The 62,036-nt window shown below is 33.0% G+C and overlaps 3 protein-coding genes across 3 annotated transcripts; 1 reads left to right on the top strand and 2 right to left on the bottom strand.

Annotated features, from left to right (window-relative positions):
* Positions 1 to 4,462: 4,462 nt before the first annotated feature.
* LOC134230598 (uncharacterized) lies at positions 4,463 to 19,392 on the bottom strand. Its single transcript, XM_062712441.1, has 18 exons — positions 19,263 to 19,392; positions 18,974 to 19,026; positions 16,589 to 16,652; positions 16,205 to 16,294; positions 15,929 to 16,045; positions 15,207 to 15,296; positions 13,911 to 14,060; positions 13,643 to 13,741; positions 13,252 to 13,365; positions 12,995 to 13,081; positions 11,851 to 11,949; positions 10,593 to 10,679; positions 9,824 to 10,163; positions 9,438 to 9,626; positions 8,926 to 9,197; positions 5,812 to 6,323; positions 5,615 to 5,653; positions 4,463 to 4,839 (listed from the first exon to the last, which is right to left on the bottom strand). The coding sequence occupies exons 2-18, from the start codon at positions 18,975 to 18,977 to the stop codon at positions 4,541 to 4,543; spliced, it is 2,652 nt and encodes an 883-aa protein (XP_062568425.1). The 5' UTR covers positions 18,978 to 19,026; positions 19,263 to 19,392; the 3' UTR covers positions 4,463 to 4,540.
* A 3,658-nt stretch (positions 19,393 to 23,050) lies between these two features.
* LOC134230641 (uncharacterized) lies at positions 23,051 to 26,865 on the top strand. The gene is made up of 2 exons (XM_062712477.1): positions 23,051 to 23,571; positions 25,706 to 26,865. Exons 1-2 carry the CDS (start codon positions 23,313 to 23,315, stop codon positions 25,819 to 25,821), a joined length of 375 nt encoding a protein of 124 aa, XP_062568461.1. The 5' UTR covers positions 23,051 to 23,312; the 3' UTR covers positions 25,822 to 26,865.
* An 11,678-nt stretch (positions 26,866 to 38,543) lies between these two features.
* Positions 38,544 to 58,818, bottom strand: LOC134230589 (atrial natriuretic peptide receptor 1-like). Its single transcript, XM_062712431.1, has 7 exons — positions 58,442 to 58,818; positions 57,013 to 57,233; positions 55,651 to 55,749; positions 54,118 to 54,209; positions 38,927 to 39,133; positions 38,773 to 38,843; positions 38,544 to 38,652 (listed from the first exon to the last, which is right to left on the bottom strand). Exons 1-7 carry the CDS (start codon positions 58,816 to 58,818, stop codon positions 38,544 to 38,546), a joined length of 1,176 nt encoding a protein of 391 aa, XP_062568415.1.
* Positions 58,819 to 62,036: the final 3,218 nt, after the last annotated feature.

The raw sequence follows: 62,036 nt of genomic DNA, 5'->3' as shown, positions 1-62,036 counted from the left end.
AAATGTCATAAGTATTTAAGCTGTTAATTTCGGTAAAATATAGTGATTTCATATTTTCGAAAAGATCCTTGGAATTTGATATTTTAAGTATTCAAATTTGATTTACACTTATTCTCCAAAAGGTTGTGGCACGTTTGATCCTTTGTTACTATTAATATTTAATGAGAAGTAAGGAAAGAAGCTTGGTTGAACATTAGCTGGAATTCGACATGTATCATTATACCCGCACTTTCTAAAGAAAGTTCGGGTATACTGTTGTTACTCATGTCCGTCCGTCCGTCTGTCACACTTTTCTTCCCTGAACTCCTCCTTCATTTTACACAGTAGATGTAGATGTGCAGTAAGGTTTCGGAACTTTCATTTTGCCTTGCAGGGTCAATTGGGGGTCGAAAAATGATTTTTTTTTTTATGAAAAGCCCCGTCTTCCCTGAATTCCTCTTATATTTTGCTCAGTAGCTTAATCATCTTTTAAGAGATGGTTGTTGGTGTCATGTAGATGTGCAGTAAGGTTTCGGAATTTTCATTTGGCCGGGGGGGTCATATGAGGGTCGAAAAATGATGTTTTTTATGTAAAAAGCCACATCTTCCCTGAACTCCTCTTTCATTTTACACAATAGCCTAATCATCTCTAGGGAGATGATTGATGGTGTCATTTAGATGTGCAGTAAGGTTCGGAATTTTCATTTTGCCCCCGGGGGTCAAAAGGGGTTCGAAAAATGATGTTTTCTATGCAAAAAGCCCAGTCTTCCCTGAACTCCTCTTACATTTTACTCAGTAGCCTAATCATCTTTTAAGAGATGGTTGGTGGTGTCATGTAGATGTGCAGTAAGCTTTCGGAATTTTGATTTTGCCCCGGGGGGGTCAAATGGGGGTCGAAAAATGTTTTTTATGCAAAAAGCCCCGTCTTCCCTGAACTCCTCTTACATTTTACTCAGTAGCCTAATCATCTTTTAAGAGATGGTTGGTGGTGTCAGGTAGATGTGCAGTAAGGTTTCGGAATTTTGATTTTGCCCCGGGGGGGGGTCAAATGGGGGTCGAAAAATGATGTTTTTTTTATGTAAAAAGCCACATCTTCCCTGAACTCCTCAAATGGGGGTCGAAGTTTTTTTTTTTTTTAAATATTTGATATGTTTAATCACCCTGCTTCCAAGAACCTCCCGAATATTTTATGCTTTAGCCTTAAATCATTATCATTTGGAAAATGATTGGTTTGTTTTGTGCATGTGTAAAATGGTTTCAAAATTTGCATTTTCATGTGGATGGCAAAAAGGGGCCGGAAAAATGGCCCCTCCCTAACCCAGGGGGTCATGATTTGTACAAACTTGAATCTGCGTGCCTCTTGAGAATGTTTCCATATTAATCATGCTCTTGTTGTTCATGAAAAGGAATGTGCAAGGTGAAGTTTATGATGCAGTTGAATAGCTCTCACTAATACGTATCAGCATATTAGGTTTGATAAAAATATCTTGAATGATTTAAGGAAACTGACCTTAACACTTTTTTTAAGAAAAGAGAGGTGAAAGGAAAGGTTGAGGTCAAAATGTTGCTGCAGTTGAAAAGTTTACATCAGTATGAATTTAATAAATTACTATTAGCAAATGAAGTTTGATAAAAATATAATGGTTTATTTTAAACTTAGATAAACACATATTTTAAAAAGTGAGGTAAAGGTCAAAGGAAAAGTCAAGGTCAAAATAAGTTGATGCATTAATAGCTCTCAGCAGTACGTATCAGCATATGAAGTTAAGTTTGATAAATATATCTTGAATATTAATTTTGGAACAATAAGGTCAAGGTCACAGGAAAGGTCAAGGTAAAAAAAGAGTGAAGTATTGTAAAGCTTGCATCACTATATATCATCATGTGAAGTTTCATTACACAACTTGAATGGTGTCTTTAAAATTAAGCTTAACACTAATTTTTAAAGAAAAGTTAAGTGAAGGTCAAAGGAAAAGTCAAGGTCAAAAATTGTTGCTGCAGTTGGATAGCTTACATCAGTTTGCATCAACATATGAAGTTTGATTAGACTCTCTTTTAAACTGAGCTAAACACTAGTTTAAAAAAAGCAAGGTTAAGGTCAAAGGAAGGTCAAGGTCAAAAAATTTTGATGCAGTTGCAGAGTTCTCCTCAATATCTATCAGCATATGAAGTTTGATAAAAATTTCTAGAATAGTTTCTTTGAGCCGAAGGAAAGACAAATGAAGGGTGGAGGACGAACATGACAAAAACTCTACATTTATTCCCAATCATTGCATGGCATTAAAAACTTGAATCTACATATTATATGAGGATGTTTTCATATCAAGATTATACAAGCAAATTCAAAGAATTGTGGTCCTCTGCTTTCTGTGTTTTAGTGAATGGGATGACATAATGTATTGCAGATTGTGTGTCAAATATGCACCCCCTATCAATATTGTTTTTTATGTCATTTGTTTGTTTGTTGTGAAACATCCCTCTTAGGAATTTTTCACTCATATGGAGACAACACCACTTGAAAAATAATGAGGACAAGGCAGATTTGAGGTCAACATTCATTTTAGGAGTTTTCAACCATTAAGACGTAAAGAGATATCAACTCGATCCTTCCGAGCTTGCCCCTTCCCAGACCCCAGTTTGTTCATGTATGCAAAGTACTACTTCTTTTTACATTTACAAAAATGTTAATACATACAAATAGTTTAATGTGGTCCATCTCTTTGAATGATTTTCATTCCTAATTCTAGGAGGATAGATTGACACAAATTCATGAATAAAATGTCAAGCAATCTTATCATTGATGCACTTTTATTTAATTTAATGCAGTCATATTGTGAACATTTCCAGTTCATTAGGAGAGTGGGGATGACCTCCAGGGGTTCATAACCTTTATGCCATTAAATTTACATAACCTAATAACACAAGAAACAAAATTATGTATAGTCAAAAGGAAAAAGTTTCCTACTACGTTTGTCATTACAGGGACAGGGAGTGGATAGGGAGGTTCTTCCTCCTCCCCGAAATTTGCAGGACTATAATATATACTGAAGCAAATAAAAATGACCTTGGATGCACTCCACCCTAGAAAACAGACCCCATCATAACTTTTTTTTCCATCTCAGGAAATTATTGTCTGGAAACTTCCCTTCCCCCCCCCTTCATCCCAGAAAAAATTCTGGATCTTGTAACTGAATGTAACATCGACAACGGGGGATAACTCTTCTGAATGTGGAATTTGTCTATTGTAGCATCCAATGACCTTTGATCCTTTAAACTTTAACCTAACCATTTGCATTTCAGACTATTCTAACCAAATCTATACCAAAACTTGCACTTACCGACTGTAATGGTTCCTGTCAACTTCATGAAATATAATCCAATTAAAATACAAAATGAAATAATTCCTTCAGATATACATGCAATGATATGTACACCACACTGCACGTGCAGTGCAATCTAAAAATGATAATGGTAAAACTAGTACTTAAGTTGGGTACGTGTCGCAAGCCCACTGTGATGCAGGTGTTCAGATACATGTAAAGTACAAGAACAAATTCAAAATTATAATTTTACAAAAGATGTTTCATTTTAACTTTGCCATCTAGGCCTATTTCCAAAAACAGGCAAATAGGGTGTGTTTGTGTGTGTGTGTTGATGGAAGAGGGGTGGGGGTGCCTAAATTGATTGTGTACATGACAGCTTTCGAGGAGTTTTTGCCTAAAGTTTGCACATTTCGAAAAATTCATCAAAAACGCTTTACACAAATTTGAATAATATTATTTGTTGTTGATCTTTATGAGAAAATAGATATTAAAAGTTCCAATTATGGGCCAAAAATTTGTAATTCCCCTTTATCAAACCTAATTTAAATCATTAATTAAATTCTGTTGTTTAATTCCAGACTGGTACATGTAATGAATTAAGATTATGAAATACCTATAAGAGGCTCATGGGTCATATGGTCACCTGAACATATTATGTTGGGCTTGGTGAAAACATGTACATGTATTATGTAAATTATTGAATTATATTGACTTGGTGAAGCCCAATTTGAGGGAGTGTTTATTTAGAGGCAAGCACCTTAGTGCGGGTATTACTGTCTCATGACAGCATCAAGTTGATTTTTGTTTTTGTTTGTTTGTTTGTTTTTATTTTTTTTTTTTGGGGGGGGGGTTTAAGAAGTGTCGGAAAGTAATAAAGATAATATTCAAATTCATTTTTGGTTAACGTTGTTTGGAATATAACAACATATTGAAAACTGACATATGGTTTTGAAGAATTTCTTCCTAACATGCATCAAATTCAAGTTGCACACATGTAAACATAAAACGTCATCAAAATGAATATTTCTCACTTAAAAAAGAAATGAAGGAGTTTATGGTCATCTATACTTTTGCTCCAAAGCTACTTTCTGAATCTGGTACATAGTATTTTTTCCTGCTAGTTAGTAAAAACTATAACATGATAAACATTCAGTAAAACAGTTAACAATGATATATCCTGCACTTTTGCGGGATTTAACTTGTGTTAAAGAAAGGTAAACGACTTTTGATTACACTAGTCAAAGAACTGCGTTTTCCATAAGCGTTTCGTGAAGATCAAGTCTACCAAGTTTCATCAGAAGATTGTTTATATATTTGAATGGGTTACTTTGATCCTTGATACGGACTACCATCCTTTCTAAAAAACTTTCTTCTGTTTTCTGGGTATCCATATGCATCTCCTTTCTTAAGCGTTGTTTTTCGTCCTCAGTCAGTTGAAGGTATATGTCATTAACGACACGCTCTGTATGTCTAATGGCGTTTAATTCCATCTTTTCTCTCTCACGTTGTCTTTGCCTTTGTAAATTTTTTCTCTCGTCTTCAAAACATAGAGTGGATATTCAGTGTTAATGTTTCGTTAGTAAATATGCAATTTATTTATCGAATGCATATGGGGCAATATTTATTTTTATATTTTCACGAGTAAGAAATTCGAATGAAAATATCAAAAATTCTGTTTCACGAGTGAAATAAATTTCACATTCAATACCAAAGCATTGAATTGTTCTGTTTATTACATTTTCTTTAACACCCCCCTGCCTCTGTCCTTTTGTAATTCAGTTAAAGGCTACATGACGTCATAGTTTCAGAGAGGTTGAGAGGTCATAGCTAAGTTTTGTGAAATTGAAAACATTGAAAACATAGTTTTAACAACATATATTGGGCAGTCAGTTCGTCAGTTTTATTCTCCATGAGAATAGTTTATTTACTCTCATATTTTACAGCACTCTTCTTTATGGGAAGGAAAATCGACAGTTTTACTGCACTTCTGATCCATGTATTTGTTACAGTCTGATAGGAGATCATTTTGACATCACTTGCACACTGCGACAAAATATTACTTCTATTTATGAATATATACATGTACATGTATATTATAGTCGTTCACCATTGAAAATATAAAATTAATTAAGTTAATAAGCGTCCACTCAATCTCATTTCTGCTTTTATCAAACCACAATTTTTATCATGATAAACAAATATTAAATTACTTCAATGAAAAGTTAAACAGTTTTTTTTTTAAGTAAAAATTGTTTTGTTTTCATGAACATAGTGTATCAGCGATGAACATTAAAACATTGGAATATATTTACCATTTGTGTGCTTTTCCTTTTCTTCAATTTCACAAGCAGCTAAAAGAGAAATAAATAAAATCATAACTCTGGCAAGAAAAAGAAAAAAACAAAAAAACATCTGAAGTGATTACAATATATAGATAAAAAGTACAACACTTCAAAGATTTGGGATTTTAGTTCTGAAACTTAAAAAAAAACTTAACTTTGTATATTACCTTCATATCTCTGTCTTAAAAAACTCCACGTCAGTCTTTTCCAATCCACACATATATTGCCGACATAATACTCCAAATGACCTGTTGGTACCCCAGGATCGCTAACCTCAACATTTACAAAACTTGTACTCTTCTTAAGAAATTCTATCTGAGGGGTTGAATTCAACTTGACTGATGTTTTCATATTTTCTGAAAACAGAAGTTTCACTTTTCCACCTGACTTTATGGTAAAATCTGCAGACTCGTCGCCATCTTGAATCTGCAGCCAACCTTTGTCCAGCATTGCATTTGATTTCTTGTTCAGATAGAATCGCTGTGATTCAATGCATTCTGCTCTTAATTCAATTAAATCAGGGTCATCTTCTGGAATCCTGAACATCGTCAGGAGTTTACATTTTGCTTTCAATCCAAGAAGTGTTAAAAAGTCATCAAGAGCTTGTTCCAGAAAACCTTTTTGACGTTGGTCATCTCGAGATGAAATCTGGGATTCCGTGATTTTGACGACATGTGTTCTAAAAATAATTTTTACAATTTGTCATTACAGATAAATGATACTGAGGTTTGTCACTCGTCAGGTTTTTAAAGAAAGGTTCAGTCAAAACCTCTTACTTCAAAACCGTTATTAAATTGAATTTTTTTTTTAAAAATCGCAAATTAATATAAAAGACGAACCTTTTTTTTTTACATTCAAATAAAATTAATGCTCATAAATTTATAAAGAAGCAAGATTTTTGTGGGACGTGGAGACCGGTCCTTTCGATGAGACCATATAATCCGAGGTCCCATGACGCAGTAGGCGCTGGTACGAAAAAGATCCCACACTGCTCAATGGCCCTAGGTGCTGACCATAGGACAAAATTTGCAGCTTTCCACCAACAAATCTCGAGAGGGACGTTTAACAACATACAATCAATCAATCAACAAACTTTTGCAAAGAGATGAAGATATATTTAAAACTTAAATCTCTTACCCCAACGTCTTCTATCATTTTTTTTAAATTACTTGATACTTTCGACCGTACGTACAATCATTATAAAACATAGGTAATCAGAGATTACAGAGCTCACCTCAATGAATGTTGTCTTTAAGTAAGGCAAAGTCACACAATTAACCAACAAGAAGTGTACATTCCAAAAATGAAAATATTTAAGCAATTTTAATCTGATTTTGAAACAGACCTACATAAAAAATTTAAACTAGTTCTTCTTCATGAAAATGTAGTTAAAATCCAGCATCTGAAGCAAATTTGAGAGTTTCCATCTCTTGATGCAACATTTGTGCAAGTTTGGTTTATCCAATGTTATATAAGCCTTATAGTTTATTGGTAATAGACCTGCACCCATAACTTTTACCTGGTCTATTATCGAAAATGTATGTCGAATTCAGCATCCGAAGCAAGTCCATTAGTGTGCATCCTAAGATGTATCATCCATGCAAGTTTGCTCATTATAGGGCTCATAGTTAATTGGGTATGAAACATGCATCAAAAACTAACATTTTCACTCATCAACAAAAAGTAGGTCAGATTCAGCATCCGAAGCAAGCCCGGTAGTATGCAATGCCATCCTTATATGTATCATCCATGCAAGTTTGGTCATTAAAGAACTCATATTTACTTGGAAATGAATCATGCACCAAAAACTTTAACCTATTCACTCAACTGGAAAATGTAGGTCAGATACAGCATCCGAAGCAAGCCTGGTAGTATACATCCTTATATGTATAATCCATGCAAGTTTGGTCAACATAGGGCTTATAGTTACTTGGAAATGAAACCTGCACCAAAAACATTAACCTGTCCACTCAACCATAAAATGTAGGTCATATTCAGCATCCGAAGCAAGCCTGATAGTATACATCCTTATATGTATAATCCATGCAAGTTTGGTCAACATAGGGCTTATAGTTACTTGGAAATGAAACCTGCACCAAAAACATTAACCTGTTCACTCAACCATAAAATGTAAGTCAGATTCAGCATCCGAAGCAAGCCTGGTAGTATGCATCCTTAGATGTATCATCCATGCAAGTTTGGTCAACAAAGGGCTTATAGTTACTTGGAAATGAAACCTGCACCAAAAACTTTAACTTGTTCACTCAACCAGAAAATGTAGGTCAGATTCAGCATCCGAAGCAAGCCCTGTAGTATGCATCCTTAGATATATCATCCATGCAAGTTTGATCAACATAGGGCTTATAGTTACTTGGAAAAGTAACCTGCACCAAAAAACTTAACCTGTTCACTCAACCGGAAAATATAGGTCAGATTCAGCATCTGAAGCAAGCCTGGTAGTATGCATCCTTAGACGTATCATCCATGCAAGTTTGGTCAACATAGGGCTTATAGTTACTTGGAAATGAAACCTACACCAAAAATTGCACCAAAAATGTTAACCTGCTCCAAAAACATTAACCTGGTCATTCCTTTGCTGAAATTGCAGCATCTGAAACTTTGACTGGTACAATGAAACACTCTAGAACCATCTTCCATGCATGTCTAATCAATATAGGACATAGAAGTACTTAAAAAGAAAACTGCTCCAAAAAACTTAACCTGGGATTTAAACACCGACACCGACGCCGACGCCGACGGGGACGCATATTTTTTAAAGCTCCCCCAACTTCGTTGAGGTGAGCTAAAAATGATACAAGAAAATATTTTGTTGCCTATTTTGACTTTTTACTACACCAAATATGATACGTGTTAGTTCAAAAAGGTCACACAAAAATTTATGCACAATACCCCCACCCCCTCCAATTTTCTTTTCGATTTTGAGTCCTACTTTCCTGGTATGTCGTGAGTACTTCTCCAAAATATATTTCTCAAAATTCCTTCATATTACTAACTTTAAAAATAATATACTTAATCACTCGATCGGGGCTTTTTTTCGCCATCTTCAATTTTTTTTATTCAAAAGAACAGATTGGTCACTCTGAATGTTTCCTAACTCTTTTTAATCCAAACGTGTCATCAATTCAAATAAATTTCAAACATATATTTGAAAGAATGTTTAAAAGAAATCGGACATTTACATTTCGCATATGAAACATGCCTTTCTGATTTCATTTACAGACAGTTCTATTTTTAATTCTTTACATTTAATTTCAACTTACGTTGAATTTGGTTTTAGCTCAAAAGCAAGACTTTTCTTGTGAGCTCTTGGTTCTACAATCTCGGGTGTCCAGTTTGATGATCCCGAATCCGAGGTTATCCTGACATATTTTGCTTTCTCTTCATTCTGTTCTTCATTAGGAAGCTCTATCATGCCGTTGTTGATTGGAGATTGAGATGTTACTTGAATACCTTCCGAAATGGTTATATGACCATATTCCTCAGGTTTCTCCTCCTGATAACCTCTTATTCTCTCTTTGTCTGTAATATGTACCTATTCATAAAACAAACACGGGGAAAATGTTCACAAAATATACAAGATTGGAATTACATGTATAACATTGAAAAAGCCATAGACTAAAAAAAATGATAAGAAAATAAAGAAAAAATTTGATTAATAGATTAATATCATGCTTTAATCAAAATATACGCTGCAAAATTATAGTTTTATCCAAACATACCTATAGTTTATAGGAAGTTATTTTCAAAATTAAATATTTCGGGAAAAGATCACCTTGTACTTGACGGTAAGTGAGTCAGAATGTTCGGTTGGAGGGATTTTGAAACAGCAGCTTGCTTCTGGAATTTCCATTGAAACGCCTTTGGATAGTTCATTTTTTGAAAACTCTTTCTTTCCAGATGGAAATTCATAGTGCACCACAAAGATATCACCAGGTTCAATAGTCATAGTAACCTTGTTACGCTTAAAGTGGTAAAACAAATTGTGTTCAGTTGTCTTACTTGCATAATTTAATTAAATATCACAACTTTACAAATAATTGAATTATTTTAAAGACAGAGAAGGGTAAAGAAAGGGATCTATTAATCAAAACTAATACAAAATCAATAGGTTAAGATTTCTATTTGATGAAATTAATGCAATTTATTGTCAAATGATACCTCGTGATCAATCTTAATATCTTGAGCCTGAGTCCATTTGCCGGACTTGGAATCTTTTACTTTTCCTTTTACCGTCTGCCAGGAAAACTCCCCTTTGTTGTCTAAACATACTCTGGTTGTCGCTGAAAAATCTTCCATCTTGTAAACCTGAATAATCTCATTTTTCTCAAAATCACTGTCCTTAACATCTTCTTGGTATTTATCTGGGGATAGCTTTTTTAGAGTGCCGACAAAATCTGAGTCCTTTTCCTCTTCAAAATCCGAATCAGCGACTTCTTCAAAATCCGAAGAAGTAAGAATGGATATATCTTCTTCTACTAATTCCTCCCCGGGAGGAAGACTAAAAAAAATGTTTCTCTGAGTCAGTGGTATTACAGCACAACATGTTTAACATGTTTTTTTTATTTCAATAAAATGGATTTGCTTCTGATCTATTCTGTTAATTGTTTTGAGAGAGAGAGAGAATTCAGAAAATAGTAATTACTAAACTGTTGAAATTGATTTTTTTTTTCGAATATATATGGTATAATTTCATTTACCGATCCTCATTCACTTCCACTGAAGAGGACCCGGTATTTAAACCAGAAGCATAGCTTGCTTTTGACTCACTCGCAAACATTTATCTCCAAAATTTAAAATAGGAACAAGATCGTTTTTATAATTTTTGTTAAAAAAAATATTACATTACTGAGAGAATTTACTAATTTACTAATAAACACAAAACACGAAGTATAGAAACATTAAGAAATTTTTTTTCAGAAAGACTCACCATTTCTTTCCTAATTTTATACATTCTCCAATATTGTAACAAGCAGTTTCGATGCTTTTCAAAATTGTATCTAGACTACCTTCTCCACTAAAATAAAAATTAAATGATTTAGTATTCTCATATTTACGAGGGTTGTTCCAAAAGGTCGTGGAATTTCTTTCCAAAAAATTTCGTGATTTGATGAAAGCAAACAAAAGCTTTATTTTCAATAAAGAGTCATTTTGCAATGATACTTGAAAATTTCACCAAGTTCCAATTACCAATAAGTTCACACGAGCTTTTTGAAAATGGATTAGTTGTAAAACCCGGTGGAGACTTCGACGTAACGTCAAGTTAAGTATGTCATGTCAAGTTATAAGGGCCAAGTAAAGGTGCATGAAAAATTTCATGAAATTCTTTTGAAATTCTGAAGAAAGCTTATAATGATCAATCAAGTTGCTTGTCAACAGTGAACCTCTATTAACGCTTAATTTGTCTACGAGATAAAACAGGCCCTACAATAGGCGGCCACATCTATAATCAACCTCCATGGAAGTTGTATTTTTCTTAGATTTCTCATGCCACTGGAAAATCAGATGCTTACTGCATTTTTCTCCGGCCTGTATCAGTAGTATATATTTAAGTCAAAGCGTTTCCGAGATTTTCATAAAACATATAACTTGTCTGAAATTTGACGTTGTCTAGCAATTTAAGGACAAACAATAACAATTAACAACGTCAAACTAAATAATCATTTAAATCAGTACAACTCTCACACAGAGATTTGTAAGAGGTCAAGCAATTGTAATAATGACATAATTTTCGTTTTATAGGCTACATAGCCCGGTTTCTTTCTCATTTCAAGTATTAAGAATTAAAATGATAATGAAAAAATAAATGTGTCCCCCGCTTTTTCATACATCCGTTTCTACGGCAACTGCCATTGAGTTTGTATTATATATATTCAAATTTTTTATATAAAAAATTTATATAAAGTGTCTTTATTCTCATTTGTAATTTTCAACCATTTTCACTAATAAATAATTAAAATATGAAGAAATTCCACGAACTTTTGGATCAACCTTCCTAAATGCTCATGTTTGATAGTACATTAGCTTGTTAAACTAAGTAGGTCTGATTAAAAAAAATCCAATTAGTTATACTTTTAAGTACATGTACATGTAGACCTTCCTGAAAACTTAAGAAAAATTTTAGCTTTTAATAATTTTACAAAATGATACCATGATTCGGTTTTGAAAAGGAATGAGAAAATTTCTACCTTTTCCGATAACGTATCATTTGTGTCTTGCATTCTTTAATGTCTTGGCAAACTGGACTTATTTCCGCTTTGAAATTTAATGAAAAGGCATCAGATGCACTGCAAGTAAGAAATCCTGGTAAATTTTAACCAATTAAAGGTTGTTTTCTAGAACATTTTTACGCTTGACAGAAAAAGTCATTTTTTCTGCAATGATTTGCTAAACAAAAACTTAATAGTTTCTTTCATAGTGAATGAATTTTAATAAACAAGGTATATTTATCACCGTCAATCTCTGTAGAATTAAATTATATATGCAAAATATATAATAAAAATAATACTCTAAACCAGCATGAGGTAGAAGACATCTACAATATAACGATTCCTTGATACTTGGTTTATCAAAAGTCAAAAAGAGAAATAAATTGCAATGCGATATAATCGTATCGAAAGACTGACAAGAGCACATACATATACAAAAATTTACCCATGGTTACACTCATACAAATTTTTAGAAAGTTTTGTTGACCTCCTAATGAAAAGGTTTGAGACAGGTTTTGAAGGAAGTATAAATGGATAATAAACAGATGGTGCATACCAAAACATAGTGTCTATTTACTTTTTTTCGAGTGACAATATAAAATGAGTATTTTTTTAGCTACTGGTCTTAGGCTTACAAGACAAATATTATAAATAAATCTAAAACATTAAAATTTTTCTCCACAAATTCTAACTTTTCAGCTTCAATATTCAAATTATCTTAGAAAAAATTATCCCAATAGCCTAATGGCGTAGGTATTTTATATACATCTTATTTCATATTAATCTGGAAAAAATGTTGGTTGCAGTTTTTAATAGACTTGCAAAAAAATCAGAAGATTTCTTTCTAAAAACAAAATTTACGTCTGGAAGGGTTTTAGTACATAGGTCTGAATAATATCTTAAGGAAAAGATTAATATGAAACAAAAAAGACAAAAAAGGTAAAAAAAAAAACAAAACAAAAAAACATAAATTCTTTAAAAGGAAAAAAAAAACAATATAACAAGATAAACAACAATGTGATTTTTTTTTTTATAGGAAATCTAATGTTAGTTTAGTTTCATCATTATTGGATTTAGTTTCATCCTAGTTACATTACATGTGAAGGAGTTATTTGTTCGGTACCTTAAGCTGCGAATTATACTACGACCATGAATGAGAATTCTCCTTGTTTGTTTGAACATCTGCTTGTACCTTTCCATCTCCGTATTCCTTCAATTAATAATAAAGCAATAATTATAAAAATAAAAAAGGATAATAAGTAATGTTCCTTCCTTTAAACAACACGTGTAAATCGCTTGTGAAAATGTTGAAAATAATACATGTAGATACTGATATTTATATGATTGCTTGTAAAAATGTTGAATATATAGTCGAATCACCTTTCGTCTGCCGGTGTACATTTCAGTAGTTCTCGTGCTAGCCCGCAGACTCTCTGGATAAAGAGGCACTGCCGTACCTCGCAAATGAGGAAGGGTTTAAATTTCTCAGACGTTCTTAAAAAGTAAATAAATACATGACTGTGTTTCCCCAAAAGCCCAACAGATTTTTTGTAGCACTGAAATAAATGACTATTTGCTTACAGAGTTGATTTTTCCTTAATCCTCTATGAATATAAACATTATTCAAAATTATATTGTGAGGAAGAACTACTTAGTGATTACACGGTGAATATTTGATATTAAAAAAATATTTAAAATATGAATGATAAATATGAAATTTAAAAGTTTTGAAGTGGAAAATTAAATGAGATATTGATCTTAATATACTTACCTGATGTTGTTTATTTTCATTGATTTCAAGACAGGTTTCATTTCTTTGCAGATAAATGAACAAAATTCTATACATGACGCATGCAAGGAAACTCTACATCTGCAATTATTTGTGATGGTTTAGATTGCTTTAAATTATTCGGAATAAATATCTAATTCTGTGATAAACAGTAAATATAGTGTGTATATTTTATTTTCTTTAGTTAATTCTTATTTCAATGAATCGTTAACCTTTCTATAGGAATTATTTAATTCATCATAAATCTTACTCTTGAATATCGGAAGATGAAACATTATCAATTTTGGCTTCGTTTGAAAGGTCGGTTGGAATATCAGGTGTAAGAAAAGATAATATTTCATCTACAATTTCAGGAATTTGGACAATGCTGTCTATTTCTTTATGGTGTTCAGTAGAAAACCTAGAAAATTGAAAAATTTTATTGAAGTATTTTTGAAATGTCATCTTGACATATTTTAATAATTAGAGACGAAAAACTAGGATATCTGCATTTATTTTACATCGGTTGGTTACTGCAACGAATATTTTCTAGTCGTATGCGAATGCAATGATACATGTATTTATCACTTCTTATTAAAATTTTATCATAAAGTTTCTTATTCAAGCATTGAATTTTTAGTTTTGCATGTCGTTGGTCCTATAACACAACTGGTCAAGTCGTCAAATTGATTGCGCGGTATGATAATTTGTCGGCATGGCCAAAAAATTGAAAAATTAACTTTGAAGACCCAGTTGTTGTATTTTGAGGTCAATTTAACAGGGTATTTGTTTTTATTAAATTGAGTCAAAACATTGTATATTTCGGTGTTCCTATAGTATAAAAAATTTATATAGTTCCTACTGTGTATCCAACCGCGTGGTAACAAGGTTTCGCATGTGATAAAGACTCGAACGTCGGGGATTTTTAATAGATTCTATAAAGATTAATTACAGTGAATGTAAATATGCAACAATTAGAAAACTTTATACTGAGGGGCATATCCTTTCATGCAGATAATTAGGGATTGTTATGCCCTGATATTCTTAAAACTTTTAAGAAGGGGTCCATATTGTTCATAATAAATACGTGAAATCATTGCATATAAATAACTTGAACAAAATTTATGAGCATAAAGAGAAACATATACCACATAACAGAATAAATATCAGTTTAAACTAATTTGAATCCCTTTCAAGTATTAACACCGTTCACGGTAGCTCAATCGGTAGACCGATCGCTCCGTGATCGGGAGGTCGTGATTTAGAATCTCGGCTTCGACTGACGTGAGTCGATAAAAATGGGTAGCAACTCTTCCTTTTGGCATTTTCTCGGCACGTTGAAATGGAAGTTGCGGTTCCTTCGGATGAGACACGAAGGCTAGTGTCACGACAGTTGTTGACACGATAAAGACCCGTCACTGCTCAGTGCCCTGAGTGCCGAGTAAGGTTAAATTTTGAAGCCCTTCATCGGTATATGGCAACGTCTCTACATGAGTGAAAAAATATCGTGCGGGACGTAAAACAACATAGAATAAATCCATCAGTCGTGTATATATAAAGAGCTCACCTGTGGGTAATCTGCTGACAAATGTGGCAAACTATTACACTGGTATCTTTGATAATGGCAAAGATCAGAGGAAATACTTCTTTACATTGTCTAAAAATATGTAAAAAGTATTTTTAAAAAGTAAATTATTGTAATATGAAATAACCTGGCTAGTCAAATTAAATTATCTGATAAGTACATTAAGGGTTTTTTTTAATTTCTAAATGTTTAAGCACTCATTCTTCAGCTAAATGAAATACAAAAAATACATATATCTATTTATAGATAATAGATATTTAAGAAGATTATCAACCCTGTTACCGAAAAAAATAATTCTGTGGAAAGCCTGCATGGGAATTAAAAGTAGGAATCTAAATTTAAATTAACTGTAAATTCTTCGAAAAACGTCACAAACAATATACTACAAGGTCCTCTCAGTACATGTATATTCATTTCAGCTAAAACTTCGTAATAATCCTGTGTTTTATTTTAGTATGCTGACTTTTAAAGAAGTGTGAATAAGATTGATTTTACTCCGCTTTGCGAAGAATTGCGCAAGAAAGACCGCACTTGGTTTCTTTAAAAGCCTTCCAAATTCCAAGTGTTGTCTTACATGTATTTCTATGGTCTAAAAGAATACGTAAGCTTTATAATTAAAACGAAGTCAGTCCAAAAATTTCTTACGGAGTTATTTGAAAGAGGTAAATACTCAGTATATTTTATATTGTAATTTTGTATGTTACCTAAATCTAATAACAGGTGCATCTTGTGTACGTTTTAATATTTCCAGCAAAAGTTCCAAACAGACAGTAGTGTCTTGTACAATAACTTCTCCTTTCTCCCAATCTTTACCTTCCATTCTAGGTATGAATATAATTGAAAAAAAAAACATATTAAGAAGAATTTTAAGATGAAAAATATTATTCTTGACACATTTTGTTAATGAAGATTTAAGAAATGTTACAGCTAAAAGATACTATAAAAGAAATTTAATGCTTTTCTGTTTTACTCCAACATACATTGATAGCTGAATAGCACCAGTTCTAATTGTTTCCACACGTAATTTGATCTGATTAATTCCATTGTCCACCGTGTTTCTGTGTACGTCTCTGAAAGAAAAAAAGTCATATACATTTTGTAGATTAAGTATTATTTTAGAAACTGGATTGCGATTTTTTAATTGCTATTTAGTGAAAAGTGCAAACTAATATTTCTACTGATTACCCTTTTACCCTCAATGAGGTATGACAACAATTTCCTCAATACTTTTTAATTTGTATTTTTCGTAGTCTTCAAAATTTATCTATAATTTTCATTTTCTAATGCATTCGTGACTGTTTTCAAAAATTTTCAAAATAAAGTTAAAGATGATTTTAACATGCAGATAAGAAATGAGTACTTACATGTGCCTTTGATCTTTTCTTGTTAGGTTTTCTATCACGTTCGTTACTTTCTCTCTGAATTCCTCTTATGACATAAAAAAAAATTATCATATGAAGGTCAGAACTTTGACTGGAATTTTGTAATTGTCATATTTTTTTTCAAGTTTCATATACAATAGGCTCTGGAAGAAAGATATTTAGAGTTCTAAAATTGATAGATGATAATTTCATCAATTTTGAATAGGCTGCTACGAAAAATACAAACAAAAATATTCAGGGTCCGTCTCGATGGTTAGCATGTCTGTGGGAACGAGGGAAGAGGTGCCTCCACCCAAATAATATTGCCGGTTCGTGTTTCGGATGTTGGTTTGTTAATTTGGATATTCTAAATAAAATTTGATATATTTGGGGAGATCAACTTATGTTTTGTATTTACACATAACATTATCAGTGATGTATTGTGTAAGAGTGATCTCCCCTTTATCTGATTTACCTTTGAATTTTCTGTCGTCATTTATACATGTATAATAAATGAAAATTCATTTATCAAATCTGGTGTTTATGTTACTTTTATATGGATATAAATTGTTATAAGTATGAGCAAAAAAAACTGGCTTCAGTGAACTTGTAAACCTATTTGTCCCTATTATCAAATGCTAAATAGTTACAGCTTGATGAGTTTCATAAAAAGTTAAATATGTATGTAAAAGTGTTAAAATCAATTTGAATTTTATTCATGTAAACGAAAAATTTGATAATATGCCAAATCTCTCTCTCTCTCTCTCTCTCTCTCTCTCTCTCTCTCTCTCTCTCTCTCTCTCTCTCTCTCTCTCTCTCTCTCTCTTTCTCTCTCTCTCAGTTCAAAATCTGATTTTTTTAACTTTGATATAATGCTTCAGCAGATTGTGTTTAAAAAAAGGAAATTCAAAATAAAACACATTGTAACATCAAACTATTTTTTATAAGATTTCAATCAATTTAAAATTGAATGTACCTTTTTTTGCATAACACATCTATTGGAAAATACAGAACCCAATCAGGTATGTGATTTTCAACCAATATAACAGAATGCAGTGTAAGGGATGTTGACATATTTATATGACTTAGTTATTAAGATAAAGAAATTCAAGATTTGCAGTGGCCTGCTAAAGGAGACCAATGTCCGTTTCATCTGTTGATGTTAATTCAGAATTCATTGTTATACCTTTAAAAATTGGTTCCTATACAAATCTATTCCAAAAAGTCTATTATATCTTATGTTTTGCTGAGTAGGCATAAAAACATGGATGTTTGACCGCTGAATGAGATGCTTGACCGATTACGTCACAGAATGGGCGGAGCTTAATCTCATATTTTATTCGTTCAACAGTGACCGTCCCGAGGTTTCACGGAAAACAGTACAAGATTTATCATTACAAACGGCCTAAGGCAGACAGTTTGGTTCTTCGGTCCGACTAAACGCATGTTGCCATCGACCTCAGTCAATAAATGTATACTGTTTCAATTGATTGTTTGCCAAAACGACATGATTATAAGAAGCTACGTATATTAATTTCTTCACAGTCCCTGGATTTTAATTGAGAATATCTTATCTTTCACACATCACAGTATTTGTATTTATTTGCATACCTTTTTCAAAATTAAATAATTGGAATTACGCCATTTAAACTTTTAAAGCAAGCCTAAAAGTTTGTTACGTTTAAAAAAATGTTACAGCATTTCAATTGATAATCAAGTTGTGTCTACCTCTGTATAAAAGAAAGAATTAATTTTCTTGTTTCTCAATTGCATTTCAAAGATCAACAAAGAATAACACATTTGTAGCAAAGAAAAAAACAAATTTTAAAACAATGACAAAACTTAAAGAACGTTTATTCATATATCAGCTTGACACTTTTTTGAAGACGGCAGAAATTTTCAATTATTTGTGTTACCTTTACAATTTAGTGGGGAGATTTTGGATATGAATTTAAATACAAGACTTTGTCATTACAGATCTAAAACTTTAATGAAAAAATTATTTTAAAATGAAAACATATTTTTTTTTTTCGATTTTAGATGTGAAAAAAATGACACAAATATATACGAATATATACGTATATTGCTTGAAGTCCTTTGTACAAATAAGGCTTACGTATTATCATGTTTAGATCAATTATTTGATCAATATTACTATATTACTATTTATATGGGAATTTTGAATAGACAATAACATTGCAGGTGTTCGACTTTTTTTTTGCACTGGTTTTCATTGCAAGAGGAAAGCGTATAATATTAATTAATGAATGAAAAAGGGTATTTTAGCAAAGAGGTGAAGCTACTTTTATCGTATAGGGGCTGTTATTATAGTTATTCATTGAAAGTATAAAATAAAAAAATCATTACAGCAATTTTCTTTTTACTCACCCATAGTGCATTCAAAACTGAGAATCCGATGTCATGTATATGGTGAAATTATTCTTAAAGTAAAAAGGCAATTAAACTCTTGTTATTATTCTGATTAATGAACTAGAGGCAAATTTACAAATTGATATGTCTGAAAATTACAACAAACAAATCCTGGCAAAGTTTCTACAGATGAATCAAAAGATTGAATTATGTTGTCTTTATCAGATATTTTGAGCTTTTTAAAGTGTTTTATAGAATTAATTATACACTTTCTGAAATGGAAAGTACATTATCTTTCATATATTACCTGTAAGATGTGCTCATACGAATACCTGAAAATAGAACTCCTAGCAATTTCACGTTCCATAATCTCTTGTGTTACCATATTACAGTTCATGATATGTACCCAAAACAGAATTCTCAAACAGGAAGTCTTAACTTGTTCCATTAAATAAGATATACATCATTCAATATATTGATTTGTCAGTCATTTAAATACCCGTATTCAAAAGTCAGCATTTTTAAGCTTTATCTTATCAATGTACAGGAATACCTGTTCCTGAAGGTCGCCTTTAAACTCCCATTTCATTTAGACTGTGTAAATTTTAAAAGTTTTTGTCAGTCTGCAGCAAGAGCAAAACGTTTCAAATATCCTGATTCCTAGAGGTTTAAACAATATTTATTCATAAAACTTACTAAATTGGACAATAGACAAATTTGTCTAAAAATATCTCTCTATACAAGGTCATGGGTAACAAATATAATAAACTGAGTTAATATTCATAATAAAATATGGGAAAACACAAACACTCTCATACACACCCTCTCCTTCATACACAAAAACACACCCTAATTTGCACAGATCCAAATCAAGAATAATGCAACAAATAATTGTATAGAATTATATAAAGAGGTGATTCATATATGATCACTAGAATAAATAGAAATTGTTATTCCTCTCGTTTCGATCTGATAATCAAAAAAAAATTATCAGATCGAAAGAAGAAGAATAACACTTTTGTATAATTATTCATGTAATCATGATAATTTGTTACCCTCCGTTCACACATAGACGCCGCTTCTACTACGATCAAAGCGTGGCTGAAAACGTGGCCGATGGTGACAAATCGCAGGAGAAACGTCGTGGAGTCTTCATAAGTGCAGTATGATCTCAGTAGAGGCTTCATGATCGGAGAGCTCTACGCTCTCGTCACGCTTATTTTGAACATTTTGAACAAAAGCGTAGCGGGATCGTGGCCATCAAGAATCAGATAAAGCCGTAAAAGAGGGTAGTAGAAGAGCCGTAATCGTACAAGCAGCGCGGAAGTATCGTGGAGAGATCTACCTGATCGTAGTAAAACCGCAATAAAAGCGTAGGAACTTACAAAGTACGCTCCTACAACGCTCCCTCTACGTTCGTACTACGTTCTTGCTAAGATCTCTCTACGTTCCTGAAGATCCTACGAAGACCTACAATGACCTTACGCCGATCATATATCACGACCTATAAGGCAAGAGTTTGTTTTTATAGCGCTGATATTTGACCAATCATCATCTGTAAACTACGTAAATGTGTAAAAGGGTGACACTATACTTGACGATCATTTGCAATTGAGACTTTTCACATCTTGTTACAATTACAATTGAAAATGCCCCGTAAACCACCATGTGGTAAAGCGTCAACGCAGTAAACACGGCCGCTTGTCGGCAACGGTCTGCGTAACATCGTAGTAGAAGCGTGTTAGCAGCGCGATTGACATAAGGACATCGTCGTACGGTCGTAAGGAAGACCATAATTTGCCAAAGTGCTCTGTTTAGACGCCGCGGCCAATCGGCTGCGATCTGCCCCGATCCAAAACTTTTTCACATCATGGCTTGATCGGGACCACTCACTCACTCACTCAGTCGTCCTTAGACGACCAAAATCGATCGGAATGATCGTCTTAAAGTCGCAGCTCTGTGTGAACTGATTGAATGTTGCTCTTTTCAAGTTAAAGACAGCTTATAGCAAGCATTTGTTGGGTTTTGAATAAATTACCAAAAAAATTGCAATACGGAATAATTATCACATTTTTATTGAGGTCACATGCAGGTAAAAAAAGAGAGAAAAAAATACGATGTCGACAAATCATAAATTTATAGTTTTCTTTCTTAAAAGGAATTACTTCATATTTATGTTTCAGTCGTTCAAACTTTCACTATTCCAGTCATCAAGGTTAATTGCTTTATCATAAATTTATTCCTTTCAGATTGCAAAAGTCCAAAATAACGTGAACAATTCTATGAAAAAGAGCATTACCTAATATGACGCATGTTTTTTTTCTATCTCACCTTTCTAATTGATACTTAAGAAGAACATGTTATGAAATGAAATTAATTTAACTTCGTTTATTAAGAATTGAGGATCGGGTAGGAATGGGTCCAACTTTGGTGGAAAAAAAGCTTCAGGGCTTAACTGTTTTTTCGTTTTAATAAAACCATTCTTTTTAGTAAACTCAAATCTCATCAGTGCATTCCTTAGAACGCGACCTTGATTTAGCGTGTAAGGACTTTTAAAACTATATTCCTTCTTTTGTTTGCTTTTATTTCCTTCGAAACTTTTTTCACTAATGCTGAAACATGAACAGTTGCCGGTATAAAAAAAAACTGCAAAGGAAGTCCATAAAGTTACGGCTTTGGCTTGAGGGGTAGTAATGAAATTTGTATCTTACCAGCACTTACTGCAAAACAAGTACGGGACCTCGGTTTGTACGAACTCTTCCGAAAGACCTGTCTGCACATCCTGCATTAGGACTCGAGTCCGCAAGTAAAGGTTCAACTCCTTAATCAGCAACTCTACAATAAACACTCTAACAACTCTGCCATTAGCAGGACAATGACTTTTCGTGATTGTGGAATCCAACTTATCCGAAAGAAATAATCAATGATTGGATTTTATAATTGAATGTAATGCCATGCCTTCGGTATTATTTTTATCATGTGCAAAATATTACATGAACACGTAATTCTGATCTTTGTGATGCGATTTCGGTAGATGAAATACTCGTCATGTGACATTAGTCCGGTATATATATCTGGCAAACCCTTTTGGCTTCAAAATAAGCGTCAGTTGAACTTTGCAGAACATACTTTCGAGGTAGTCAGAGAAAAAAAATCTGTACGACTATTTTCCTCCACAAAGAATGATTTCTAGTAAGTTATTTTGCTAAGTGTACTACCTTTAAAGAATGTGTAAAGCGTGTTCCCTATTTATGTTTATATTTTTGTGATAGAAACAAAATAGATAAATCTTTTTTGTCGACAGCAATGTAAATTCTTAATTATTATTTCTTATTTTAACATTTCGGCATATTAACCAATATAAAATAAACAAAACATAAACTATAAGAATAAAAATAACCAAGTTCATGTATCTATCCTTATAATCTTACTCTCATAATGACGTAATGATATTATGACATACATGTATGTCATAATATATTACACAAACTCTTTTAGAGAGGTAAGTTTTAAAAAAAACTCTGCTTAGCATGTTTTTATTCTAGTTGCCGAATGTGAGACGACTTAAATTTTTCACTAAGATATTTTAATAGGATGCTTAATCAAAACCAGGCACCTGATCGCCGATGGTGATTTAAAATGTTCAGTGTTGTTTGACTGTTCACAATGCGGTTTGTTTTCTAAATTTATGGAATTCCTTATAAAGAACTTTTACCTTTAACGTACAAATTACGCCAAAACATTTATTAATTTCTAAAAGTGTCAGGAATTATAGACTCTAGATATATAGTCCTTATTCTGATTGTTGTCAATGCTATCTATGGTTTTTCAATTTATGAGACTGCTATAAGTAGAACAAATATCATAGTTATACTAGCTCCATTCCTTCCCCGATTTCTTTTTGTATCCATATCATTGAAAATCCTGAACAATAGAAGTACGCTAATATTGTCCAGATATTCATATTGGAAGTCAATATTTGGGAAATGAAAAATATTTCACAAAATATTGAATGTATATGTTCTTTTGATTCATATACGCCTAGGTTTAAACACCTTATGATCATATTACAGTTAAATTATATCAAAATTAACATAATCAAGATTATTTGATTTTATATCAAATAGTAAATTATTAATTTAGGACAGGGTTTTTAATGTTTGGAAGTTGGGCCGAAGTGTACACAAGGTATTACTTCAGGAATATACAAAGATGTATTACGAGTCAAACTGCGTACGAGTTAATCATAAATGTGCACCGGAAGTTATCCCCCTTTTCGAACCAGCAAATTGTTGAAACCAGACGCTTTTTTCTACACTAAGTAATCAAAGGCCATCACGTCCACAGAACCGAAATTATGCCACCAGTTAGAACGTCAGTGACCAAAAGAGCGTCCAGGAAGCGGAGGGAGACTATAGGAACCCCATCGAGAGGCAGAGGGCACCGGTGCAGGCAAAGCACTAGGCCCAGGACAAATCTCTCGCCAACACGCCGGGCCACCGCCGAGGCAACAGGCGCAGATGGAATTCCTGCACTTCCTCTGCCATCCGATACTATACAACCAACGTTGACACCACAAATAGAACAAAGCATCCCTGGAATCCCCAGTGGAAGCGGTGAGTCAAATTCAAATTTTTCAAGTCAACCACTACAAGATATCAGTTGTTATGATTCCGTTGGTTCACACGTCCCTCAGAAAATTAAAAAACAAATATGGGAGTGCAAATTTATAGATCTCTCACTGCTTACTAAAACAGCTTGTGAATTACAAGATTATGAATCACAAGGGGACATACAAATTAAAGAAGGGCGGCTATGCATTGTGAAACCAAAAACAAATACCATTCTCACAATCGATAAGTGGACATTGGCTTTTATTATATTTACAAGCATAATGTTGGAGAAATTTCCAACACGGGCTCAAGAACTACTCAAGTATCTCAGAGATATCAGAATCGCTGCTACTAGGTCAAATAATTGGTTTAAATATGACGAGCAATTTCGTTTAAAAATGGCCAATCAGCCCCAGTTGTCATGGGGTCAAATTAATCAGGAATTTTGGCTTTTGTACATATCTACATTTGTAACAAGGACGAAACTATTCAAACGTATAATCAAACCTCTTCTCAAAGTCAAAGTTCTTACCCAAGCAATCCAAACCGTACTTTGGCATTTTATTGTAATAATTTTAACAAGGGAGTAAGTTGCCCTTTCTTCCCTAAGTGCAAGTACAGACATGCATGCAGCAAGTGCGAAGCTAACCACCCAAGTATCAGGTGTTCAAAGTAATGGTTCAATATATTCTTTGGGTACAACACTAATCAAGTTACATTTGTACAAAATTTATGTAAACATTTAGTTGGATACTCTGATTGTGAATTCATATTCCAGGGTTTAAGTATGGTTTTAATCTTTAATATTTGGGCCTCAGGACAACCCACATTTTTTCTAACCTCCCTAGCCTCAAGGCTAATACAGTAATAGCTGAAAGTAAAATTCAAAAAGAACTAGCATTAAAACGAGTCGCAGCCCCCCCTTTTTTTCTTCACCAACCATTTCACAGAAGAAGGGTAACAAAGAACATAAAAGCTGACCTCACAGTATGGAAAACTTTTTTGCAATCTTACAATGGTATATCGGTTATATTTACCCAGCCCTGGATTCATAATTCAACTTTTCACAGATAGCTCAGGGGGAACTATTGGAGGGTTTGGTATCTACTTTAGCAATGTTTAGGGGGAAATGGGCTTATGGGGTCTGGCAAAGCCTTTGGGTTGAACTAAGTATTACTAGGGACATGACTTTCCTGGAACTTTTCCCCATCGTAGTCGCTATTATATTATGGCAGAGCCACCTTGCCAATTCTAGACTTGTCTTCCATATTGACAACATGTCAGTTGTCCACATCATCAACAACACATCTAAATCTGATAGGGTCATGAATTTTGTTCGCAAGCTTGTGTTTATATGCCTAAAGTCAAATATTGGCCTTATATTTTCCCACAAAACAAAACCATTGTAGACTCCTTATCTCAACTTTAGTGGGGCAGATTCAGGAAACTAGCACCGCAGACAGACTTAGGGCCCATCCCACTACCAAGTCATATCTGGGAAATATAATGCTTGAAGCAGATCGATTATTACAATGCTCAATAGCACCATTAACACATCGAGCATATTCAACAGCGCTGAACAAATTTCAAAACTTCCTTTCAGAATTTAATTTCCAAATTATTTGGCCAGCACCAGTGCAACAGCTCGTGAATTTTATTGGTTCCCTCTCACTTAATAATATGTCATACAGAACAGTATCACTGTACCTAAATGCAATCTCATACATACACAAAATACATGGCTTTCAGGACACACACACACACACACCCTCACACTCACACACACACACACACACACACACACACACACACACACAAAAAAAAAGCCCAATCACAATCTTAAATTTACAAAGAAATGACAAGCTTCTTACACATCTAAATTCTAAGCCACTTACAAAGTATCAGTTTCAAGTCATTTTACAAAAAGCATTACAATTCATTGGGGTCACCGGGCACTTTAGGTCACATAGTTTCAGAATCGGCATGGCAACCGAGCTTGCCAAACAAGGCCTCTCAGATACTGAAATAAAAGCAAAAGGAAGGTGGGGATCAACTTCATATTTAACTTACATTAGGAGACAGTAAAGCTGTCCCCTTGTTATTGTAGTACCTACTAACTCTACCAAAGATTTTTCAGGTACCCCACCCATTTGGATAATGGGATCATCAATTCCATTCTGGGCAGGCCATCATGCTGCAACCTACCGATCAGGGGGAAATAACCTTAATTTACCTGCCACAATTACTTGTTAGGGCAGAGGGGTATGCATTGGTATCAGTTAGACAAGGCAGTTTCTGATTATTTACTTCAGTATTCTACACCCAAATTTCTATTGATACACCTTGGATCTAATGATTTAACAACACCAGATTTAACAAGCATCAAACTGATTCATCAAATACAGTGCAGCCTGTATCACTATAACATACTTCTTCCAAGTTCCACTTTAATCTTTTCCTCAATGTTACCTAGGCTGTACTGGCATGGTGCCCCTCCAACAGCAGGTGCAAAAATAACAAGAAACGACTCAAAGTTAACAAGTCTATCAAAAAGTTTATAACTACTGAAGTAAATGGCTGTTACATAAACAATGAATCAACCATTAAAATCTCGGAAATACAATTGTTCAGGCATGATGGTACCCATTTGTCAAAAACTGGTCTTGAGGTTTACCTTAATAACCTGCAGTCTGCTCTACACATGTTTTTAAACAAGAGAACCAATGTAATTGTATATCCTCCAAATTAACTCAATGTTTTATTTCAAGTACTTAATTTTTGTGGGGGGACATAGTGTCTATGTCCTGTGGCGGGGACTGGGGGATACTTTTGTGTATGTTGGGATCAAGTGGCCCCATAACCTGGTTGTCTCCCCACCCTGCCTCAAAGCAGGGGGGCGTTTTGGTATGTGATACATAAGTACATGTAGCACATAAGTTGTCTAAAGTAACATTATATGGTAACATCCGTGGTTCATGGCCTGTCATGGCTGGTTCCACCTCCACCTCGCACAAGTGGGGGGAGGCCACAGTCTGGTAAAGTAAATGGGTACACCAGGTGGCGCTGGAGACAGGGAGAAGGGCAGTCCCGCATTCACTGGTCCAGAACGTGGTGACCGTTCGGATCGGGCACTTGTGCTTACACTCGGCCCCCTATGTGCCCATTGTTATTTTGGTACATTTGTAGGTATCCCCCGTCCCCCACAAAAAATTGCGGCCTTTTTATCTCCAATTACGTTGATTGTAACAAATGTGTGTTTTTGTGCTAAAAGTATCAATAATAAAGTGATAAACTGAATACATGTGTTATCATTACAGGTGTTTACATGATTGGATGGGTCTGATCTGAGTTGTCTGTATGTCTGTTATCTTAGTAGGGGATGGACTCCGAAGCAAAGCGCTTGTGCTGCAAACACATTGTAGGAGGGTAGTACACTAAGCGGAAAGTTGTGTAAAGGGATCATACTCCCTGTATCTATAATTAATCAAGATTATTTGATTTTATATCAAATAGTAAATTATTAATTTAGGACAGGGTTTTTAATGTTTGGAAGTTGGGCCGAAGTGTACACAAGGTATTACTTCAGGAATATACAAAGATGTATTACGAGTCAAACTGCGTACGAGTTAATCATAAATGTGCACCGGAAGTTATCCCCCTTTTCGAACCAGCAAATTGTTGAAACCAGACGCTTTTTTCCCAGCCCACCCACCCCTGTAATTAATAGTTGAAAGGTCATTGCTTATCAAAATTTAAGAGTTTTCCTTTCTGTTGTGTTTTGTTTTATCTTGCAGGACACTAGAATGTGGACCCATGGGGATACCATGCACCCATCAGTGTGGGAAAGTGTGAGAAGTGCAGAGCCTTTTACCATCAAGGACTAATTACACGCTTACACCAGTTTATTAGACTTTTTAGCGCATGTAGTGTAAATTAACTACCGTGAACACTTTCATAACAGGGGAAGCCTGGTTAATTATAAATGGGGAAAATCATATTTGGGAACTTATCCTTTAACCCTTTATTGTCGCAATTCCGGGATGGGGGTACGGGGACTGGGGGATACTTTTGTGTATGTTGGGATCAAGTGGCCCCATAACCTGGTTGTCTCCCCCCCTGCCTCAAAGCAGGGGGGCGTTTTGGTATGTGATACATAAGTACATGTAGCACATAAGTTGTCTAAAGTAACATTATATGGTAACATCCGTGGTTCATGGCCTGTCATGGCTGGTTCCACCTCCACCTCGCACAAGTGGGGGGAGGCCACAGTCTGGTAAAGTAAATGGGTACACCAGGTGGCGCTGGAGACAGGGAGAAGGGCAGTCCCGCATTCACTGGTCCAGAACGTGGTGACCGTTCGGATCGGGCACTTGTGCTTACACTCGGCCCCCTATGTGCCCATTGTTATTTTGGTACATTTGTAGGTATCCCCCGTCCCCCACAAAAAATTGCGGCCTTTTTATCTCCAATTACGTTGATTGTAACAAATGTGTGTTTTTGTGCTAAAAGTATCAATAATAAAGTGATAAACTGAATACATGTGTTATCATTACAGGTGTTTACATGATTGGATGGGTCTGATCTGAGTTGTCTGTATGTCTGTTATCTTAGTAGGGGATGGACTCCGAAGCAAAGCGCTTGTGCTGCAAACACATTGTAGGAGGGTAGTACACTAAGCGGAAAGTTGTGTAAAGGGATCATACTCCCTGTATCTATAATTAATAAAGTTAAACCCCAGCAAAACCTAGTTGACATTTCTTATATTTTAATAACTTTAAGCAGGTTTTATTGATACTTGATTTGAAGGTGGTCTGTTATAATCAAATAAAAATACAAATTTAGAAATTGAATGGTAATATTATAGATTAGATAAATGGAGAAGCAATTAAAATATATATTAAATATTATATGATTTACATTTATTTACCATGATAGTTCTGATGCTGGGTTGACAGGTGGTATGTCAGAACTAAAATAAACAGAATTAACAGAAATAAGCAGAGAAAAGAGAGAATTAATCAGGTTTGCAACAACGAAAAGAATCTAAATGAATTGAGGCGAGATATTGGGTGGTGTAAATCTGAAAAGGTTAAGGTTAAGAGTCCTCTAGTATCGCCGTCAAAAGAAACCTACATGTAGGGCAAGGTACACGGTGATAAGTTAAGAGTTACCTGGACATTAAAGTTCAGCCCATCTTATATCATTTTCGGTTAAGACACACACAGAGAGGTTTAAGAAAAATGATAAAAACGGATATACATGTAGATATTTGTTATTTAACGTCCCTTTCGAGAATTTCCCCCTCATATTGAGACGCAGGCATTTACCGATAGAGTGGGTGCAAATTAAGATCTATACTTGGCACTGAGGCAATTGTGAAGATTTTTTTTGCAAGCACCTACTGCGAGAAGTAACTGCATAAAATTCAAACAGTCAATAATAATAAACGAGTTTATCAGAAATTCAATCTATAGTTAAATCAAACGCTGTCAGACTTATCTAAAAGCAATCATCAGGTAATATTTTTCACGTCGAATTGTCTTCCTATTTTTTTTTATTCTTTTTACTGTAATGAAAAGGAACACACTACAGGAATGAGCGATTGGAAGGGGATTTTCATTCTTTCATGGCATCTGAATGAATTTCCTAGCTAGAAATACTGTTCGCTACCTCCATAAATCTTTCAATATGTTTTACACTTTCCTGCCGTGGGTAGTAACTGTAACATTTTGCATTAATTCAAGTTGAACCTGAAAAAACATTTTGCAGAAACGTAGTTCTTCATTTTGCTCTTTGGTATATTTTGTAGAAGTACTTTTTTACTAATTAAGGATATCATGTTTCAATTTTCAATCATGTTCAACTCTCGCAGTTAATGGCCCTTTATAAAATGCTAAATTACTGAACATTCACTCTATTCTTGACTTTTCCCTTGTGCCTATACAGCACAGCTTTTGTAACTTGAATTTTTTATTAATTTCATTTGAAAATATCCACGGTTAAATTTGGTTCTTTGCTACATTATAATATTTATTGTAAAACATAAACTTAAAAAAATGGCAATCATTTTAGAAGGCGTGTGCCTTTTCATGAGATATCAAATACATCTAAGTGTTATTTTGTCGTACATGTGAACCTAAACTAGATAATGTAAATTTTTGTTTACATGTGAGAAGAATGTATCATTTATTTATGCGAAAAAAAAACTATATTAGCTTGACCGGTCGGCAGGGGATGCTCACTCCTCCATGGCACATGACCCCACCTCTGATGTTTCGGAGGTCCGTGTTTGCGCTGCTCCTATTTTGTATCTTTTCATGGACTTTTGATCTGGAATACTGTTCGTTATCTTCATATGTTTCACATAAAAAGAACATGGAGCATCATGTAACGTGTACTTTTTAAAAGTATATATATATATACAGTCAATTCTCGAATTATCGCCATTCGATTCATCGCCATTTTCGTAATACCGCCATGATTTCCCAAGAACGTTTTTCCTGCTTATATAAAATTCTCTTTATAACGCCAAATTCGCATACCGCCATCCGCCACCCTGTTTTCACAACAAACGTCCATTTTTAAGTGTCAATTATCTCGATATACCGCCACAGGTGCATGTGGTCAGTGAAGCGCGGCTAATTGGTTGACGGCTATCCCTGTTATAAAGCATGCAAAGGCAACCAAGGTACATGTAATTTAGTAATTAAACAAGAATTAAATAAACAATAATTTTAACATGAACTTTTATAATTCTGTTTTCTGTTTAATAAAAATCATTTAATTACAGCTTCGCCATGAAAGCGGTCGTGGTTAAAGTACGCCGATAACGACATTATTTTGATGATCTCTGCATTAAACAATGCAAAATTTGCTGAAAAAATAATTATACGGTATAAATTGTGAACGTTTCTTTAACAATGATGCCATAAACAATGAATTTATTCAAGAATTCATTTTACGTACTATCGGCAATATATCACGACGACGACCCAGCATGGTTTTTTTTCAATATTAGACGTGCAGATTTACATGTACTTGTCTTTATTCATAACTGCACATTTTTTTTTAGCGAAATTGTATATTAAAAAAAAATACCTTGTAGTATTTTCAATCAGAAATATGTTTTTATATACATGTACATTTAACAATAAGAATGAAACGCTAAATGGTATTTCTAAGAACGATAACTCTATTTCTTGTTTTCTAAAAGATGGGAAATTCGATTCATCGCCAAATTCGTTATACCGCCATGATTTCTAAATTACAAAAGGTGGCGGTTTATCGAGAATTAACTGTGTATATATATATATATATATATATATATATATATATATATATATATATATATATATATATATATATATATATCCACATGTATAAGGTTAAATGACTTCATTGGCTTTTCATTTTAAGGATAAGTAAAATTGTGCATAAAGTACTGACTTATTCAGCAATGAATGAGTTTTATAACGTAGAAAACTCATCAAGGTTTAATTAGCTCAAGCATTCTACTTATGATGGAAAAGGTCCTGATAGATATTTTTAGTTTTTTTTTTTTTTTTTTTTTTTTTTTTTTTGCAGATTACTTGCAGTTAATTCATATAAGGATGATTTATTAAGTTGTCTATGAAAAGACAAAAATTATTGTTTTTAAAATAAAAGTTTAGTTTGTTTAAGGGATGCATTGCGAAAGCTGATAAATCTTATCTACATATTGATATATAATATGGAACACACTCAGTAAAAAAAATCGTTTCCAAAACGGATATCTCATGGGATATGGAGATATCAAGTAATACTGAAACTTAAATTATACATATTTATAAAAGATGTTTTATTTTAATTTAAAAAATGAATAAACATATTTCAAGACACTTTATAAAGTTGATTTATGATTCAATTCTTTAAAACGGAACACTGAAAAAATTACTATATTTTAGTTTAACTCACTAAGAAAACTAGTTAATTTACTATCCATACAATCATTGCCTCAAAAGTAGTTTTACTGTAAATGTAGATTTACTAGATGACATTAGTAAATGAAGAATTTATAAGTAACTTTCACTGGTATCTATGCGACCCCCGCTCCACGATACATCTTCTACTCACTATCTTAGCTAGTAAACAGAATGATTACTAATCACGACAAACGCTTTACAAGACACACTTGTTGAATTAACTAGGTATTACTTTCAGTGAATACTTTTTTAACTACATCTTTGAAAGAAATGAACCTAGTAATAAGGTTGCTTATGGAAATGACTTAAACACATAAAAACTTAAGGCTCCTATAAGTTATCTTCACACTACAGAAAGGGATCATTCTTGCTTTTATCTTGTACGATCAGTTTATAAGGGGAAATTTAGACAATACTAGTAACAAAGGCCGCTTTTAGATTCAATATCTATGTCTTAGAAATAATATAAGGAGTCATCTAGAAATTCATATCATTTGGCGAAGCCAAGCATACTTAAGCCGTATTTAGGGCGTAAAAGCTGAATCGCTATATAAATATTAATACCTTATATTACATGTACATGTATTATATGAGATTTCAAGTGTTTGTTCAGAGTTTCTAATCGCCTTTTCTACATAACTATTCTATAATTAACATAACCTGTCTGGGTCAATTTATAATCTTTTTTTTTTCATTTACCTCTCAAGGATCACGAGCAACAAAATAATTATGATATTAAGTTTCTGTACCTGTATAAAATGTGTTCTTAATGTGCAAATATTTTCATATACATACGAGTAGTATTTGTAATTCAAATGGACTTTTCTGTACTTTAGTCTCTTTTGTGAATATAATTATTGCAAACAATAAATAATTGACACCATTGTGATAAGTGAAAAATCAGTGCTAAATAACCAAAGTGTGAATGTTTCTAAAGTACATATTAAATAAGCATAATTCTCTAACAATACGTTAATCATTTATTTGATCATTTATTAGCCATTATTCGTGTAATTGATGTTTGTTGTAAAAGTGATAAAGTGATAATATCACCTGTATGTTGGATATATAAATCTTTGTACTTGCCCCTCTCAGAGGATTTTAACCTTTTTGAATAAGCCTTTTTCAGTCTTAAAGTCCAGTATTTTCAGTGAGTATTTGATTTAAATAAGAATCACTTTCATAATATGTATTCAAAAACTATTGCAAATAAAATAATATAATAATTGAAGAAGTATTTAGAACAAAACTGTTATGTATTTTTTTTTAAATTGTAATGCTAGTTTGGTAATAATTACATTTCTTGATAACAACCTTTATTTTAATTCATAATTATTCCGATATCTTTATTGAGAATGTAACATGCTTTGTGCAAAGTAATTCTTAATACATTTTCCCTTGTTTAAATATTAATTTGTCACAGACCTCTGGAAGAGTGAGCACCATGGAAGAGTGAGCATAACCCCTGTCGACCAGCTCAACGTCCGTTCGGTGTTCCAAAAAGTTCAGTAACGTTGCAATTAATTTCTAATGGCTTAAAATTTGTTTCGACGCATTGATCATCTGTGATTAATTAGCGAGAAAAAATAACTTCATCCAATTGTATTCAAATTTTGCCTAATAAATAACGTTCTACTGTAACATCAGATGAGGTATCATAAATCTTTGCGCCACGAGAGTGCAAGTTTTAGTTTTAAAATCTTTGTCATGTAATCGTGCGAAAAGGTGACATGCTCCATAAAGTATTTTATATAAACAAAATAGGTGTTTATTATTAAGGATCATTGGAAAATACCAAATCCTTGCACAATTATTGGAAACTTATGTATATGTTACATCTTCAGAATTCTACCGGAGTTTAGACAAATAGCGCTCTCACAATAGAAATAGTCCACGAACCTTTCTTACGGCCCTCGTTCATTATTAAACAATCTTACGAGTTTTGGAAAGACAAATTGTAGGAATGCTTCGAGATAATTTGTTTGTCTGTTCAATTTAAGACAGCATTAATTTCGTGTTAAGATTTGATTGGATGTTTATTGGAAGCTAAGACTTACCTGCTTGGTCCTACCAAGTGTGTTTCCGAAGACTCATGCTTTTGTCCTGTTCGTTTCATCCTGTTTATTGAAAATATGCAACTTATCAATGTTCTCTGTCTTTTCCATCTGCATACTAAATGCTAGAAAAATTGAATTTTCCTTTTGATTATTTTAGGAAATATGGATTCTAGATATATGGTCCTGATTCTGAGTGTCTTCATTGCTTTCCACGACTTTTCAAATTGTGAGACTATCAGAAGTAGAAATAGAAGTAACACCAGGGTGATACCTTCCGTTCTTCTACCCCGATTCCTGTTTGTGGCCAGGTCAATGAAAAACTTAGACAATATTAAAACATGGACATTATACCGATATTTTAAATGGAGATCATTGTATGGGATATCAAAAAAGAAATAAGATTATTATAATAAAATGTGAATTTATGTTTTAAAATTGAGAGCATATTTTTTTCTTTTGTTTTTGGTTTTTTTATTTGTACAGCTGCAGTTACACTCATGTCATGTTCATTAAAAAGATAAAATATTATAATCTACATGTAAAATTTAAAAAAACTCTAGAAGAAATTTTGTCATCTTACATGTAAGTATATGGAATTTTTCTGGATACATGATTTAAAATAGCGATTTGAAGGTGTTCCATTTGATATTAATAGAAACGCAATTGCAAAGTTAAGTAGTCATTTTTTAAATAGGTAAATAAATGATAAAGTACATATAACTAAAAGAGTCAATGCATATAGCATATTTTTGACAATACAAAGCAAAAATAAATTCATTATATGAAAGAAACAGATACACAGTAAGAAATTAAATAGTTTCCAATACGGAAATTAGTAAACAACACTTGAGTGTGATCAGTACCAATTTAAAAGAAAAATTGTTTTCTAATATTTTTTTATACCAATACATTGAAACCGTTGTACAGCTGTCTTAAAAAATTGTACTTATTATTATTTTTTTTATTTCTGTTAACATTGACCAGGAACATAGGAAAATTGTTTGTATAGGATGTCTCTGGAGGGCGGGGTGGGAAATGTTAATTCAAATACATTGATAAGTAAAATAATTGTTCTTGTTCAAATACAAGTATAATTGCACCATACTGCACTCTGCTGCAATGCAATGCAATGTTAAAATTGTAATGTCTGTCAAAGATAGAGGACATAATGTTTAATTCAAATAATCTAAGTCATTGTTTTCTTCTTATTTGAATTAAAAATATGATTTCATATCCACACTCAGTTTATTGATGATTGTATATTGTTTAACGTCCCTCTCGATATTTTCACTCATATAGAGATGCCACCCCTTGCCGGTGGAGAGCTTAAAGTTTTGTCCAATACAAGACACACAGGGCTTTTGAGTAGGGAGGGATCTTTTCCGTGCCAGCACCTACTGCGACAAGGGACCTCGGTTTACATGGACTCATCCGAAGGACCGGTCTCCACGTCCCACTATGGGGTTCGAACCCGCGACGTAAGGATTAACTTTTTGCTTCGCGACTCAAGAGCAGACGCTGAACCAAGCAGGCGAACCCCACACTTAATTTTATTTCATGGATTTGGAGGGGAAAAGCATAAATCAGAAACAGACCGGATAGAAAGTTTTTAATCCAGATTTTTTTTTAATTATTTGTTTTCTTTGTTATGCATAAAAAAATTTACAATCAGTAAAACTGCCGAGGGACTTTTCGACAAAGTTATGTATTGCTGATTTTTCTTTAATCGAATGACTCGTTTGAGTATGCGCAAAACATGCAGAAGAAATGAACACTCCTCTATCTTTAAGTGTTGAGTACATTGCTTTGTTAAGAGAATTCATACTATTTACTCAAATAAGATTCAACTGCACTTTAGTGCACTGCACTGCACTGCAATGCAATGTCTATAAAAAAATTGGGTCCATTTCTTGTTTACATGTTTTTCTATAAGAAACGGTTGAAACAAATTTTCGGTCATTAATTCATGAACACACAAGAACAGAAAATTATACCGGTATATTTTATTGCGAAACATTAATCTTTTTCTTTTCTCTAAATGATGAATATAGTAAGTGAATTGTCCAAATCATAATTAATGTCCTTTCATCAAAGGAATGCTTTCTTCACATATTTTCGAATTATAAACTACATATTACATATAGTAGACTTCTCGTTCAATTTATCAGCGACTAAACCAACGGCGCAGCCTGTTAAGCAATCCACGTTTCTCTTTTTTCTCTTTCTTCTGTAAAAATAAATATATAGAGTCTGTCAAACGTTTTAAGGAATCGGTTTTATGAAAAATAAATCATTGTTTAGATACCTGAATTAAACATATTAAGGAAATACACTGAAATAAAATGAAGATGGATGGTTACCTGTTGTTTGTTTACTTCGACGCATGCGCAACAAAAGAAACTTCGCCAGTCTTTCCGTTTTGGCACTTGATCGTCCTCCTCCTGAAAATAACAAAAGTTATTCACATTACTTCAGATATTAGTTGTTTTTTTTAGCACTCCGATATCTTTGAAAGAGCAGTATTTTTTTTAGTGCATCGAGTTTTATATGAAAAAAAGTTTATTAAGTACGTACCAATTCGTAGCTTACATCTGTTTCAGACAAAGTTTTTAAGCTACAAAAAAGAGAAAGGAGGAATCAAACAAAGGACTCGATTTTCGCATCGCTTTTCTTTTTAATGGATGAAAATATGAATTACCAATGCAGGTACAAAATCTGTACAAACCTTGCTGCACCTGTGAACAAATCTCCAACGACCTCCGAGGCTGTACATAATCTAAACAAGAAAGTAAAAGATTTAAATATCTTTTTTTAATAATAGAAAATCGTGAAGTAGATAAGTTGCGCATTTAAAAAGGAATTGCAAAACTAATATGAGCATAACATAATGGAGGCTAGAGGGTCAACAATTAAACCATCAGATATACTAGAAACTTCATTTTTCAGATATAATATATCAAGCTGTCAACTCTATCATTTGCACAAAAAAAATTTATACAGTATCTCTTAGTTTTAAAATTTGATCATTTTTGAATATCTTCATACGGAGCTCTCCTTCTAAAGGAGATAAATATAGTCTAAAAATGGCCACAGCCTCCATCCCTCTTAATTAAAACCTTTTGCATTGCCAACTTCTCAGCGTTTGTCTTTTCTATGACTGCTTTCAGTCTGGTTGTATATTCCTCAGATCTTACTAAGGTAGGTATATCCACCTCTATTTTAACTGATCTGTAAACAGGAAATTATTCAGTGAATAATTAGTCAAAATTTATAAATGACAACAATCTTTAGAAACAAAATATATTTTTTTCATTTAATTCACTTGCATTTTCTTTGTAAAATTATTATTTATTTATTCAATCTGATTCAAATCAGATCCTTTGATCCGCTCACACTTGTGAAGCGATCTCGTGTGAGCGGATCAAAGGATCTGATTTTAATCAGATTGGGTTTTTTATGTGAACCCTAACATTATCACAGTGAACACTGATTTGATCCATATAATTAGGAAAACAACCTTAATTTGAAATAAGTAATGAAAATAAAATCCAATCCACATCGATTAATGGACAAAATCTTGATACATTTTAGTACATACCCAGCAATATCGCAGTTAGGCGTGGCCTTGATTAGTAGGTCATTCACGGTTTCCTGTGCTGCTTCGTACATTAACTGTCAATGAAAAAAAGAAATCATTATGGTTATACGTAATCTACTGTCGATAATGAAAAATCTTTATTAATAATTTTAATCTCTCATTACTTCTTTCAAAAGTGCCATGTCTTTATACATTCAATTTAGTATATAATCAAAAGGATTTAAATTGGACAAAAAATTATAATACAGTGAATAATAATAATATTTCGTTTCAATTTAGTGTAGACCTTTAGTGTATTTTATGAGTGTATAAAGCTACAAATAATCTTAATACCTTTTGGGCCATTTTCTTCTCGTTTTCATAAAACTCATGTGTCTGCAAGATTCTTGCTTCGTTAAATTTTGTACGTGTGGTCGGAAAATTAAAGAAGTACTGGTCAATTTCTGATGTTGTCATGTTCTTCATCTTAAGAAATTAAAAACGAGACCGGAATCATTATAAGTGAACGAAATATTGAGAATGTGTGAACACAGTGTGTACAAAACTATATTATTTGAAATTAATATTTCTCCGATTAATAGACACCTTTTGTATTTTCATTTTCTCATCCCTCAACAGTTCTTGGTACGCCCTCTGTCGCACGCCATCAATTGGAGATCGGAGCGGGTAGGTTGTAAATAACTGTCCCTCGCTTGAGCTTGATAAACTGAAAGACAATAAAAATATTTTTTTATAAGTAACACATAACAATATATATTATCCATAGAGATTTTTTGTCTAAAACGTCACGAGTTTATGCTTTTGAAACATGCAAAATGTTATAAGGTTGCCATACACCCTTTCAATTTTTTTCCAACTCTGCCACTTTTTTAAAATTTAAAGATTTCATCTTTTATGTGACTCCTTTGCTCTAAATAATTTTTAAAACTTTTCTAAAATTATCATAAGTTTAAATGTAAATTTTATATTTTAATGCTGTGTGACATGTCAAAAAAAATCTTTTTTAAATACATATATAGTTTATTTCCTACCCTGTAGGGACGGTAGTTTATCGTATAATATGTATATGTACCTAGGGAAATTATAACAACGTATAGTTGCACGTGTGGTCAGATCCTCTACATTTTCCCGTGCTGCTTCGTTTAATAACTGTCAATAAAGGATTTAAAATTCTATTTATAACTTAACGATAAATCCATCTTAAATCTTGCAATAAAATAATTATATGTAAATGTCATACATTTATAATTACTAAATGTATTAACTAGTACAAACCACAGGCACTTGTTTCCGAAATTTATTTTTAACCCATATTATAAAATGGGTTATATTTCCAAAACAAGTGCCTGTGGTACATACCTAAAGTGTTGCTCTTCTATGTCCAGCATTAAAATCTCTTGTAGCTAAGATTTTCTGGTTAGAAGCTGCCAGCAGAGCGGGGATTTTTGCATTTATCTCTTTGGCATCGCTGAAATGGAAAAACGACAGAGTTCACATAACCGAAACTACGGAATAATATATAATGTGTTGATTTCAAATTTTGTAAGAGATGAAAAAGTAAATTGTAAATTTAATTTAATTATTTAACAAACTTGTACTCAGTACATCAAAATAGCTACAAACGCGATCAAAGAGTTCATCAAGAATGCTGCGCACTACCTAGAACAATGTAAAATGTATGATTTAAACCATTTTCTATTACTGAAATTATAGAAGAATCATTGAAATTTATGAATTCTTACCATTTCTGACTCGTTGTCCTGAGCTTTCCACTTCAGACCTTTTTTGGTATTTTTGGAATTGCCTTCTGTTTTCGATGGTCTGCGAATCTTCGGAGTGCTTTGTGGTTTTTCCACAGCCTGAGTTTTTGTCGCATCGTCTGTTGTTATATTGCCACCCTTCTTACACTTCCTACGTCTTCTTCTGCCTCCTGAGGATCCCCTTTTCTGCTTTAAAAGTTTGGAAAAACTTTTTTTTAAATTTCAGCTAGTACCTGATTCACCTCCCCCTTGCTCACTTCTCATATCTTACTTTCTATAGAATCCTGTACAATTTTTAATCTGCTCTTTACCGTTTTATTTTTTAATGTTTTCTTTATGAATTACCCTTGTTGTCAAGGTCTCTCAAAGACAAAGTGCCATTTTTGAGACATTCCCTCAGTTTTTCAGGGTTCTGCAATAAAACACAAAAAACAGTGTTCAAGTTATGTTTGCTTAAAATATAAACATGCACACACACTGAAAGAAAAACCTAGTGAATTTAACTAGTGTGCCTCTTAAAGCATTTGTCATGATTAGAAAACTTTCAGCTTAGTGCTGGTTAAAATAGTGAGTTATGGAACAGGGGTTGTAAAGATACTTAGTGAAAGTTATACTCATCAATTCTAGATTTACTAATCTTAACTGGTTATTTTTTACAGTGCACATGTTCCTGTATATAGTACATGTAATACATTTGTAGTTCATTACAAAAACATGCATATGAATTATTGTATTTGCGTTTAATCAAATTTTGCCCCCGTTTTCAATTCTACATTTATACTGGTTTAAAGATCATAAAGAAAAATTTGCAAAAAAAGGTGGAGGCCTAAAACCCTTCTTTTAGCCCCTCCCCCCTCTCCTCTCGGTTCCGGCGCCACCTGACTTCATCAGAATTCAATGTAAATGTATCATCACAACTATTCTGCAAACAATTTGAAAAAACTCAACAAAGAGAGGGGAAATATCTCACATTTTTAGAGTTGTTCCTCTTTGATCAGTGAACTTTTGGAAACGGGCTGTAAATAATTATTTTTCATAACAATTTATATGCCAATTATATTGATCACGGATTTTACTTTTTTCTTATGAAATTAAATAAATCCAATTAAGAATTGCAAGCATGTCAAATGACAGTCATTTTATTTGTTCAATATTCTATTTCAGACACTAAATAAAGATTAAAAAAAGTAATAAAAATTAAAACAAGTAACTATATGGATTAATTTTAATAAACTACTAGTAGATAAGGACTTTCTTTTTCCCGATATTCTTTCAAAGTGTAATATGTGTAGATAATAACTTTCTGAAATTATGTTTAAGCAAAATCAATGAAAAATAACAGAAAATACGAAAGCGTTTTTATAGTGTCACGTACTATATTCTATTTTTAAAGTTGATAATTTAAACTTTACTCTTCGCTTTCCAACTATAACATTAGTTATTCCAACTTTTAAAACTTGACTTCTCAATTTTTACAGTTAGTAATGCAGCTGCAATCTTGGCTGTTTCAAACTTCAACGTTAGTCTTCCAACTTTACTGTTGGCCTTGGCTTTTCTAACTTTAATTTTTGGCGTCTTTTAAATTTTAATCTTACATGGCATTTTCAACTTTCAAAGTTTAGTGTTCAAAGTTAGTAATTCAAACTCTACAGCTGGCTTTTGGAGTTACCAACTTAAAAAGGTGGAAAAGCCAAATTTGAAATTGAAAAAGATAAGATTTAAGTTGGAAAAGTCAACTTTAAAGTTTGAACTACCAACCTATGGCACTAATACACTTTTGAAAAAAAAAGTCCACAATTTTTATGCCCCCTTCGAAGAAGGTAGGGCTAGCGCTGTGTGTCGGTTAGTAGGTCTGTCCGTCCACAAACAGTTTCCGTTCACTTTCTTCGCAGAGGTTGCACATGCTGAAATAAGATTTGGTATATAGATTTATCATAAGAATATCTAGGTCAAGTTTTGTTTAGAGCACGATCGAGCAATTTTTTGGCAGAGTTATGCTCCGTGGACTTTGTTAAAAAAATGTCCAAAAAGGGGGATGCATGTTTCATTAACATCGCTTGTTGAAATATTTTTGTTTATAGTGTGGTTTTGATGTTATCAATTTTCCCACAAATTTTTATTGCAACAGAAAATTTTGTTATATGATTTTCCATCTGAATGAAATTTATGAGGAGACATCTATATTATGATATCAAGGCCATAATTTTTGTGTGAATTTTTCTATGGCTGCTTGAAGGATTAGGGGTACAGTTCTTATTATCTGAAATTTCATTTTCAAACACTAGCTCGTTTATATCAGAAGGTGTATTTATATAGAGAGCTTCCTGAGATGATAACACGCATACGGGAGTCTGTAGGGAGCGAACATGGAGACTTGTTCATGGTATGACTCTTATATCATTTTTCATGAAAAATTTTTTACGAATTTTTTTAAGGTTAATGTCACGGTTTCATATCACAAACAAATATAACATGCGACTTTATTTTCTCCAACCGATGCATATGGCTTTCTACTAGGTCAATGATAACGTAGGAAAAATATAACACATTTCACTCCGTCTTGTAGTTCGACAGGTCAGTATTGTGGATTTGTGTGTCACAACAACAAAAGAATATTGTAACGACAGTTTTTACACGTCAGCATATATATTATATATTTCAAAAGAAAAAAATCCTTTTTTTTCAATTTCAGTTTTAATTTTTTGAAGTTGACATCAATAAGATAATGAGTTTTTGATTGACAATATCTATGTTGTTTTTGGAGACCAGGTCCTCTTGGAATTCCCATGGGTACCAATTGTGCTCCGTTATAAGCAGACCTATGTTGTATTAATATGAAGCAGAATTTGCACGTATTGTCAATAAACAATGGTTATTTCCATTCTTATGTCGATATGATATATCCTGGTGAGCTTGAGATAAAAGATACCACAGAGTCTGACACATCTGTTTCATATTTGGATATTTTACTTGAAAAAGACGTTAATAGTAATTTAACAATTAACTCTATGATAAACGTGATGACTTTAACTTTTCTATCATCAACTTCCCTTACTTAACAGCAATTTACCTTCACACCTGCGTACGGAGTTTATATATCTCAATTTATTCGATACGCAAGAGTATGCTCAGGGCTACATATGAACTATTTCTGAAACGAGGTAAAACAGTGACAAACAAGTTGATGAAACAAGAATATCAGTACTCTCGTTTAATGCCATCATTTCCTAAGTTCTATGGTCGATACAATGACCTTGACAGCAAATACAATTTATCATTGAGTCAAACGGTGACTGACGTTTTTCATTCTAATTGTTTGTCCATTATTTATTCACATTGACGACGGATTTTCCCCTTATTTCCCGATTATGACAAGGAGCACACGACGGGTGTGACCGGTCGGAAGGGATGCTCATTCCTCCATTGCACCCGATCCCAACTCTTGCGTTTTTGAGGATCGTGTTAGCTGTGCTCCTATTTTGTATTTGTTATGGATTTTTGAGCTTGAATACTGTTCGTTTTCTACATATGTTTCATTGATGACATTTCAAATACTACAATAATAATGATTGGATTTATATAGCGCCTTTCTAGCATGAATGTTACTGAAAGCGCTTTACAATCATTATTACCCCCAGCAGACCATAACACTCCTGAATCTTTCTCAGTGCAAGCTGCCGTTAAGGCGCCAGAACACTATCATTCTGACAATATCTTTTACTGTCTATAGCCAGGTACCCCTTTTACACTTGAGTGGAGTGAGGAAATTCGTGTAAAGTGCCTTTCCCAAGGACACAACGTCGACTTGCCGCAGCCAGGATTCGAACTCGCAACCTTTCAGTTTGGAGTCCGGCATCTTAACCAATAGACTACCGACGCCACAAATACAACATTGTATACTCTAACAATAAATTTTATATAATCATAAGGGGATAGATGGTTGGTTTTATATCTTGTTTTTTATTATATTTATACTATTATTAATTTGGAGGGGGTGTTGTATTTTTGTTTTACTTTTTTGAGGACATAGTTATTTAAAAAAGCCTAGGCCTGCCACAAGGAAATGCATAGTTACTCGGAATTACAGAAACTTCAATCATAAAACAGTGACACAAAAACTATTTTTTAGAATTGGGAGCCACGGACGATGTCCAATTCGAGTTACACAATTCAAGAGATACGGACCGATCAAAGATTGACCATTATAGAAAGAATGTTCATCATCTTGGCACAGTGCCAGCACTCGAAATAAAGGGGAAAGAACCCTAGATAGAATCAGGTGCCATCTGTATGTATCTGGCAGATCTCTACCAAAAAATCCAACCAGAGAAAGACAGAAAAATGGAGTACCTCAAGTAAGTGGCAACAGAGATTGTAGATTCTCTGTTTTTAAACCCGTCCTTATATATCATTTTTTAAAATACTAATTTCTTTCTTTATAAGAACAGATATCTTTGTTTTCTGTGTACATGTATATATTATTGTAAAACTTTGTTAATGCTATGGCTATTCAGATTTTATGAATTAAAAAAGACTATCTTAAGTTTTGCAACTTGTGTCCAATTCCTTTGACAAGTTGTCGATAAATATGTGAAAACAAATAAAAAAAGATACAAATGTATGTGAAAGCATTTATTAAAAGTGGCTTTAACCAGAATTATTAAAACACAACTTGATTATTTTTGAATACTTATTTTCGTATTATTCGTATTTTTTCAGCATAATTTTTTTTACTGTTATGACACACTTGATGATATCCTTGAACAACTATTTGTCCAATGGATGTTTGTAGAGCCAGGAAAAAGGAACAAAGACTTAATTCAAAATATGATGTCAAAGTTTGAATTTTGTGACACCTACATAGAAAAGTTACTACACAACGGAAAATTCATATGCGGGGAAAAGTAAGAAGCCTATTCTAATCCAGCTACATACATATACACGTATATGGAGTCTCATACCTATTTATACGTACGATGCAATTTAAAACCCAATTTTCTAATGCGGTGTAATTATTTCAGATTTACGGCAGCAGATTGCGTACTTGGGTATATATAAAAGTCTCGCATAATTTGCTACTTCGATATTTTTACATAACATTGTATATTGATGCTTAAATTGTTACTGAAGCTCTAGTGGAAGAAAAAGTCCTGGATATATTAGAATAGAGTTAAATGTGTGCGTAAGTGTGTGCTTGAGGAGTTGTGTGGGTGTACGGGCGTTTCCAAACATTCTTGTGTTACAGTTAACATGTACTTTTCTCCTGTGCCAAATGAAAATATACTGATAATATTCTCGCTCAGGGAAACATATATTATACTTAGAAGGTGGCTAAATCATCGTATTACCGAAAGCAATAATAATTATTTTATGATATGATTCAATAATTAAATGATACAAATTCAAAAGGTTATATATGCAGTCTTGCTTTTTTGTTTCTTTTGCATAAGCCCTACAAAGCGAGGTTAAAATTAAAAATATTTGTCCTTCAAAATCTATTTTGAGAGTAGTGAAGAAATTCAAAGACGTACGTTCATAACAAGAGGCCTAAAGACTTTGATTCGTTCTAACGATAAATTGTACATGTACAGCATATCACTTCTATGCTCTGTGAATCCTGTATATTAAGATAACGCCTTACAAAAAAGGTAATACCAAAAAATCCCAAAAGTAGGTCATCTTTGACCTATATTTTGGTTAAAACACTTTGAGAATCTAATTATAAAATCCACTAATTACGGTAGCAAAGTTTGATGATTCTATACCATGTACATGTAAGTCCCTCTCTTTCTCAAATATTACTTTATAGCCATGATGAGATTCCAAAAATTGGTCAAAGTGACCTACATTATGAAAGAAAAATCACTACAAGACCGAAAATGCAACAAATGAAAAAAGTTTGTTGATTTGATTTGAAGCATCTGATTATTAGTAATATTAAGATATTGCATTAATTCCATTTGTAGATCACCGTGACCTACTTTATACTTGACATATTCTGGGGATTTGAAATACATCAACTGACAAAGTGCATTAATGAAAAGCTAATCAGTACCTCACATATTTAAATATAGCCATAAAATTGAACAAAACAAAATCATAGTGACACACTCTGAGGACCAAAGAAGCATCAACAGACAAAGCTTGATAATTATTAATAAGTTGATATCTCAAATATCATCACTACGAAGGAACAGAACCTTGAGCTGAAAAAAATCTAGTCAATGATTTTTTTTTCTTCATATTTTGTATATTTTCTATTTAGTCCTATATATTTTAAAGCCATTCTTTCATCAGATTTCTACACTTATTTAAGAGATATAGCCATACAAATATCGCTCCGCAATGTATCTGCATACAGTTTGATTCTTCGTGTTTAGGTGTCCATTAGTAAGTCGACAATTGACATTTTGAAGCGCAAACAATACATATGTATAAGAGCAATCGTGTATCTTTTTAAAAATTCAGAATAAAAATAGAATGTACAATGTAACATTCTTAAAACATTCTATTTCCTATCTCAGATGTATAAATTACGCACTTTTCAAGACAGCTTCAGCGATGCTTGATGATAATCTCGTTGATTCTTGGAAAGATTTTTAAGTTACCAGTTTTTTTTTTTTTTGTTTTATTTTCTTCATTATCTCCTCTTGTTTAAGAGTCACATATATAATTTGTATAATCGGGAGCCATTTGGCCAAAGATACTCTGTGACAAATTTGTAAATAAAACATAGCCAACAGGTTCTTGAGTTATGGCCCATATTCAAAAATGTTTACGCACACAGCACATATGACCAGCATATATCTATCTTTTTCAGTCTTTGGCTCTGGGGAGGTAATAATCAAAGTGGCGAGGGGGACAGATCAAAGAAACCCCGCCCAGTCTACATGCACGAATATCATATTCGTCTTTGTTGAAGTGGCGTGGAAGTAAAAAAAAAAGCTTCTTTTTCTGGTAAATAATCCAAAAATGAAACAAAACAGGTGTCAGACTGACTGTGTAGAATCATTTATTTCAAGCCCACTAAGGTATATTGAGTCGACATATGAATGGTAGTAACTGTTGTTAATTGATAATATGTTGTTGATATATCTCAATGATGACAGCCACAGCATGTGGTTTCTTTTGTTTTCAACATCAGCGTCATACTTCATGTGCGTACAATCGGAATGTTTTATAACAAAATCATTAGCAAATGACCAATGACAAGGTAAATGACTTTACGGGATCCAATTTAATTTAAAAAGCAGCTCTCTTTGAAGTCAAAAAGCCTTGACTTTGAATTATCCAAGGAATTGTTGAATAATGTGTGGAAAAATCGAACGTTTTGATGGTAGTGATTTTGGTATTTCTAAATTTCAAATTTTCTAAAATTCCCCTTGAGTTCTTTTTGTCCCCCGCTTGAAAAGTGGGGGATATTAATTTGGGTTTGTCCGTCCGTCCGTCCGTCTTTCTGTCTGTCTGTAACGCTTTCGTTTCCACACGATATCTCGAGAACCCTTAGAGCTTTTGCAATGAAATTTAGCATGGCAACTCCCTATGCACTAAAGAAGACCCCTATTGATTTTGAGATCAAAAGGTCAAAGGTCAAGGTCATAAATAAGCAAAGTCTGTCTGTTAAAACACTTTCGTTTCCACACGATATCTCGAGAACCATTTAAGCTATTGTAATGAAATTTTATATAACAACTCCCTGTGGCCTAATGAAGACCCCTATGGATTTTGAGGTCAAAAGGTCAAAGTTCAAGGTCGTAAATTTATACATTCTGTCTGTATGTAAAACTATCATTTCCGGGCGATATTTCAAGAAGATTTTGAGCTTATGCAATGTAATTTTATACCAAAACTCCCTACGACGTCTCTCGTCCCTCTCAAAGTGCCCCGTCCCGTTTGTTTTATTAGTATTTATAGTATTACATGTCGCTATTTTTAGCGCAGGGGCATGAGGAGAGTTATTGCGTATAAAACAGGTTCTCGGCGGACTTTATGTTCTTATTACATCTATTAGAACTGTTTAATAAAGGCTAAATAAATCAAGCACCATGGATTGTGTAAAATTTTGAGAATACCGAACATGAAAACATGAATATATACATGTATGTGACTTCAATTCTGCATATACTTCACAGCGCGTAAAGCGATTCCGTGGTCTAGTGGTTATGTCTCTTGCTTCAAATGTGAGAGGTCCCGGGATCGAATCTCGGTCGTACCTTTCTTTTTCTTTTTTTTGTCCCCCGCTTGAAAAGTGGGGGATATTAATTTGGGTTTGTCCGTCCGTCCGTCTGTCCGTCCGTCCGTCCGTCTTTCTGTCTGTCTGTAACGCTTTCGTTTCCACACGATATCTCGAGAACCCATTGAGCTTTTGCAATGAAATTTAGCATAGCAACTCCCTATGGACTAAAGAAAACCCTATTGATTTTGAGGTCAAAAGGTCAAAGGTCAAGGTCATAAATAAGCAAAGTCTGTCTGTTATAACACTTTCGTTTCCACACGATATCTCTAGAACCATTTGAGCTATTGCAATGAAATTTTATATAACAACTCCCTGTGGCCTAGGGAAGACCCCTATTGATTTTGAGGTCAAAAGGTCAAAGTTCAAGGTCGTAAATTTATACATTCTGTATGTGTGTAACACTATCATTTCCGGGCGATATTTCAAGAAGATTTTGAGCTTATGCAATGTAATTTTATACCAAAGCTACCTAGGACCTCTCTCACTCCTCTCAAAGTGCCCCGCCCCGTTTGTTTTATTAGTATTTATAGTATTACTTGTCGCTATTTTTAGCACAGGGGCGTGCGGAGAGTTATTGCGTATAAAACAGGTTCTCGGCGGACTTTATGTTCTTATAACATCTATTAGAACTGTTTAATAAAGGCTAAATAAATCAAAAACCATGGATTGTGTAAAATTTTGACAATATCGAGCATGAATATATACATGTACGTGACTTCACTTCTGCATTTACGCAACGGGATTTAAAGAGCCTCCGTGGTCTAGAGGTATGTCTCCCGCTTCGTAAGTGAGAGGTCCCGGGATCGAATCTCGGACGACCCTATTTTTTTTTCTTTTTATTTTTTAAATGATAGTATTCAGCATGTGAAAAGAAGAATTTATGAGGTAATGAAAATCATTTATATAATTTATTACAGTGTGATAAATATTCCATATAAAAATAATCTTCTATACACATAATAGAGAATAAGCAATCAAATCTTTATACGCATATTGACAGACATGTATTTTATTTGCATCAGTATACATGTATATACATTTAATAAGTCAGGGGGATCCGACTTTTTCCCTAAGCGGGGGACACGAATTCTCTGAATTAGCTTGTTTTTTTTAAATACTTTTTTTTTTTGACTAAATGATAGTATTCAGCATGTGAAATGAAAAATTTATGAGGTTATAAAATCATCATTACAGTGTGATAATCATTCCATATAAAAAAAATCTTCTATACACATGATAAAGAATAAGTAATCAAATCTTTATATACATATTGACATACATGTATTTTATTTGCTTCAGTATACATGTATACATACATTTGATAATTCTACAAATTCAGTCAGGGGGAGCCGACTTTTTCCCTAAGCGGGGGACACGAATTCTCTGAATTAGCTTGTCTACATTTAATTTACCTCATATCTCAAATATACTTTTGTACAGTACTCCTGAAGTTTTTTCTTCACTGCTGTAAATATCCTAGTAAGGAGATAAGCCAAAGGCTTGATAGAAAATTATCTGGAAACCGCTATGTATCTTTCTAATGATTTTTATTGGAGTTTTGGAATTTAGTATAGGTATGGTTATTCAAATGCATTTTTATTGTTGGAAACATGAAAAATATTTTAAACTGTCATACTTTTTGAATAATTCCCTCTTTCGAAAGGGAAACTATTAGCATAAGTTGAATAAATATATGCATAATTAAAGCCTAGTTCCTCTAAAGCACAATTCAAATATTGAGCCTTATAAACAAGAACAGTGTTGTTAGATGCCTTTTTCAGCAGCGACCAGTACATCCTGATCGTGTAATCTAATTCCTTTTTCACTTCTGCATTGTCAGAGGAAGAAAGGAAAATGATTTTCATAATGGCCCACAATTGCTTATCGCGAGAATTCAACATCCATCTTTAACCCATTCTGACAGAGACTCGAGGTTTTCTTTTTCATATTTGGCACATCATTTGGCATATCGTCTGTATGTCTACTGAAATAATGATGTTAAAGAAATCATGTCGCAGTTGAAAGATATAGGTTTACTAAACAGGATATGGTCATAAACATAACGGATCGTGTGTGTAGGTGCGTTAGTTTCTTTTTGTGTTAGTTAGTTTGGTAATAAACATGGGGATTTATCGACATTGTATTCGTGAGGAGATTCTCTGCTTTGCGGTACCCTTATTATTTACCATATTTACGTCAACAGTAACGACGTGTCTGGTACGATTGGAGTTGTAGAGTAAACAAGATCACGGACACGTTGGAGGATTATATTTCAGATACTCGATATCTATGTAGTATTTTGAAAATGGCAAAGGTTGGAAGTAATAACCGATGCATTTTTTAAATGCAAGGTCTTGACTTCAACTTGAAATATACCTGTATACAAAACGGAACCTGTTTCGAGATTAAAAATACTTACTTAGTTGACTGCGTCAATATATTTTCTGGAAAATTGATGTTTAAGAAACAAACAGGTTTTTTTGTAATCGTATACACACATGGTGGCATAGCAAATAACGATAAACACAATATTGTCACCACTTAGTCATGTTAGTATTGTGTCTTTATATCATATTATAACGTTAACGATCATTTTGAAGCAAATAATTTGATTGTCTATTATAATGCACTATCTGATTACAAAGAGAATTCTTTCTCACTTCCCGTACATTTCAACAAGCAAATAATTTGTCTATCATAATGCACTATCTGATTACAAAGAAAATTCTTTCTCACTTCCCATACATTTCACTAGCGACATAACCAACCATAACGCTCACAATTAGCAGGCTGCCAAAGGCATTAATATTATTTTCTGCATTTGCTTATGCTCACTTCATTCAATAAGTACAATCTATTGGAATCAACTGTTTTTTCTCCAGGCATGATGTTTGTTATGTGTATATTTCTTGTTTTGCTTACTTACTGTGGGGATGTTGAAGCATATTATTCCGTACCCTATCCTGAAGGTAAAACTATTATATATTGAGTATAATTTGAAGAAAATAAATTTGAACGACCGTTTAATTTTGATTTAGTACTACAGATAAAAATACTTTTATCTTTATTCGTTTTTTTCTAAAGTTTGTTTAAATTATCAAAGTCTTTGTAAGCCATAATTTTAGAAAAATTAGCTTGAGGTAAAAATGAAGATTGAAGCCATATCATATCTAATATTTGTAAGCTTTTCAGCATACAATCAAAACAAAGTAATTTATCAACCACGAAGGCTGTAAAATCATATCTGTCGAATATAAATATTTTTGGGTTTCTTGCTTACCAAAAAAAAAAATAATAATAATAATAATAGGAAAATTAATAACTTTACAATTATGCAGTTTTCTTCCATTGTTAAGGGATAAAATAATATACAGGCACGATTTTGGTATATTTCAGCTCGACCACGAATGAGTGGCAACCTTCTTTCTTGCATCAGAACAACGTTTGTTGGTAGATACTACTACAAAAGGCTTGTGGATTGTATAACCTCTGGTGTTGTCTCGTACAACCCTTATCGAACTATGAGATCAAGATTAAACTTATTTAGATTTTAGCCTCAGTTTTGAAAAAAAATCACCTGAGAGAAAGTTGTTACACTGTATTTTATTGTTATATTTGCTAACAAAATGTTTAGGTTTACAGTGTAACACAGTTATTTCATACAAAATAGTAAATCATATTCTTTAATCCATTAATATGATTGAAAAATAAAATATAGTACGAAATATACATTATATATTGTTTTATAGTTTCTTTACATTTACAATGTTCGTCGGAGGTACATGTACTGAGAAGTTTCATGTAACGCCGCAATTAATATATGCATTTTAAAATTTAAAAAGAATCTAGTAAGTATAGTTGAATTTTCTAAAAGAACCCAATTTTACATTTTATGCAAAATGTAACCATTATAACAAAATAAAGAAGCATCAGTTTATTAGTGTATTTATGATTAGATTGTCAGATATATTTTTCTTATGATTTTTATCCTTTAAAAATCATAAGATTTTGTTTTTAGATTGCAATTGAGATTTTTTAAAAAGAAATATTTTTGTAATGTAAAAACTCCTAAAATAAATGTCAGATATTCACAATACAGATTAATCAGTTTAAAAAAAACTTGGAAAACCTACCCTATAGCAATTTTAGTTTAGGGCACAACCAAACATTTTTCAGGGGGATGTTCAAAGTTCAATTTTCCTTGACAAACAAAATTTTTAAAAAATTCATCGAAAGTTTTTATTGAGGGGACACAAGCATATGGTACCCGTGCCCCCTAACCGGTTCCTGTGACCATGAAAGAAAACCTCTTGGTAAAAAAGTGTACATAATGTATACAGGAACAGTACAATGAAGAAGATAAAACAAAAGATTAAATAAACACTTAGATGTAGCAAATTTCTTTAATTGATTATTACTGTAATTAACGGTCTTAAAAAAAATTACATAACCCGCTTACGCGGGTTATGTATTTTTTCTGCATAATAACAACATTGTTTAAATAAAACAAAAGATTAAATAAACACTTAGATGTAGTAACTTTTTTAAATTGATACCAACTTACTTAAAACGAACATACAACATGAAATATCTTTATAAAAACATTTAAAGACAAACTTTCACACAGTTTCCCTTTTCCTTCATTGAAAAAAATAACTAGTTAAAGTCATTGAGAAAAATCATAAATTTACTGTCCATACAATAACTACCTTAAAAGTAGTTTTTACAAGTATTGGGCAGATTTACAAGACAACATTGGTAAATCTAGATTTTATGAGTAGTTTTCACTACAGGTTATCCAGTATCTATACAACCCCTGCTACGCAGACACCAACTAACTACTATCCTTGCTAGTAAACAGAACAATTCCTAATCCTGACTATCGTTTTACAAGGCACACTAGTTGAATTAAGGTTCATAAATTCTCTGATTACTCATATAAAATATTTTTTGAAATTTAATGATTTTCCAAAAGAAATGTATTTTTTAAGTAAAATACAAACAATTATAGCATATATACATGTAGCTTGCAGGACAAAACTGGACAAAAAAGACAAATCTATAAAGGAATAATAGACATTTATGTCATTAAGAGTTATTTCTCTTATCAGAGTATCATTGAACCTTAAGAAGGTATTTTTTCAGTGTTGGGTGTGTGGGTAGGACAGTTGGAGAGCACTCTTCAGGACACTATGATCCGAGTTTGATCGTAGTAATGGCAGTGAGGGTACGTATACGTAGTCGCCCACTCGGACAAGTTGTTATTTTTCACTGTGCACTCCTGTTTCTTTGCAATGAAATGCTCCCCGTAGCACCTGCATCCATAAATAGAACCTTATTGGAAAAAAAGGATTAGATCTTTCATGAGCTGTCATTGGTATCACATATATGTATTTACTTGTAAATTATACCGTATAAACATTTATTTTGAATGTATTTCACTCCCTTGTCATATGCAGGACGGCTCTAATATAGTCAGCTGCGGTGTTGGTATAAATGATTCTAGCCAATAGGTCTTCATCACTCCTTTTCCCTGTCAATAGACACAAAAATCACTATCTTTGATATTCCTTAAAAGTGCATAGACACAGATTTGAAGTTAAAATTTTCTAAAAATTTCTGTATAATATTGCAATAGGATTTCACATCAAAATATATTAAGAAATCTTATTTCATCTAAAAAATTATTGAAACTTCAAATTTCTGGTGGGGTTTGATTGACACGCGCATTAACTTTCAAAAAATTTAATTTTATTCTTAATACTTAGGAAAAGTGGTGATCTTGTTGTGTTTTAATGAAAAATATTTTTAAAAAACATAATCTGGAAAATTCAGAATAGAAAAATTAGAATTAAAACATACAAACAGTTTATTGTCAGTCCGTGCAGTTGTGGTGAGCAAACTTTAACAATTGAACACACCCGGTGAATCGTAAACCTTAACGATTACAGAGCTCGTGCCCTGCTAAAAAACTGTATACTTTTCGCGGGTGTGTTCAGTTTGCTTAGCTCTATACACAGCACTAAGCAAGAAATGGCGATACTTGTGAAGAGGTTTTGCTTTCTACTCTGAATATTATATATTTCTTGATTTAAGTTTTAATACTTTTCATTAATGCAAAACAAGAATGCCACTTTTTCTAAGAAATAAGAATAAAATTAATATTTGTGAAAGACCAAGTACATGTATGTGTCAATCAAACCAATCCAAAAATTTGAAGTTTTAATAATTTTAAGATAAAATAAGATTTTTAATATATTTTTGCTATTTGCTATTACAATATATAAGTCGTGATATTATACAGAAAAATATTAACTTCAAATCTGTGTTTATGCACCTTTAAATTTAAAATAAAATAAAATACAAACCTAAAGAGAATTCTAATTATCGATAATCCTAAAGGATTTGGTATTTCATCAATTTTGTCAGATTATGATATGAATAAACTGATTCAGCATTAGATTCCAACACATTCTTAATAATGATAAATGATTCAGCATTAAATTAACACACGGTTTTCTAATATGAATAAACTGGTTGTCATTTTGTCTATACTTTTCTTGTGAATTATAAATCAATGTTAAGTGGGGAACTCATTAAACGTCTCATTTGACACCAGTCGCCCGCGTGGTGCACGCAGTGGTAAGAGCGTCTGCTGTAGAGTCGCAGAGGAAGAAGTCGATCCTTACGTCACGGGATCAAATCCCACTGTGTGACGTGGAGACCGGTCCTTTGGATGAGACCGTATAAACCGAGGTCCCATGTCGCAGTACCTGTTGGCACGAAAGATCCCTCACTCCTCAATGGCTCTTAGTGCCGAGTATTCGACAAAATGTGCAGCTCTCTACCAGCAAATGGTGGCGTTTTCATATCAGTAAACAATTCTCGAGAGGGACGTTAAACAGCAAACAAACAAACAAACATTAAACACCGATACCTTTAAAATAATCCTTCCTCGCAACGAAACTTCAAAACATCCTAAATGCTTTATTATGCTGTAAGTGTATGGACTGAGATGGATTTTGCCACCTGTAATAAGAGAGAAAAGTTACCTTTCATAAATATGTAAGATCTTGATTACATGTATTCAAAAACACACAAATTCGCAAAAAATGTTTTATATAAGACTTTTTCTTTAGTCTTTCTTATGCCATACACAAATGTGAAACACTTATGCCCCTTTGGACTTACTAGTACATTATAATTTGCACTTGTCAAGTCTTTAGTACGGGCAGCATGCATTATGGGCGGTGTATATCAAATGAAATTGACCCTTGGAACTTAAAATCAAAAAGGGTCATCTACCACTTCTATCTCAGATACATCAAACAGAAATAGTCTTCTACATGACATTTTTGGCAAAAACATGTTTCTCATGACATATAAGTTATTTATCTGATCAACAATGAACGGAAACAGCAAAATATTGTCTACATTATAAAATTGCTCGATCTTATCCAAAGTATATTTTCATGTCATTTCTGTGAATTATATTTTATTCCAGTATGTGCAACATCTGCAAAGAAAATAAACAGAGACTGCAAGTCATTGGATTTATTTTGAAGTCCAACAGCCATATCTGTCGAAAATTCCTCGATCGAACCTGGAATTAAATCTTGCCTAGGTATTTGTATGATACATCTGTAATATCAAATTTCATTTTAGTATATTCAACCTCTGGAAAGAAATAAACGAGAACTGCAAAGAATTGGAATTTTTCTGTCGAAGAGGCATTACTCTAACGAAAATTGATCGGCCCAAGACAGAATTTTGCCTAGATATTCTTATTAAAAAAAATCTGTGTACTAAATGTGCAGCCTCTTCGAATGAAATGAACGGAAACTGTTGGTAGACAGACGAACCGACAGATAAATAGCTGCAGAGCACATAATGAAAAAGTGATTCTCTTAAATAATACAAAGGGTCTCATATTTTCAAGTCTTTTATGGTAAATAATCCTTTAGAATACCCATATGTATGTTTAACGCCTAATCATTCCAAGTTGAGATATTTATAGAAATTATGCCAAAAAAGGAGCACTATAAGATTTTTTTATGAATATATGGAGATAACGAACCATATTCAAGCTCAAAATCAATTAAACAATACAAAATAGACGCAGAACAAACAGGGACTTCAAAAACATCAGAGGTGGGATCAGGGCCACAATGGAGTGAGCATCCCCTTTTCATCGGCAACACCCGCCCTGTCCTTATCATGATCGGATAACAACGGAAAATCCGTCGACAAATGAGTGTGCAAATATACTTAGTTAATTTAAAAAAGGAATTTCAATTGGAAGCTATATAAAGATTGCTGGTGGCGTACAAGTGTGCTCGCTTGAAAGGTGGTACCTTAAAACATAACTTATTTATCATAAGTCATAATTTTACATACTTTTTGGTCTTTACACAGGCTGAAGTCAAAATATACATAAAAAACAGTAAACATGACAAAATGGTTGACAAACCTATTCCAGAAGACTCCATTCTTGATGCTGTGTTTACTGTGTCTCCAAATAAGCAATATCTTGGCATTTTTCTACCTACCACCCCTGCCACACAAGGTCCTTTTAAATTCATACAAAAATAAATTAAATCAAACCAGTCATGCATAAGTATTTTAAAGAGCAAGAGCCACTTTGGGCCTTATTTGGCTCTGAGAATTTCTGAAAAATCAACAACCGATCAGTTTATGTTGCAAGTGCGCTATTTATCACTTGGATTGTTAGTGACCACGTATCTATTAATCGTGACGAAATTTCCCATCTAGTCAATGTATTATGACGTCATAAAATGTGTCATTTTCCTCATATCCTGTAAATTCCGTTTAAAATGACCTAAAGTCGAAGCATTTTTTCAATATTTCATATAAAGCACAACCTCTGATCCAAAATATGCAAATACATAATGAAAGCTCTGTGTCTGAAGATCAAAAAAAAATTGTTTTATTTTTTGGATCTTGGACTGTGCTCATATTTTAATTCTTTGCTGGAGGTAGTCAAATACGCATGTTTTTTGCAAATTTCAAGAACATTGCAATTTCTCAAACATGTTTTCCAATATCTGGATTCTCAAAACGAAATTTTATCATAGAAAATGAAAGGACCAAGTGTCTACTTTATTTTGATATATGAAATGAGAAAAAGGGTGATAGTTAATTTATTGATATAAGTACAGGGCCATTTTATGCATAAGATGGCTATTGCTCTTTTCTTTTGAAACCATTTTGTCTTTTTATACACAATTAGATTAATAAAAAGAGGATATTCAATGCTTTGTAGTAAGATATGACATCCTTTTCAACAGCTGGACATGTTTTCACAATATTTTCATAAGAGCGAATCACATATCTTTTAACATTGTAAACGAATATCACTTTAGTAAACTTTCACACTTTTATTCACTGAGGAAATAACAAAACGAGAATTTTACTGTTGAAATGTTATAATTAAAAAACACCTGTAATCAAACATTTTTATCTACAATCTAAAAAATATAGATTTAAAAGTTTGTAATCCACTACTGTTTCATTTTGCCGTCATCTTAAAATGTGAGAATGCCTTGTCAATATATACTTTTTATGTTTTTTTTTTATGCAAATATATCAATATGGCTAGATTTCCATCACGAGTGTTTCGATTTGAAAGTTTGATTGATTGATTGACTGTATATTGTTTCACGTCCAATCGACAATTTGTCAGCTATGTTTGGCGGTCGATTTGAAAGAAAAGAAAAAGAAGTGTGAATGCGTTCTATTCAGCAACATTCCACCGTTTTTATTCAACTAAGATGAAATTCTTCTGTGATAGATATCCATTTTTTAATCTTACCTGAATGAATTCCGATTCGAATTTTAACACTTTCCTCTCTTTCAAATGAGGTTGGTACATGGTATTGCCTCATGACGTCATGAAGGTCAAGGGCGAGTTTGCAAATATGAACTGCATGCGCGTTGCCGTTTGGAGTGGGTACACCACTAGCTACCATGTAAGCATCTCCGATAGTTTCTACTTTATACACATCGTACTTTTCAATATGGTCGTCAAATAAACTAAAATGAAAGAATGTCATGCTATATCCTAGTATACATTAAAATTATATGTAACTTTCGGTACTGACTAAAATAGGTAATTTTTGTTTTATTATTCATACACAACTTTATCAATTAGTTTAATTCGAATTAATTTACTGATTAAATTACTATTATTCGTGTAAACGCTAAGCGAAGAAAAAAATTTTGTCTTTAATGAGTCACAGGGCATGTTCCTGGTTATATATATTTTGTGCTATATTTGGCTAAAAAATACAAGTTGTTAAAAAAATCAATGAATACCTAGCCACTACATGATGTATCAAAGGATGGCATACTTGTACAGTAAACTACATGACTATGTTTAATTCGTTTAGTTTACTTCGCATTAGCTGTCGTGTGAAGAGAGAGAGAGGCATTAATTTACTGCGAATTAAACTCGTCGTGTGAACAGGGCATAAAATAGGTAATTTTTGTTTTATTATTCATACACAAATCAAAAATTTTATATACTTTCTGGTTTAAATTATATTTGTTTTGTTGAAAATCAAAATTATCATATAACATACTTGTAAGTAAAGTACATGTATGTTTGCTCGAGAATTGATCCTAAAAATTTGGGTATTATATATCCCAACTTTAAAATTATTCGATTTTTCACTAGATTTGGCGTGAAATTACGACATTTGACAATGGGGTAAAAAGGCGTCGTTTTTCTCAACCAATATCTGTTTTTCTGGACTCCCCTTTTTGCAATGTCCTATTTTTATCTAGGAACAATATTAAACATGTCCTTTAGAGATGCAATAAGGAGAACATTTTATTTCTTACAAATAACTGGTTTCCTTCAGGTCCTAACTTCTCTTACATTTTTGCAGTAGATTGCTCATCATTTGGATGGTTATCGATGGTGTCATATAATTGCATAATACGGTAATTTGTATTTTCTGTTTCACAGTAATGGTGGTGGGGGTGAAATGGGGGCCAATGATTTTTTTTTTTACAAAAACTTGGTTCCGTGCTGCTCTTCCCAAAAACCCAATCATCTTTTAAAATTAGTCTTTTAATGCCCAGTGGATGTGCATTTTAATATTTTTGTTAATTAGATTATCAATTTAGCTTCTTCTTTTGATAATGAAGAAAAAATACATTGAGATGCGATCACCTTAATGCGGATAATACTAGTACTGTTCAATTTGCAGTTCCTGTTTAATTTGTGTCAGACTTACCCATATAAATCATTAAGCAAATCAATTATCTGCATCGGGGAACTTCGTGAGCCCAATTCAGTAAAATCAACAATGTCACTGAAGAAAATGGTGACCTCTTCAAAATATTCTGCGTTGACTTCTTGGCATTCCTTCAATGTTTTTGCTATGTTTTTTGGTAACATTTGATAGAGAAGCCTCTCAGTTAATTTCTTTTCGGCCGCCAGTTCCTTTGATTTTCCTTTGATTGTTGAAGCATGTTTAGCAATTTTGAATGTCAATTTTTCTATGCAAATTATGTGCCATGTTGATAAAACAAAACTCACAATAGTTATGATAATTTGCACGGAAATATATATATTGAATTGAAATTCCGCTTCTTTTCGAATTTGTGACATTTTGTTTGTTATTATTTGGGAATGGCGTTTCTGAATCTCAAAAGCAAAGTCGATGTATTTTGTTATGTTCTTAAACCAATCCAATCCTAAGGATAAACGATCTTCTTTCGAGAGAGAGACACAGGAGTTGAGAAAGGTCTCTGACCAGGTAGTGGTTCTAACCTCATCAAGGTAAGCCTCCGTACTGTTCCGGTTTTGTTCAGAAAAAGCCTCTTTCAAAGACGCCGTGTAAAGAGTAAATATTTTCTTATATGCCAAAGCTTCACCAGTCAGAAGCATATAATTCTGCATTGTCTTTGAAGTGAAAGCGCAAGTCACATATTGAAAAGCTATTCGAGCACGCAAAAGCCCTATGATATCTGTCCATCTCACAAGTGAGGAAAACGCTACAATTTCTCCATAGTAGTTTTGTTCACCTGGGATATCAACACCCTTAAACATGACATTCATCAATCCCTCATTCAAATTAGTGTAGAAGTCAAGATGATCTTCGACAGAAACCGACCCATTATCAATTCTCTTTCGTGAGAGTTTTACATTTTGATGAAGTTCTAAAATTGTATACGGTCTTTCATTAACCAAAACCATGCGCTGATTTACAGGAATATCTACAAAAGCTAAATCCGTGTTATATCTGTCAGTCATCATCTTATTGAAAGCTGCACTGTTATTACCACTAGAGCTCAAATATGTTGAGGAGATACCCCTTTCTCTTTGTAACATTTTCACCAACTGGGCGTACAGATAAGCTTCGTCTACATTCTCAATGGCGATTATTGTCGCTCTTTTAACTTCACTGGCTTTCAAAAGATTGGCCGTGGTGAGAGTAATAAGAGATAAAACTGGTATCAATATAACCATAATCATTTTCCAATGTTTTATTATTCTGCTAAATGAGGATTCACTTATGTTCTTCTGCATTAACCGCTGAAAGCTTTCCGACGAATCTGAAGAAAATCTGAGAGTTGTTCTACTTTCCATTGCCGATTTCGGACCTGGTTCTGGATGAATGGAATTAGGCATATTTAGAATTGTTTTTTATGTCTTTTTTTTTTATCTTTGTTCAGACAGTTTTGAGGAGATTCAATATCTGAAAATAAAAAGTTTTGAATAAAGTTTTGCTTTCTCCAACACAATTTCCGTTTTATCTTATTCAACTCTCATATGTTAACAATCTTTGATGAAGAAATCAATTAAAAAGATAGGTAGTCCTCATTGAAAAGTGTTTTAAAAATATGTGACGCCGCAGAACGAAGCGGAATAGAATTTAATTCCTAAATGGCGGAATATTACCTCAATGGCACCTGATCCGACCTCTGATGTATCGGAGGTCCATGTTTGCTCCGCACCTATTTTGAGCTCGAATACTATTTGTTATCGCCACATATTTCATTCTATTAATATTAATGAAAGAAATTTTACAAGTCAAAAAAATTAATGTGTTTATGATAATTTACTCATTTTTATTTTATTTCTTCAAATAGTATAACTAGGATTGATTATATTGTCCACGAACTTTTCGAACAAAACTCGTATTATTGTCATTAGTCCGGAAATTACATGTTTATACACTGACTCAGAATACATACACTCGATTTCAAATTAATCTACGGAGATAACTTAAACAGATTTATAATTTTATTTTTCAATGAGTCCATGATTAACTACAACTGCAGGTCAGTAGGGTATGAAGTCCCTTGGGCCAAGAATGCAACATAATTAGAGATATTAGTTAATTACTCTTATACTCATTGGCAATTGAAAATTGTTTGTTAATGAAAGACAAATAGATTGACATTATCAACATTTTTCTCTTTATCTTTGGAATATATTTTTAATATTCATAAAACATCAAATGATAATTTTTTCAAATTAAAATGTAAGCATTTCCACATAGTGTGTGAAGTTGATTGATAGATAATTATGTTGTCAATTTATCATGCGTGTGGAAATTAAGACGGGAATTTACCGTAAACGTATTACATATAGCGGTCTATTCCATTCAGCGATTTTGGCGGAAAGTACATCGCTAAATGTCCTGTATATTAACAATTCTAACTAGCGCATTCAGACAGGCGCTAATTCAAAGCTTTGCTAACTTGTTGAAAATTGAATTTCCGCCAAATATCGTACACGCCAAATGTAATACATTTACAGTAATTAAACTGACGATCATTCTATTTCTAAAATGAACAAAAATAAGAATAAAGTAGGAAAAATTCAGCTCGCAGCGCCAGTATACTATTTGAAATTAAAATCTAGCAATTATATCAAGGCAACCTCTAATCAAAAGATTCCCGATTTTTTTTTTTTTTTTTTTGTTTTTTTGTTTTTTGTTTTTGCCGCCGCCTATGCATGTAGCAACCTTCAGGATTTTCATATAATTTGTGTAAATGTATCTTGAATGATAATCTCTGCGAATATATTAGTAATTTAAAATTATTCATAAGCAGCACAGTTAAGGTTACAAAAAAGGGGCGGAGCCTAATTTGGACGGGAAAACTTTACTATGACATCATACAAAATATATCATACAACAATTCTTTAAAATACCACAAAATGGTGATTTGCTATTTTTACCTGTAGGAAACCATCAAACTACACCAAAGTTTACTACAAGATTTGTTTTGTTGTTAGTCGAATCTCATATAAAGTGTTATAAACAAGTCACTGATCACAATCGATGTGACGTCAATTCTTAAAACATGACGCAGTTTGTATGCAGTGAGAGGCAGATCAAGTAATTTTCTTAACAAAAATGTACTCTATGAATAAATAAAATATTATTTACAGATATTCTATAGGCCATTTACTTGGAATTAATGTCTTCCTCACGGTTTTATTAATATATTTTCTCTATACTTCGTATTAAATTGATACTGCCGTATATTTGTATGGAAGTACATCGGAGGGTAATGTAGGGATCTTAATAAATCGATCTGGTGCAAGGGCATACCCTCCATTGATCCTAGTAGGCTTTTACAAATCAACTCTACAAGTAGTAAGGTATCTGAAAAGTGCTGTGATCCTGATGAAATCTTGAAATAAATTTAATTATACCAATATTTCATGCCGTTGATCTGCAAAAATACAGCATTCGATCATACAAATATGATCGTAACACTGAAACTGTAAAATCTGGATAGGATTGCATCACTTTTCAGAAACTAAATTTTAACTTGGTTATGCCCTTGCATTTGTTGCATTTATAGGTAACC

The sequence above is a fragment of the Saccostrea cucullata genome, unplaced genomic scaffold (genome assembly GCF_032062105.1).
Source record: "Saccostrea cucullata isolate Sc308-1 unplaced genomic scaffold, CSIRO_AGI_Scuc_v1 ctg891, whole genome shotgun sequence".
In the NCBI taxonomy this organism is placed as follows: domain Eukaryota; kingdom Metazoa; phylum Mollusca; class Bivalvia; order Ostreida; family Ostreidae; genus Saccostrea; species Saccostrea cuccullata.
Note: the sequence above shows the minus strand (reverse complement) of the source record. Positions and strands in the feature narration are given on the sequence as shown.

Bases quoted from the DNA above. Each gene is read 5' to 3' on its own strand.
- LOC134230598 (XM_062712441.1), bottom strand. The intron at 16,046-16,204 runs GTATGTTGGAGT...ATTCATACCTAG, and splicing joins GGTGCTATTCAGCTATCAAT to AATGGAAGGTAAAGATTGGG. The intron at 9,198-9,437 runs GTGATCTTTTCC...TTTTATGAATAG, and splicing joins CACTTACCGTCAAGTACAAG to GTACATATTACAGACAAAGA.
- LOC134230589 (XM_062712431.1), bottom strand. From the start codon at position 58,818: ATGTCACAAATTCGAAAAGAAGCGGAATTTCAATTCAATATATATATT. The intron at 57,234-58,441 runs GTAAGTCTGACA...CTTTCATTTTAG, and splicing joins TTGCTTAATGATTTATATGG to TTTATTTGACGACCATATTG. The intron at 38,844-38,926 runs GTAAGAATTCAT...ACATTGTTCTAG, and splicing joins AGGACAACGAGTCAGAAATG to GTAGTGCGCAGCATTCTTGA.
- LOC134230641 (XM_062712477.1), top strand. From the start codon at position 23,313: ATGCCACCAGTTAGAACGTCAGTGACCAAAAGAGCGTCCAGGAAGCGG. The intron at 23,572-25,705 runs GTGAGTCAAATT...AAGATTTTTCAG, and splicing joins TGGAATCCCCAGTGGAAGCG to GTACCCCACCCATTTGGATA.